Genomic DNA, 72089 nt, shown 5'->3' with positions numbered 1-72089 from the left:
ACATTAGTATGATACATTTGTTATAATTGATGAGCAGATTTTGAAGCATTGCTACTTATCAAAATCTGTGGTTTACATTATGATTTACGCTTTGTACCATACAACTTTTTAGCTTTTCACAAAATGTGTAATAACCTCTAACTGTCATTGCAACATCATGCATAAAAATTCCAATGCCTTAAAATTCCCTTTGGTCCACCTATTACTTCCTTCTCTCTCCTCTGAACCTCTGGTAACCAGTATTTTTATATCAATGTTACAATTATTTCCATTACTACAATAATAATAAATCTACTTTGGTCCCTGGTGGCATTCCCCCATTATGTTTGCTCATTCCTCACTCGTGACTATTTGGTGATGGTGATGCCTGCTTTGCTTTTGATAGAGAGGGGGTTTAGATCTTATGGCACAGAAGGAAGGAATTGCTTACCTTTATTGTCCCAATTTTGTTTCAGTGTATGTGAACCTGTCATTCTAATACTGTCCAAATATATTCTGTTAAAGTGGCTGAATGAATGAATATTTTCTGCTGCATTTACCAATAACTTTTCAACTCTCGATAAGTCCAAAGTTGCCAATTAACAAATGCTAAATTATTCTATCACATGACAAACAGTCTCAGCTTCTACATATCTTCTAAGAATTTGAACGGTAAAAATTTTTCGTAATACTGAATAATCACTAACCTTCCTCATCTACTCTGTAAATTATTTAGACATTGCTCTCTCAAGAACATCGTTTAGAGTTGTCTCATTTGGAAATTTTATTGAGGCATTTATCTAATGACTGGCTTTCCTTTCTCCTTCACAATATTCAAATTGTTTCTCGTATATCATATTTTATATAAACAACAACAGAAACATATCATAGTTACTATAGTTATCAAAGTTTTACATTCTATGGGCTAAGCTTTTTGGCCTCCCTTTTATTAAAATTTTATTATTTATTTTATTTAATTTTCTTTTAAAATAAATTATTTAAATTATTAACTTTTCTCCATTTTCCCCTTTTGAGATTTTCTTGATATGTAATAAAATAACTGCATTTTCCATATGATTTTTTTCTTTCATTATAGTCACACTATTATATGGAATAATGCATGAACTTATGCACTATACATCTGAAATACTGCATATATTTTATAACAGTTTTCATGTATATCTTACTACCCATTCTCTCTCCTAGGGACACTCTTTTTTTCCAAAAAGATTTTTGCAAGCTAATTAGCCAAGGAGAAGTGATGGCAGAATTCAATGGTATTAGTCTTATGAAAGACTATGGTCAGTGATTCTGTTAGCAGCAACAAATGGATTCTATTTGAACTTTTTTTTGAAAACTTATATGAATTTAGTAAAATATTTAGGAAAGTAATTTACATTTACCACCCCACATTCTTACCTTTAACACTTTAAAAAAATATATTATGCTCATTCTCCCTGATTATGGGTGTAGAAAGATCACAGAGTAAGTGTTGGTGGTCAGATTAAGGAAAGAGGTAATATAAAATAATGCTAAAAATTGTGGACATTATTCCATATATCTCACTAATGAAACATTATATATTAGTATGCATTCTTATTAAATAGTTTAAACGTATGACCAATTTAAGAATGTTTATAAAGTAGAATTTGATTTGATATATCTTTATTGCCGGTTCTGTTAAAAAATATTGAGTTCTTCATAATACAAAATTATTCACTGTTTCTGAGTGGTAGATTTAAGAATAATGACCATGGCCATAAATTTACATATTTATAATTTATCCATTATCTCTGTTTTTTTTTGTGTGTGAGGATAATACCATTTTAAATGAAGAGTATCTCAAAAGTAAGATATTTAATAATTCTAATTCAGTTACCTGCCAATAATTTAATATTGAGAAGAATAATATGCATTAATAAAACACTTATTTTTGTTTCTCCATTATTATTTCATATTTAACTTTTTAACTTAATTATTTAACTTAATTATTTAACTTAATTATTGCAGTGTCATTTTATCATTGAAGACACTTTCAGCTTATTGAGCAAAATGCTAATTTACATCAATAATGTTTACAACACCAAATATTCATAAAATATACTTTTGAAACTTGATATTACATATAGCAAAAATATAAAAAAATAATTGCTCTGTGGGACACAAAAAATTGAGGAAAATAAAGCTAATATTTTCACCAATTGAAATTCATCCCCAGAAATTGATATCCTTGTTAACTGAATAATTTCTCCAACAGTGAATACTATGATCAATTTAGATTTTATTTTTCACTTTTTATTAAAAAAAAGATTTTTAACAAAAGTTTTATTTCTCCAGTTACTTTTAAATCTAAAAGGAATTGTTTTATAAAGTATGCATACTTACTGGTCTCACTCCAGTCATGGTGCATGAAGGATCCTCCTCTAATCTGAGGGTCACACCTGAAAAGTTTGTAAAGTTACCATTAAAAAGTGATCATGGAGCATATTGGTTTCTCTGAAAACTCCTGCATATTGTGGCATAATGGATGTCTGTGTTGGTAGTGATGTGGGCTATGGGTGGAAGACTCTTTGTCTCTTCAGAGATAACCTAAGCTGAAGGCTGTGGGTGTGGAATGGTAAGAGGCTGCAGTCCTGCCCTTAGGGACAATGACAACAGGCTCCAGTCCCAGGAAACAGTTTAACAATGCAAGGGCTATAAACTTTAAGTATTTAGGGGAAATGCAAAAAGTAAATATGCTAAAAGCTTATCTAGAATATCTGGAGTCCATGCTAAAAGCTTACCTAAGATGTGGAAGATATATATGCTAATTGAGGCCTATTGAGAACTGAAACAAAGGGACCATTTGGCCTTTCCTCTCTGTATAAAAGACGTTTGAAAATCTTGTTCGGGGCTTGGGATTCAAACAGAAGTTCCTGAGTCTGGCCGGCAGTCAATAAATCATTTTTCCTTCTCAAAATCATTCCTGAGTCCTGGCCTCTCTATACTCAAATAATTGAACTTCTCTCAAATTCTACAACAGTAGAAACAGTGGAATTGAAGAGCTCAATCATTTTACCTCTTTTCCTGCTTTCCCATGGGCTTGATAAAGTTCCATGAATTAAAAATTATCAAATTGCTTGAATCCAAAGGGAAATAGTGCTTCCTTTTTTCCACTGACTTTCTCAATTGGTGTCACTATTGGATAAAATTTCACTGAGTCATTAATGGAATCATTATGCCATAGTTTTATATTGTCATTGGTTTGAACATCTGTGGACAAATTTGTAATTAATTCTATGTGATAATTATTTTTCCTCATTTCTTGAGTACCTTCTGCAGGCACTGCTTCAATTAAAGCAATTCAACTAGTCAAATACCAAAAGCAGGTGGAAATATCATTGAATTTTACCACCAAGTTGTACTTTGGAGGGGGATAGAGGTGTGTGAGGAGCAGAGGAGAGAACTGATCAAGGGACAGTGTGATTTAGTGGCTGAGGGTCCTTTAAGAGCAGACTCCCATCCATCAGCTGTGTGGGATATAAACCCCTTCTCAATTTAGATGTGGAGTGGATATTGCCATCTCAGGGTCCTCAGGATGGAGGAATAAAATTTGGATTATATTGGGCTCACTGGTATTCTCCTATACAATTATTGTAACTCTACTAATGAAAAATACTGTACCAATGATGTGGAGACAGTGGCCATGGGAGTTACTGAGGGCAGGGACAGGGAAGAAAAGGTTTGATATGGGGGCATTTCCAGGACTTGGAGTTGTCCTGAATGATATTGCAGGGACAGATGCAGGGAATTATAGATCCTGCCATAACTCACGGAATGGGCTGTGAAAGAATGAACTAAAATGTAAACTATAATTCATGCTGTGTAGCAATGTTCCAAAATGTATTCATCAAATGTAATGAATGTGCCACAATTGAAAGAGGTTGTTGATGCAGGAGGAGTGGGGATTGGGGTATATAGAAACCTCTTATATTTTTAATGTAACATTTTGTGTGAGTTATGTATGTTTAAAAATAGGTAATAAAAGATACAAAAGCACAAACCTGATGTAGAAATGTCTTAGGTGACCAGTAGAGGGCAGTAGCATATCAGGGGAGCAGGTTAGGTAGATACTAGGAGGTGATGAGGGAGAAGTGGAAATGGGTTATATCAAGGGATACTACTGTTAATGGTGGTTATTAATTTGTACCGTGAGTGAGAAGAAAATCATGAATTGTTTGAATTGAGGAGTGACACAATCTGACTTATAGTTTAACTTGATCATTATCTGAAAAGTAATGACTTACTCCACTAAAATTTCACATCAATTGCATTTTTTTCTATCATTTTCTCCTTCTTCCTTCCTGCCTTCCTTTCTTTTTTCTCTTCTTTCTTTCTCTCTTTCTTCATTCTTCTTTCTTTCTTTTTTACTACTTTAATTCTTTTACTAGATGATATTAGAAAATTCAATTTACAGTACTCTGGAATTATATAAGAATGTTCAATGATGTAATGTTTTTAAATTTTTAAACTTATTTCTCCGAGATTTACTGGTCTTTCTTTTTGACTAATTTCATTCAATTTGAGGAAGATTTTGAAATTTTAATAATTTTCCTTCATTTTCTTTTTCTTCACATTTTCTGGAATTATATTATTAGAGTTTCCATCATTGATATTATTTCCTATGGTTTCCCTAAATTTTCTATTTCTTTATTACTTACCTTTGTTCCTTCAGGGTGAGTACTTCATATTTTGTTCCAATATTTCTCCCCATGATTTTATTTCTTCTACAATATTATCAAATAAAATGGAAAACATAAGACACTGGGGTAATATGCAGAAGAAATTTTTACTATACATAAAAGACAACAGATCTAGTAGTGAAGAAAGACACAAAGTCTAAAAACTTTTATATTATTTCATTTTAATTTTTTGTATTTTGCTTTTAAAATATTATTATTTCTTTTTCTTATTACTTTTATTTAGTTATATTGTTGGCTTCATTTTTGGAGAAGTTTTGGACCACAGAATGGTCACAATTGTGGCAGGGGATGATCACTGGAGTGGTTTGTTGACTGTGGCTGTATGTGTGGTGAAGAATTCACCTGGGACATGACCCTAATGCCTATTAGTATGTTCAAGTATTTATAGGGCATTATCCCAGTGGGTGGAGACTCAACCAATAACAAAAATATATTAAATTCCCATACTCAGTAGTCCTGCTTCATTCTCTAATAAAATGATTGGAATCCAAGTCTAAAGGGAGTGCCTACTGAAGGAAGCCAAAACATTATGTCAGGGTCTTGGTATTGATGAATGTACTTAGGAACTTTTCTTGAGAAATTGAAACAACCTAGTGTTATATACTGCCTGAGAGTTACCTTCTGAAATTCTCCCTGTTGCACAAATGTGGCCTTTCTCTAAGCGAAACTCAGCATTAAAACATACTACCTCTACCCAGGCATGGGACATAAGTCCTGTGTATGAGCCCCCCTGGTACTGATGAATTATTACCAAGCACAAGGTAACAATGTGTTCAGAAAAATACCTTGACCAAAAAGGGTAAATATTAAATACAAAATTTTTTTTTTATGATTAAGAGATTTCAATGTGAGTTGGAAGGTCATTTCAGATGTTAAGCTTTTACATATCTCAGCAGGAACCCATTGGCTGCCACAGTAAAAAGTACCTCAAACAGCAGGTTCTTCTGTGCCCTAGAGATATCCAGACACTATAAGGAAGACAGACAAGCACTGGATTTCAGCACCCTGTCAGACCTTATTGGGACAATTCAATGTGCATGGATTGGGCTTGGCAACACCTAAAATTCTTTGAGAAGGGATGCAGAGTTTTTAAGGCATCTTCACTGTTACAGTAAGCATGCTATCTCCAATAGAAGGGTCCTCCTTATCCAGCATCACAAAGGTGAAAAAAGTCTCTCAGTGAGAAGGTAATTTATTGCAAGTGCACAAGCAAGGAATGGGGGAATCTTTCCCAAACCAGTTCTAAGTGAGAATGGGACTTAGGTTTTTTATAGACAAAAGGAGAGGGATAATGGAAAATAAAATAAGTAAAAATAAGTGATAAATTTAGATCTTCCAGGGGTCTCATGAGGGTACATGCAAATTGTCAGTACTGCATTTTCTCAAGAAAATTCAACTTGTACATAGGTTCAGTGGCTAATAGACCACTGTTTAATTATATTGCAGGTGCAAGCTTTTCATGGCCCAATTCTCAGCTGAACATTCAAGGATATCAACCTTTTTTTTCTGAGAAAAGTTGTAGATTCTCACCATTCTGTCTGGTTTTGCTTTGAGAAGTTATCTTATTCCTGTAAGCAAAACTGAGAAGGTCTGGTTAATATCGTCAAGGAACTAATTGCAAAGAGTAAAGTTCTAAAATTAGATTAATAGGAAAACTGCTCAATTAGTGGACTAGAAATCTCACAGCTGCTTAAGTGAAGAAATATCAATAAGCACATTTTCCAGCTCACATAATTACATCTTTTAAGGAGATAGTTACTACAAAAAGAAAGCCTAAATATTCTCCCAGTTGAGCATAGTTTTGCCACGAGCATTCTGTGAAAGAAGGAAAGATCTTGAGAATAATTAAGGACTTACCATTTTACAATATCTTTATTCTCTGAGTGTCCTTTTTTACTTGGAGTTTTCATACACAAATCCTTTTATACAGTGCTTTTTGTGTTCAGGCTGATGTTTATCTTCTTCAACCTCTTCATCCTGCACATCCCACTACTTCTGCCAGGAGGCTAGTAGTTGACTCACTCCTGAGGTCTATAGCAGATATGAGATTTTAATCTCTTTTCATAAGATCTCTCTTATCATACAGAGTATATAATGTGTCCCCTAGTTGTACCTTGTCTTCCACTTTTCTTTGCCTGTATAGGTATAACATTTCCTCATATTTTCACCATTATTTAATCATGCTTGGGGAGGAAGAAGAGACAAATATTTCCTTAGATATGTAATAATCAAAATTACCTTTCTAATTTTATTTGTATTTTCTATTCTAATGCACATAAAATATTTTAATGCTACAATAAAAAAATAGATACTTGTATATCTAGATATGATAGTTTAGATTCAATCATCGTGCCAGACTAGCTCTCCCAGTAAATACAGAAAGTAAACAGGAGATTTTCTTTTTCTTTCAGAGGACATGAGACAGAGTGTAAAATTTGAACACTGAATAAAAGTGAATGAAATATATAATTCAACTATTTTTTGCTGGAAAGTCAATGACAAATACTCATATACTTTTGGAGTAGTTCAAACAAAGCAAGCATTCAAGTAATTACAGCTTCCTTCCACTCCAAAAGTCAGATTTAAGAATATTAATATAATGTTCAATTATAAGCAAAAATATGTAAAGGTATGAAATGATTTCCAAAATTTTTTTAAAAGTCTGTCAGCAAGGTAAAGAGGCAGTAAAATTGAGACTAAACAAAAGTTTAAATCTATCCTACACCTACATAAAATGAAAACTAATAAAACTACAAAAATGAATACTATGCTAGATCCAATTCTTCCATCTTTTCTTTATATTTGTTGAAAATAAGGCCTTTGTGTATATATATATAAATACATATCAATGCCTATGCCAAAGTCAAATCTATACAAAGTCAAATTCACAATCCCACATTTCACTGTCATTTTAGTATGGAACACTCACTTAGTTTTTTCCTACTCATCAGTGATCTTTTGAAAAGTGAAGATCATTTATTTCTAGAATGCTAATTAATTTAAATTTACATCAGGTTTTCTGGTGATTACAATCAGGTTATGCAATTTTGGAAAGAATAATACAGACATTTATCTAATAAATAGGCACAAGGTATCAATATGTTGAATGACTTGTTCTGTAAACTTTGATCAGTTGATTAAGGTGGAGTCTTATGTTTCTTCACTGTAAAGATAATCTTTTACCCTTTATAATTAAAAATATTTTGTGGGGAGATACATTGAGATTGGAATGCTAAATTAGACAACTTACATGTCATTACCCTGTCTTTAGTGAGCATTAAATCCCACCCTATTATTTATTTATTTATTTTACTGGGACCAATGATTGAACCTGGGACCTCCCATGTGGGAAGCAGTTGCTCAGCTATTAAACCACATCTGCCCCCTTTCCCCACATTTTATACTTTTCTGATCCTGTGAAACATGTTTGGCAGATTTTTTTAGTTCTATTTTGTTCACTTATAGTTTCTTCAGTTTTTTATTGTAAGTAACATTCTCAATATTTTTAATTTAAATAGTTAAAATATTTTATAGCCCTTGATAAAAGTGGCTTCTGTTCATTTTAAACCTGTCTGGCCATATCTGATGGTAATTTATGTCTCCTTATTTTTTGTTTGCCCTTAAGTTTAGTGTGTTCATAGCTATGCCATATTGGAATATTGGCCATACCCATATTAATCTTTTTGGGTATATATGTTCTTTTTCTGCTAGAGAAGGCATTTATAAGTTGCTACTTGATACTTCAGGTAAATGCTTTAATCTTCAGACCTGGAGTGGGAAAGGGCAGGAATAGTTTGAGGGAAAAAAGTAATAACAGAGAGAAAGAGGAAGCCAAGAGCAGTGAACTGGTAGATGCAATCCAAAAGTTAAACTCTCATAAGCAAAGTAGGAAGGGCTTGTAATGGAGAGCAACTGGAAAGGTAAACAAAAGATATCCTTAACATTATTTATATATTTCTTTTACATATATGATAAAGAAATGTCAGTCATTACCCATAAATTATTACTTCCTTGCCTCTCTTTATTTTTCTTTCCTTGTTTATTCTTCATATTCCATAACTTGTTGGAACTAGTGTGTGGGTGTTTTTGTTGTTGGGTTGGTTGATATTTTAAAGCACAAATATATTGATTTACTAACTAAAGCAATGATACTAATTAATACAAGACTGTGAAATAGTTGGATATAAAACATTTGTGATAATGACAATGGAGCAAAATAATGAAAATAAAAATATACAATTCGTTCATTCAATTGAGTTTGTTCATCCTTTCAGCTAATTCCTACCCAAAGGGAATGATAGAAATTTTGTTATTGTAACTAGACCCCAGTACTGGTGATATTATTCATAATGCCTACCAACACAAATTTCCCATTTTCTACTTTTTGTTATTGTACTCTTTTCTTCCAATCCCAATTCTGGGTTTGAATCAAAGCAAAACATCTGTGAATGTGCAGACAGACTTGAGTTTGAATCTATTATCCACTGTAGTTTCTTCAAATTTCTCTACCATGTTAAAGAAATTTGGAATGTTTTCAAAGGTCTCAGTTTTTATGGTGAGTGATTTTCCTTCAGAAGTGATGATAAAATCTGGCTGGGTCACATAGAGGCTCTCATGAGGTAACTCTTAGGCAGCTCTAGGCCTAGTTCAAGTATCAGGCACACAGACTCATAAGCATAGTGATCAGTAACATGGGCTCATCACTGGAGTATCCTTCTTAACTGGTTTTTGCCCTTGGCAGATTTTTGCTGTTCCTTTGGGAAATATGACAGAGCTCCCCTGACTAAGAACTAAGCACTCCCTCCATTGTTGTTTGTAACTGTAACTACTATGAAAATACACAGCATATATCAAAATATTTTTATGCACCCTGTATGCATGTCCTGGAGAAACTCCCACCATGTGTCCCCCATTAATAACACCCCACACCAGCATTCCTCCTCTGTCATACTTGAATCCCTCTGTAGTCCAAAACTTCTTCAAAAATGAAGCCCAATATATTGCAGAATTAAATTAATAGGAAAATGAAATAGTAGGCCATTTCATGCATTTTTCCCAGAGGCTGTTCCCACACCCATTTCATTCATGTGTCCATTAAAACATTTGCTCTCTACCAGGCACCAGCTTCCTACCAGATAATGAAAGCTGAAAATATTGGGCATGAGTGTGAGGATGAGTGCAGGGAGAGCAGGGTCTGAAGTGAAATTTCATTCCCTTGCCCAATGTTCAATACTGATTAATTTAACATTTCAAATTTAGAAGAGGATGTAGACACTGAAGAAAGAATGAAAGAAATTGCCGTGACACTATACATACAGGTTAACACTTATTACAGTGATGAAAGGCAAACTTCAAATACAAAGTTTTATGATATTTTTCATTTTTTCATACCCCAATTTATTTTACTTTATTTTAGTTTTTTTAAAAATTAGCATATATTCTATTTCTAGTCTTTAAACCTATCATTACTATTTCATTTTCTTACTAATTGAATTTGGCAATATATTAGGCTTCATTTTGGAATAAGTTTTGGACCATAGATGGGTTCAACTAGGACAGGGGAGGAATGCTGTTGTAGGGTGTTATTGACGGGGGACACATGGTTGGGAGGGAGTTCTCCAGCGCATGTACATAGAGTATGTAAAATTTTCAGATATTTGTTGAGTATTTTCATAGTATTTACAATTACAAACAACAACTGAGGGAGTGCTGAGTTCCTAGCCAGGGAAGCTCTGTCACATTCCCCAATGGAACAGCAACAGTACCTCTAAGTACAAGGGCAAAGATCAGTGAAGAAGAATGGTTCAATGATAAGCTTTTGCTGCTGATAACTATGCTTATGAGCCTGTGTGCCTGAAATTTCAGCTACGCATAGAGATGAAGGATGCCTAAGAGTTCCCTCATGAGTGCCTCCATGATGCTCAAATGTGACCACTCTCTAAGCCAAACACAGCGTGTAAATGCATTACCTTCCCCCAAGCTAGGGATGTGACTACCTGGGATGAGTCTTCCTGGTTCTGAGGGATTACTACCAATCAACAAGTGGTGATGCAATTATAAAAAGACATGGAAAAAAGGGAGTAAAGGTAAAGACAAATGAGTTTATAATGCTGGGAGACTTCAAAAAGAGTTGGGAGATCATCAGCAGGAACATACTTAAGCATGTCTCAGCAGGATCCAAGAAACAGCCAAAGTAGATGCAACCCCATGTATTGGTGCTCCTGAGGGTTATAGAGATACACAGGTTCTACAATCATGGCCGATGCCTCTGGAATTCAGTGCCTAGTTAATGGGCCCTACTTTGGAATTTGTGTTCCTGAGTGTGATGGAGTTGGACTCAAATGTGACCTTCCTACAAATGCCTTTTCTTTAACTTTTTCTGAACCTGTTGTTGGCACCAGTGTTTGTGTACACACAGTAGACTTGAATCTCTCAACCTGCCATGGGCCAGTTGGGCCCTGAGCCTCAGCAGAGTTTCAACTCCTAGTCTCCAGTTCACTTTAAGGGAGGTAAAGATGGTCAACCAGCACACCAGGGAGCCTAGAGTGCCTACAATTGGAAGCAGGAGAATCACTTCCATCAACGATGTGAGATCTAAGCCTCCTCTTGATATAGAGGTGGAGTGGACTTCAGAATTCCAGGGTCCACAGGATAGAGGAATAAAATATGGATTAGAGTGGACTTACTGGTATTCTACTATAGAACTATTGTGACTAGTAATGGAAGAAATTTTAGCAGAGATGTGGAGAAAGTGGCCATGGTAGTTGCTGAGGGCAGCAAGTGGGAAGAAGAGATGTGATGTGGATGCATTTTTGGGACTTGGAGTTGTCCTAAGTAATGTAACAGGGACAGATGCTGGACATTATATATCCTGTCAAAACTGAATGTACTGGGGGAGAGTGTAAAGTAAAATGTAAACTATTATCCATGTGGGGTAGCAGTGCTCCAAAATATATTTACCAAATGCAATGAATGTGCCACAGTGATGAAAGAGGTTGTTGATGTGGGAGGAGTGGGTTGGGTGGAGGTGGGAACCTCTTATATTTTTTAAGGTAACATTTTTTGTGATCTATGTATCTTAAAAAATACAATTAAAATAAATATTAAAATTTAAATTGAAAAAATTATAATTTCTAACATCAAACTCATGAATTGTTTTAATAGAACATTTTTATTTTCATTAAATCTTTACTTTCAGCAATAATCTGCTTCCATTTATACAAGTCAATCTCTTTATGTCAATATCATTATGTCAGCATGAATGGACACTTCTGGCTCAGGTAGGTGGAATTAAGAATCATGTCAAAAATCAATTGAACTTAGAAGTGAGAGTCTATTTCTGAGCTCTTGATTTGGTACCTTTTGTCAGCCTCTATTTATGCCAATAACATGCTGATATTCCACTTTTGCTAAGTAATATGCTTTAAAATCAGGAATGAGTGTCCTCCAATTTTTCTCTTCATTTTAAAGACAAATTCCACTATTTGGGGACCCTTAACCATGAAAATTATTTGAATATTGACTTTTCAATTTCTTCAAAAAAGGCTTTTGTGATGTTTTTGGAGATTGTGTTGAATTTGTAAATTATCTGTGGTATAACTGACATCTTATTGATATAAATTCTTCCAATCCATGAACATGGTAGGTCCTTCTATTTATTATTTATAAGTCTTGTTTGGTTTCTTTTAGCAATATTTTGTAGTTTTCTGAATGCATGTCCTTTATGTCCTTGGTGAAGATTATTTTTAAATATTTCACTGTTTAAACTTTATTATAAATGGATTTTTTCTGATTTCCTCCTCAAATTGCACATCATTACTCTATATAAAGTCTATAGATTTTTTGCATTTTATTCTTTTATCCCACCATTTTGTTGAAATCATCTAATAATTATAGTAGCTTTGATATGGATTTTTCAGGATTTTCTGGATATAGGATCATATTATTAATTAACAGTGTAAGTTTAAATTCTTTCTTTCTTATTTGGTTGACTTATTTCTCTTTATCTGCCTAATTGACCTAGCTAGAAATTCTAAAACAATATTGAATAATAATAATTATATTGGGCATCCGTGTCTTATTTCTGGTCTCAGTGGAAAAGCTTTCAGTCTTTCATTGTAGAGTAAAATGCTGGCTTTAGGATTCTCATATAAGCACTTTAGTAAATTGAGAAAGATTCATTTTATACATATCTTTAGAGTGATTTTTTTTATCAAGAAAGGCTGAAGTATTTTGTCAAATGACTTTTCCCCATTAATCAAAAGGTTCATGATTTTTCTTCTTCAATTTATCAATGTAGTTATAACATTAATTGATTTTCTTTTGTTGAAGCATTCTTACACACCTGGCATGAAGCCCACTTGATCATAGTGTGTAATTCTCTTACTGTGATTTTGATTATTTTATTGAGGATTTAAAAATCTATATTCATGAGATATTGGTCTGTAATTTTCTTTTTTCATAGTATCTTTATCTGTTTTTGGTATTAGAGTGATATTGGCTTTACAAAATGAGTTATGTAGTGGCATTACTTGTACAATTTTTTGGAAAAGTTTGAGCATGACTATTATTAAATTGTTTTTGAATGGGTGGTAGAATTCACCTGTGAAGCCACTTAGTCCTGAGCTTTTCATCTTTGGGTGGTTTTTGATGATCATTTCAATTACTTTATTTGTGATTGCTTTGCTCTGATCTTCTTTACTTCTAGGGTCAGTGTAGGTGGATTGAACATTGCTAGGAATTTGACCATCTCTTCTAGTTTTTTTACATACCACTGTTTATGGTATCCCTTTATGATCAATCTAATTTCCATCGGATCAGTAGCAATTTCCTCCTCTTATTTATGTGTTTAATTGTTTGCATCTTCTTTTTACTTTGTCAGTCTAGCTAAGGGTTTGTTGAATTTGCTGATGTTCTCAAAGAAACTTTATTTGGTGCTGTTGATTCTATTATTTGTTCTCAATTACATTTATTTCAATTCTGATCATTTCTATCACTTTCAGCTCAGTTTGGGATTAGTTTATTGTTATTTACTGAGTTCCTCCAGGAGTGACATTTCTTCAATTTTAGCTCTTTTTTCTTTTTTAAAGTGAGCATTGAGGGCTAAAAATTTCCTTCCCAGCAATGCATTTCAATGCCCCATAGGTTTTGATATATCTTGTTCATATTTTCATTCATCTCAAGATATTTTGTTGAATTTTCTAGCAATGGTCCACTGATTTTTTAAGACTGTGTTTTTTAATTGCCATATATTTTTTTGAATTTTCTCTTTTTCCATATATTATTGATTTCCCAGTTCATTCTTTTATCATCAGATAAAGTGTTTTGTATAATTTGTTTATTTTTAAATTTATCGAGATTTGTCATGTGACCAAAGATATGGTTGATCTTGAAGAAAGACCCATGAGAACTTGAAAATAATGTGTTTCCTAATGTTTTGGGGTGCAATGCTCTACAAATGTCTGTTAGGTGTAGTTCATTTATCATATTATTCAAGTTCTATGATTCTTTTTAATCCTCTGTCCAGATGTTATATCCAATACTGTGAATGTTGCATTAAAGTCTCTATTATTGTAGAAATATCCATTTCTCCCTTGAGCTTTGCCAGTGTGTGTCTCACGTACATTGGGTCACTCAGGTTAGGTGCATACAGAGTATAGTTATATTTTCTTGTTGAATTACCCCTTTTATTAATATATAATTTCTTATAAGAATTTTGCATTTAAATCTACTTTGGCCAAAATTAGTATCACTAGTCCAACTCACTTTCAACCTGTTTGTGTCCTTACATCTGTGGTGAGTGTATTGTAGGCAAAATACAGATGGCTTATATTTTTTATGTATTCTATTAATATATGTCTTTTGATAGGTGAACTCAAGCCATTAGCATTCTATATTATTATTGCAAAGGCTTTATTTACTTTTTTCTATTTGTCCTTTGATTTCTGTTATCATTTCCTACTATTGTCTGTCATTTTACCATTCAAATTATTCTTAGTAATCATCATTTCTACATTCGTGTTCAAGTTTTTAGTCACCTTCTTGTTTTTTTTTTCCTTTCAGACTGCAGCTTCCCCCCCTTTAGTGTCTCTTGTAATTCTTTGGGTAACATATTATATAAGTTTTCTTTTTCCTATGAAGACCATGAACTTATCTTCATTTTTGAAAGACAGGTATGCCAGGTACTGAATTCTTAGCTTGTAGTTTTCCTTTTTAAGATACTTAAATATATCATACCAATTTCTTCTTTTCTCCATGGTTCCTGATGAGAGGTTGGCACTTAATGTTATCAAAGTTCCATTATATATGATGTTTTATATTTTTCTTGCTGCTTTCAGAATCCTCTCTTCATCTCTGCTATTTGTCATTTTGAATAGTAGGTATCCTGGGCTGGATCTATTCAGGTTTATTCTGATTGTCATTTATTTTCTTTTAGGATATTGATATTTATGTCTTTCATAAAGTTTGGAAAGTTTTCAGCAATTGTTTCCTCAAATACTCTTTCTGTCTCTTTCCATTTTGTTTTTCTTCTGGGACACTGACAATGCATATGTTTGCATGTTTCACATTATCCTTCAATTCCCTGAGATCCTGCTGTATTTTTCCCATTCTCTTCTCTCTATTCTCCAATCTCTTATATTTCAGATGTTCTGTTTACTAAATCACCAATCCCATCTTCAAGCTATTCAAATCTGCTTTTATGTGCTTCTAATTAAAAAAAAAACTCATCCATCACATCTGTTATTCGTGTAAGTTGTTACTTTCCTTGCATGCTTGCAAAAATTTTTCTGCTTACCCAGTCTCTTCTTAATATACATTGCCTCTTTCAATTGAATTTAAAAAGTCATCTTATAATCACTGATTAATTTCCTTAAATCCTTTATCTATTAAGGATATTTGGTTTGTTCATTTTGGGCATTTTTTCTTGTTTCTTAATGTGACTTGTAATTTTTTTTGTCATATCTCAGCACCTTCATATTTTGGTGAAGTTACTTAGATGGACAATTTCTCTCTCTTTTCTATTTTTTATTTTACAGCAGTTCTTTAATATTTGGTTTAACTTATTCTAAGTCTGTAAAACTGCACAATTTAAGTTTTCAAAATCTGTCCAGGGACTCACTAATATATGCAGATTTTCTTCAAGGAGGTAGAGTACAGAAAGAACCAAAAGAAGGTTTTGTCCATGGAATTTCTAGACCATCCAACAGGTGGTGGTTTTTGGTGCACCCTTCCAAAGACATGTTTCTTTCCATCTCCATTTTCCTGTTACTTGGTCTGACTGGGCCAAGATTCAAGGCAGCCTCCCTGGATGAATTCTCTGAAGAATATCTCTTTGGCTCCTGTCCAGTTTTCCCTTGTAACAGCTGACAAGAAGGATGATGTCTATTCCCATTTCAGTCAGTTGCTTTGAGCCAGGTGAATGGGGATGGGGGATTGGAAAACCACCTAGTTGCCGTAAGTGGTTGGTAACTCACATTCATAATTTTGGGTTCTTCATCTCCCTTTCCCTCACCCTCCCAGGAGGTGTGAACTTCTGTTCTGGTCTGCAAAAAGCAGTCTCTCAGAGAGTTTTGGCTATTCATCTTTTGTTTTCATTTGACAGTTGATCTTGCTTACCTAATTCAATACCATCTTTCCAGAGTTCCTCGGATCTGATTTTTTAAAAACATTTCTCAACAAAGAAATGGGGAAACATTAACACATATGTTTAACAAGAGTTCAAAATGATATACTAGATAAAGACACAAAATAAAACAATTTAATAACTCAAAATAAGATAAAATTTAAAATTATCAATTCAAACATGATTGTGATATAATCAGTTTGAAATAAGTATATATTGAGGTACGCACATATATATGTGTATATTTATATATACATATAAATACATATTTGAGATACCTGAGCCAAGTATTGAATCTGAGACCTAATAAATGGAAGTCAGCACTCAACCTCTGAGCCACATTGGCTCTCATGAGCTGATTTTTTTGTTTGCTTATTGTCTTTGCTTTTTAAAAATATTTCAATCCTTTTAATTTTTTGTCTTTATTTTTTATGTTACATTCAAAAATTGTGGGGTCCCCATATATACCCACCCCCTCTCCCCACCACTTCCATAACAACAACCTCCTCCATCATCATGGGACATTCATTGCATTGGTGAATACATCTCTGAGCACTGCTGCACCACTTGGTCCACATTATAGTTTACACTTTCCCCCAGTCCACCCAGTGGGCCATGGGAGGACATACAATGCATGGTGACTGTCCCTGCAGTATCACCCAGGAAAACTCCAAGTCCTGAAAATGACCCCACATCACATCTCTTCTTCCCACCTTCTACACACAGCAGCTACCATGGCCAATTTCTCCACAGCAATGCTACATTTTCTTCAATTACTAGCCACAATAGTTCATGAATAGAATATCAGTAACTCCACTCTAATCCATACTGTATTATACCATCCTGTGGACCCTGGAATGGTGTGTCCACGCCACACCTATGTTAAGAAGGGGCTTAGACTGCCCAGGAATGGCACTGCCCACACTTTCCATGCCACTGACGACAACATAAGTGGACAAAGAAACAAGATGCAGCAAATAGACACAAAGAACAGACGACAACTGGGGGAGGGGGGAAATTAAATAAATAAATAAAATCTTAAAAATAAAAGAAGGGGCCTTAGATTCCACATGGGTGCTGGATACAATTATACTGCTTTCAGTTGTAGACACTCTCAGCACCTTGGTGTGGTGGTTGACCTTCTTCAACTCCATGCTGGCTGAGGGGGGTAAGTCCAATAAACCAGAGTATAGGAGTTGCAAGTCTGTTGAGGTTCAGGACCTGACTATCACATGGACAGTTCAGAGATTCAGGTCCCCTGGGTATACACTAAACCCCAGTGCCAAACACAGATCCGGTAAAAGTAACAGGAGAGACTTGTGAACAAAGATAACATCTGAGTCCAGCTCCATCACACAGAAAGACAAACTCCAAAGTAGGGCCAACTGACATGGCATTGAACTGCATCTACCATGACCAGAGAACCTGTGGGTCTCTGTAGCCCTCAGAAGAACCAATACCTGAGGTTGTATCTACTTTATCTGTCTCTGGGACTCTGCTGAGGTATGCATGAGGATGACCCCTCGGATAACCTCCCAGCTCTTTTTTTGGAGATTCATTGCCATATAAAATCATTTGTCCTTTCCATATCACCCTTTTATTCAGATCAAAAAGCACTTTTAACTCCTGATATTACATGCAGGCTGAGATATTCTGCTGGTCTGAGTTGACCCTTTTATTCAAGGTAATTTTCTAGTTATATCATCAGCTGGTTCTTGGTAGTAATCCCTTGGCACCAGGGAGGTTCATCCCTGGGAGTCATGTCTCACGCTGGAGGGAAGGCTATGCGTTTACATGCTGAGTTTGGCTTTGAGACTGGCCACATTTGAGCAACACAGAGGCTTTCAGGAGGTAACTCTTAGGCACCCAGCAGCTCTAGACCTTGTTCTTATTTCAGGCACACAGACCCACAAGTCTTGATAGGACATTCCTATCAAGTGCTCATTTTTGGACCATTCTTCTTTTTTGATCTTTGCCATTGCACTTGGGGGGTTGTTGCTATTCCATTAAGGACTGTGATAAAGGTCCCCTGGCTAGGAACTCAGCACTCCCTCAGTTGTCATTTTTAACTGTAACCACTATGAAAATATCCAAATATTTTTATGTACCGTGATTATATGCCCTGAAGAACTCCCTGCCAACCATGTGTCCGCTGTCAATAACATCCTGCACCAGTGTTCCACCCCTGCCAATGTTGAAACTCTCTGTGATCCAAAATTTCTTTAAAAATGAAGCCTAATATATTGCCAGGTACCATTAATTGTAAAATGGAATATAGTGATGATATTAAAGGTTAGATATAGAATACACATTAATTTAGAAAAATTAAAATAAACATAAACTGGGGTATCAAAAAAATTTTAAACATGTGAAAGCTTTGTTTTTAATGTTTTGCCTTCCATCACTGCAATAAATGTTGCCCTGTATGCAATTTGGCAAGGCAACTTCTTCCATCTTTTCCTCGGGGTCTATGTCCTTTCTTTCTCTTTCTTTCTTTTCCTAATTATTAAGATTGTCTTCACAAAAGTTTTAGATCACAGTAATTCATATATACAATATACGGTACTCCCACATAACCAACATAAAACCCTTTTCCCTTCACAGCAATCATCTTTTTACATGTTCATACTATATTTACTGCAACTGATGTACAGATATTGAGACATTAGCTTTCAAACAAGGTGTCACTTGGGTTTACATTGTGGTTTATATTTTAACTATACAATTTTTAAATTTTTAGTTATCTTATGTTTTACATTATGGTTTACATTTTAGCCTATAGGTCCCTATACATTTTTGGTGTAATTTAACGTGTCCTATATCCATCCATGCATAATCCTGTGGAACACTTCCAATGCCCCACAGTTACATCGATTCCATCTTTTCAATACCTCTGTTCCCCTCCCCTCAGGGCCCACAGTGACAATAATCTTCATTGCTTGAAGAGCCGTGTTCAGAGATACTTGCAACAATGTGGAGGGCTTGCCATGCTCCACTCTCCTAACACGTGGGTGCCACCATTTCTCTCAAAAGATACAATTCCCTCTAGTTGAGAACATCAGTCCTCCCCAGAATGTGGGTATACCTTCACTCTCATTATATGGGTCTCCATCCAATGATAAGCCCACAATGACAAAATGAGCATTCACATATTCCTTAGAAGCTTGTCCTGCATCAGATTCTCCCCTTTAAGCATCTTAAACAGGTAACCTTCCTTATTATATTTATGAAAAAGTTTTCTCAACATTATATTCTCAACCAAATACCTGACAATCTCCTATGTTCATATGTTCCCCCACCCTCCCCCCAATTTCTTGGGCCATATTACCCATCCTCCCATCCCTAGCTCCCCTCACACCAGCAAAGCCCCACCCAAAGTTATCCCTATGCCCCCACTGTATCTTTTCCTTGTACAAATAGTTACCTCCAGCTTATCAGAGATTTCACCAAGGTAGGTGTCAACCTGCATCCTTCCTCTACCCACAAAATTCCTTTAAGCCTATCATCGAGTCTCTAGCTCTCTGAGGTGGCTTGGTTTATTTATTTCATATCATTGACATCATGTAGTATTTGTCCTTCAATGCCTGGGTTGCTTCACTCAACATAAGGCTCTCAAGATTCACCCATGTTATCACATGTGTTTGTAGTGTATTCATTCTTAAACTGAGTAGTAGTCCATTGTAAGTATATACCACATATTATTTATCCATTCATCTGCTGATGGGCATTTGGGTCGATTTCAACTTTTGGCAATAGTGAACAATGCTGCTATGAACATCATTGTGCATATATCAGTTTGTGTCCTTGTTTTCAGTTCTACTGGGTATATACCCAGCAGTGGAATTGCTGGGTCATATGGCAGATCTAGAGTTAGTTTTTTGAGAAAATGCCACACTGTCCTCCAGAATGGCTGGATTCTTCTGCATTCCCACCAGCAGTGGATGAGTGTTCCCATTACTTCCATATCCTCTCCAGCATTTGTAGTCTTCTGTTTTTTTCATAGCTGCCAATGATAGGGGAGTAAGATGTTATCTCATTTTAGTTTTGATTTGCATTTCCTTATTAGCTAGAGGTTTGGAGGATTTTTTTCATGTGCTTTGTAGCCTTTCATATTTCTTCTTTGGAGAAGTAACTGTTTAAGTCTTTTTCCCATTTTTTAAATGGGTTGTCTTTTTACTTTCAAGATATAGGAGTTCTTTATATCTGCAGGATATAAGTCTCCTATCAGAAATCACCAAATATTTTCTTCCATTGTGTAAGTTCTCTTTTCACTTTCTTGACAAACTCCTTTGAGGTGCAGAAGGCTTTAATTTTGAGGAAGTACCAATTTTTTAAATTTATTTCTCTCACCTCCCCCCCAACCCTCGTTGTTCTCTGTGTCTATTTGCTGCATCTTCTTCTTTGTCTGCTTCTGTTGTTGTCAGCGGCATGGGAATCTGTGTTTCTTTTGGTGTGTCATCTTGTGTAAGCTCTCCATTTGTGAGGGGCATTCCTGGGCAGGCTGCACTTTCCTTCATGCTGGACAGCTCTCCTTAGGGGTTGCACTGCTTGCACTTGGGGCTCCCCTATGTGGAGGACAACCCTACATGGCAGGGCACTCCTTGCACACATCAGCACTGCACGTGGGCCAGCTCCACAAGGGTCAAGGAGGCCTGGGGTTTGAACTACAGACCTCCCATGTGGTAGACAGATGCCTTAGCCACTGGACCAAGTCGACTTCCCAGGAAGTCCCATTAATCTATTATTTTGTTGCTCATGCTTTTGGTGTGAAGTTTATGAAGCCATTTCCTATTACAAGGTCATGGAGATGCTTCCCTATACTGCTTTCCAAAGTCCTTATGGTCTTGGGTCTTATATTTGGGCCTTTGATCTATCGTGAGTTGATTTTTGTATAAGCTGTGAATTGGTAATGCTTTTTCATTCTTTTACTTATGGATTGTGGGGAGCCACCCACTGTGAAACCTATTTACAGCCTCCAACAACATGGTGGATTTCACAACTACTACAGCCCTGCCCCACCACTTCCTTCTTCTTTGTTCTCCCCTTCCTGCCACAACTCTGGGAACCACAGCAGCACGCATGCACAAGGCGTGAAACTCTGCAGACCTGGTGTGAACTTTCAGCCAATCCCCTCCTTGGAAACCTGCCACCCGCAAGACCAGCCTATCACCTATGGACACGCTCCCTTCCCTCAGCATAAATTCTAATGCCCTACCCCCAATAAACGAGGCTTGATCAGAATCCTGTCTTGCCTCCATTCTTCTCATCTCCTGCCCCCACTTCTTCCCCACAGGCCCCTCGACTCTGCCCCCACCGGATCAGGACAATGGATATCCAGTTCTCCAGGAACCACTTGTTGAATAGGCCATTCTCTCCCAGTTGAGAGGGTTTGGTGGCTTTGTCAAATACCAGATGACTGTATATAAGAGATCTATATCAGAACTCTCAATTTGGTTCCATTGGTCTGTGTGTCTCTCCTTGTGCCAATACCATGCTGTTTTCACTACTGTAGCTTTGTAGTATGTTTTGAAGTCAGGTTGTGTGATTCCTACAATTTCGTTTTTCTTTTTCAATATGTCTTTGGCTATTTGGGGCCTTTTTCCTTTCCAAATAAATTTCATAGCTAGTTTTTCCAGTTCATTAAAGAATGCTTTGTTGATTTTAATTGAGATTGCATTGAATGTGTAGATCAGTTTTGGTAGGATAGACATCTTAATAATATTTAGTCTTCCTATCCATGAACAGGGAATATTCTTCCATTTATTTAGGTCTTTTTTATTTCCTTGGACAGTGTTGTATAGTTCTCTGTGTATAAGTTTTTTACACTTCAGTTAAGTTTATTCCTAGGTATTTGATTTTTTTATTGACTATTGTAAATGGTATTTGTTTCTTGATTTCCCCCTGAGCTTGCTCATTATTGGTGTACAGAAATGCTACTTATTTTGCACATTGATCTTATAACCTGTGACTTTGCTGAACTCATTTGTGAGTTCTAGAAGCTTTGTTGTAGACTTCTCAGGGTTTTCTATGTATAGGATCATGTCATCTGCAAATAATGAAATTTTGACTTCTTCCTTTCCAATCTAAATGCCTTTTATATCTGGTTCTTGCCTCAGTTCTTGAGCCAGTACATCTAAGACAATGTTAAGTAGAAGAGGTGATAGATGACATCCTTGTCTTGTTCCTGATCTTAGAAGGAAAGATTTTAGGATTTCAGCATTGTAAATGATGTTCGCTATGGGTTTTTCATATATACTCTCTATCATGTTCAGAAAAATTCCTTGTATTCTTTTCTTTTGCATGCTTTTATCAAGAAAGTGTGCTGTATTTGTCAAATTCTTTTTCTGCATCTGTAGATATAATCATGTGATTTTTTTCCCCTTCAATCTGTTTATATGGGAGTATTACATTGATTGATTTTCTTATGTTGAATCATCCTTGCAAACCCAGAATGAATCACACATGGTCTTGGTGTACAATTCATTTCATGTGTTGTTGAATATGGTTAGCAAGTATTTTGTTGAGGATTTTTTTTTAAAGATTTATTTATTTATTTAATTCCCCCTCCTCCCCCGATTGTCTGTTCTCTGTGTCTATTTGCTGTGTCTTGTTTCTTTGTCCACTTCTGTTGTTGTCACCGGCATGGGAAGTGTGGATGGTGCCATTACTGGGCAGGCTGCACTCTTCCTTAGCACTGGGCGGCTCTCCTTATGGGGCGCACTCCTTGCGTGTGGGGCTCCCCTACGCGGGGACACCCCTGCATGGCACGGCACTCCTTGCACACATCAGCACTGCACATGGGCCAGCTCCACATGAGTCAAGGAGGCCTGGGGTTTGAACCGAGGACCTCCCATGCGGTAGACGGATGCCCTAACCACTGGGCCTAATCCGTTTCCCTTGTTGAGGATTTTAGCATCTAGGTTCATTAAGGAAATTTTTCTGTAATTTTCCTTTCTTGTGGTGTCTTTGTATGACTTTGGTACTAAGGTAATATTGACATCATAGGATGAGTTAGGCAATGTTCCTTCTTTTCAAGTTTTTGGAAGAGTTTAAGCAAGATTAGCCTTAGTTATTTCCAGAGAGATTTGTAGAATTCCCCTGTGAAGCTGTCTGGCCCAAGCTCTTCAGAGTTGGGAGGTTTTTAATGACTGATTCCATCTCTTTACTTGTGATTGGTTTGTTGAGATTGTCAATTTCTTCTTTCATCAATATAGGCTGCTTATGTGTTTCTAGGAATTTGTCCATTTCCTCTGCATTGTCATTTTTGTTGGAATATAGTTTTCCAAAGTATTCTCTTACGAAAGTCTTTATTTCTGTAGGGTCAGTGGTGATATCTCATTGCTCATTTCTTATTTTGTATGTTTGTATCTTCTCTCTTTCATTCTTTGTTACTCTAGCTCAGGGTTTGTCAATTTTCTTGACCTTCCAAAGAACCAGCTCTTGGTTTTGTTTATATTTTCAAGTGCTATCTTATATTTCATTTAGTTCTGCTATTATCCTTGTTCTTTCTTTCTTTCTGCTTCCTGCGGGGTTACTTTGTTGTTGTTTTTTAGTAATTCCTCAAAATGTGCAGTTAGTTCTTCAATTTTTGCTCTTTCTTCTTTTTTGATGCATAAATTTATGGCTATAAATTTCCTTTTCTGTACTGCTTTTGCTGCATCCCATAAGTTTTGGTAAGTTGTGTTATCATTTTCATTAGTTTCAAGGTAGTTATTAATTTCTTTTGAGATTTCCTCTTTGACCCACTGTTTTTCTAAGAGTGTGCTGTTTAATATCCACATCTTGGTGTGAAATCTGGGCCTCTGGCCCTTGCAGATTTCCAGCTTCACTCCACTGAGGACAGATAAATTATTTTGCATCATTTCGATCTTTCTGAATTCATTGAGCCTTTCTCTGTGGCCTAGCATATGGTCTAACTTGGAGAATGATCCCTGTGCATGTGGGAAAAAAGTATATCCTGCTGTATTCTGGTGTAATGATCTTTATATGTCTATTAGATCCAGCTCTTCTAATATACTGTTCAAGGTTTTTTTTCTTTACTGATTCTCTTTTGAGAGGTTCTGTCCAAAGTTGATAGTGCTGTATTAAAGTCCCCCACTATAATTGTAGAAGCATCTATTCTTTCACTCAGTTTTTACAGTGTTTGCCTCATGTATTTGAAGGTGCCCTTGTTAGGAGCATAAATTTTATGATTGTTCATTCTTTTTGAAAGAGTGTCATTTTCACTAATATATAGTGTCTGTCTTTGTCTCTTCCAATTGTTTTCCATTTAAAGTCTATTTTGTCTGATTTGAATATAGCTACTCCTGCCTTTTTTTTTTTGGTTATTTTTTGCTTGTAAGATTGTTTTCTAGCCATTCACTTTCAACCTTCCCGAATCCATTGGTCTAAAATGTGTTTCTTGTAGACAGCGTATAGATGGCTCATATTTCCTTATCCAACCTTCCAGGCTGAATCTTTTGACAGGTAAGTTTAATCCAATGACATTCAGTGTCATTACTTTCAAGGAAGTATTTGTTAGCCATATTTTTTTGGACTTGTGTTTTTCATATTTTGTTTTTTTATTTTCTTCTCTTTTTGTCTTTTTAGTTGCTCTTTTACTCTCTTCCACCTCGGCCTCTCCTATTTTTTTCTTTCATCCTGCAGAACTCCCTTTAGTATTTCTTGAAAGACAGGCTTCTTGTTGGCATACTCTTTTAGTTTCTGTTTATCTGTGAATATTTTGAACTCTCCATAATTTCTCAATGCTAACTTTGCTGGATAGAATATTCCCAGTTGGAAATTTTTGTCTATTAGTACCTGGGCTATGTCATACCACTGCCTTCTTCCCCCATGGTTTCAGATGAGAAATCAGCATTTAACCTCCTTTGTATTTGATGGTTCTCTTTTCTCTTGCAGCTTTTAGAATTTTCTCTTTGCCTTGAGCATTGGATAATTTTACAGGTATATGTCTTGGGGTAGGCCAGTTGGGATTTATGTTGTTTGGGGTGCATTGTGCTTCCTGGACATGTACATCCATCTCCTTCAGTAGGTTCTATTTGGGAAGTTTTCAGCCATTATATCCTCCAACACCCCTTCTGTCCCCTTTCCCTTTTCTTCTCCTTCTGGGATGCCTGTAATGAATATGGTTGTGTGTTTTGCATTGTCATTCATGTCCCTAAGTCCTAGCTGGATTTTTTTCTATCTTTTCATCGATCACTTCTACTATCCGTTTGGATTCAGATGTACTGTCTTCCACGTCACTAATTCTCTCCTCTGGCTCTTCTAATCTGCTGCTATTTGCTGAGCATGTATTTTTGATTTCTTGAACTTTGGTGTTCATCAGCATCATATCTGTTTTCTTTCTGTGTATGACTGCAATTTCTTCTGTATTGTGCCCGTGTTTTCTTCATATTTTTAAACTCTTCCTTTACTTCATTAATTTTTCTCTAATATATGTTTTGAGATTTTTAATTGCTTGTGTGATGTTCTGCTCCTCTTCCTGGTTTTTATTTTGTTCATTGGATTTGGCCATGTTTTCCTGATTTTTGGTTTGGTTTGTAGTTTTTTTGTTGCTGTCTGGTCATCATTTTATCCTGATGGCTTCTTTGTCTAGTCTTGGGGATTAATTAGTTGTTGTTTGTGTGTAAGTGTTACATCTTCTCTTTGTCTCTTATTCTTCTTTCTCTATTTTCTTGTTGCTAGCTAAGTTCACTTTGAAGGAAAATATCAGGACCATGGAGAGCAAAATGAGTAGGAAAAGCAAATGTATAAAGTAGTATTGGTAATAAATGTTAACAGATCAACAATGTGAGATCTAGAAGAATGGATATTAGACGCATGTAAGGTGTGTATAGTTATAGCAGTAAGCAGAGTACTTATAATGAGACAGTCAACTGAATATGGGGAGGAATAATGTATGAATTAAAAGGCAAGTGAAAGACGGAAAGACAAATGTAAGACAATAATATCAAGAGTGTATAAAAGAATACAGAACAGAGGAATTAGAAATAAAATCAGACAATTTTAGCGGCCATAGAAATGGAGGTGGAATGTAAGAGAAGCATAGATAATTGAGGATAGAAACATGTAGAGGAAAGGGAATAGTGTAGGTCATGAAAATCAGTACACAAAGAAGAGTGGAAATTGAGGATGAGGAAACACAGCAAATGTTAAGTGCTCCCTGCAGCACCTATTATAAAAACAAAATAAAATAAAAAAGAAGAAAAATAGAGAAAAGAAAAAAGAGAAGAGAAAATGGGGGGCAAAGAAAGGGAAGGAAACAAGTAAGACAAAGAAAAAGAGAAAAAAAACTAAATAAATGTAAAAGGACCTTGGAAGACAAAATGGGAGAAGAGACCAGGAGACAATGCAGTAGCAACAACCACGACAAAAAAAAAAAAAAAAAAAAAAGAACCAACGTTTCAAGCTAGGAATCTCTTTGCAGTTAAATAAAATGCTTAGGGATCTGACCTTCCCCCTTTCTCCCTTCCTCACTTCTCTCTCTCCCAGGGCTGCAAGAAAGCTGAGTGAGAGGTCCAATAGGAGACTCAAGTGGGTCCTTGTTGAACCAACTCAACACAGGAGACTATGACTCCTTATTTCCAGCATGAGAGCACCTACACCTCACCAGAACCCCAAATATGTTATTGGAAGTTTGAATAGCACGTCCTACAGTCCCTCCCCATTAAGGGTGCTAGGGGAGGACTTTTTGATTTTCTGACTCCACCTTCTCCCAGACCAAATTTCCTATCCCAGGAAGTTTAGATAAATTGGACCTTCTCAGCAGATTCACCTCTACTCCCTTCACAGACTCTCCCCAATTCAGCTGGTACACTCCTCCAAGCTCAAGGAAAAAAACAACAACAACAAAAAGCATGGAGGGCTAGGGAAATGAAGGACTTTGGATGGACGTAATGGCATGGTGGAATCTGGAATGGGAAGTCTGTGATATTGCAGACTGAAGGTGTGTGAGTCTCTGGAGTGAGGGCTACCAGGGTTTAAGGGATATAGACCTGGGAACCATGCATCCGTTAAACACAGGGCTTGGGAACACCTCAGCAGAGCAAAGTTTTCAGGAATCACCACAGCCGGGCCACCAGCCCCAGGGGGAAAGGTCCCAACCACAACTTCTGACCTCCATGTAAGAGACCCAAAATTCTACCTCTTGCAAGAATATCTACTGTCACTGTCTCACCAAATCAACGTCCAGACACCTGCCCTTCAAGCACCTGAAACAGCCTGGTCCAGCATGACTCTGACCCTATTTAGCTGCTTCTTTGCAGGAGAGATTATGAGGTGCACTCATTCAGATGCCATCTTGCCCTGCCTCTTCCAGGAACTCTGTATTTATACAAAATGTTTCTGTAATCCTCAACTTCTCTAATATAAAGTGTAATAATAAATAAATAATTGAGTATATATTATGTATATATAGAAATATGATTTTTAATGTATGAAATTAACCATAAATATGCAAAATGCAAATTAGAAAAGTTAAAGGGAATGAGATTGTAAAGGGATTGAGTAGAGAAAATAGGCTGCAAAATAAGAAATATTATGAATATGACATTTAGACACAATAATCTAAAAATCTAAGATAAATTAGTTTAAATTACAGTGGGAAGAAAAGAAACTCAAGAAAAGTAGGAGGAAGAATGTTGAATATATTCCTTCTGATATATACATACATATGATAAATAAAGAAAAATTAAGGCAAATATGTATGAAATGGTCAATTATATTATGAACTAAATTTCAAACATAAGGGAAACCTACGGTGACAGGGGTATATATGAGAGTTCTCTTATTTTCCTTCACTTCCATTCATATGAAAAATTAAGATCATTTTCTCTAATGCACAGGATTTTATCCTACAAATTTCTTGATTACAAGTACATATTAAGCAATGTATTTATGTGCCAGACTTGTATCATAAAACTTAGTTGCTTAGAAGGAAGAACAGAAAAATGATGAAACAGAACATACCTGGATCATATTATGAACGGGTTTTATGGATAGAGATAATTTACTGTTAAATCTTTATGGTCCTACACAAATACACACACACATAAACACACATGGACACCATATATTAATTAATGTGATGTAAGCATTGAATAGGAGGACATGACGATCTTTTTTTTTAAAGATTTATTTATTTATTTATTTAATTCCCCTCCCCTCCCCCAGTTGTCTGTTTTCTGTGTCTTTTTGCTGCGTCTTGTTTCTTGTTTCTTTGTCCGCTTCTGTTGTCATCAGCGGCACGGGAAGTGTGGGCGGCACCATTCCTCGGCAGGCTGCTCCCTCCTTTGCGCTGGGCGGCTCTCCTTATGGGTGCACTCCTTGCGCGTGGGGCTCCCCTATGCGGGGGACACCCCTGTGTGGCACGGCACTCCTTGCATGCATCAGCACTGCACATGGGCCAGCTCCACACAGGTCAAGGAGGCCGGGGGCTTGAACCCTCCCATGTGGTAGACGGACGCCCTAACCACTGGGCCAAAGTCTGTTTCCCAATGATCTTTATTCTTATAAAAACTTTTATTTTTCTTTTACAATGCAGAATATCATCAGGAATGAACCCTATCTCATTTATGATGGAATTTGTTCTCTTGGATTTTTCTGACCCATTGAAGCTTCAGTTATTACAAGTTTCACTTTTTATAGTAATTTACCTTATGACTTTGATGGGTGATGGCCTCGTTTTCATTGTAATTTTTATTACCCCATTTCTCCACACACCCACATATTTTTGTCATGGGGATTACATGTTTATTAGCCTCATCTCTGATGTTGTACCAAAACTCCTGCCAATCTCCTGAGACAGTGTAAGTCCATCCCATTACTTTCTTATTTTCCCCAGGTTTTCCTGGTGGTTTTTGAGCCACTTCAGAGCTGTTATTCCTCATGGTGATGTACATTGACAGCTGCACTGATACTTGCCATCTATTGTAGTTTCCTAGGCAATTCAAAGTAAAGAGTTGAAATGGGCTAGGTTAAACATTGAGAACTTATTTTTTCTTTTAGTTTTGAGTTCAGGAAAATATCCAAATTGTCATCATTAACATCAAGGTGATGCTTTTTTTCCCTGAAGTCCATCTATATGAGGGTGCATGCTGGTGATCCTTGTTTCCTCTGTGCTATGGAAAGGCACCTCATGGTGTCTGCTGTTATGCCCCTCCCCTTCTGCATTTGGTGATTTCAGGATCTTGCTTCCATACCTTTCCCTCTCTGTCTGAATTTCATTCTACTTAATGTGGACTCCAGTGATAGCATTAAGACCCATTCTGATTGATGTAGGACACACCATAACTGAAGTAATCTCATCAAAAGATCCTACTTAAAATGAATATACATGCACAGAAATGAATTAGATTTAAGAACATGTTTGCCTAAGGTACTTAGAACTTCAGATCACCACATTCTACCATACTGACCCCAAAAACATGTTCTTTCTATGTAAAAAAATACATCTCTTCTTTCACAATATCCCAAAAGCCTTGAAATGCTTCAGAAACAATGCTTAAAACAAAGTCTCATCAAAATTGGTTATAGATGTGGTTTGTCCTGGGGCAAAATTCCCCTGTATTTGTGGACTTGTGAAAACTATATACAATACTATAGACCTGTGATATTGACCAGACTCAGACTTTGAATAAAGTTCCAATTGAGAGCTTTATTAGCCATGCAGCGACTGCCTCATCCTACGCAGAGGAGAGAGCAGCCCTGAGTCTAAGAGAAAAGGTGTTTTTATAGCCTTTCAGGAGGGGGCATCTACTAGTAAGTGAGCAAGCAAGTAGGCACAGAAGTGGAATGCTACAGTTAGCTGAAGATAGCATATCTATTTTTTTTAAAGCCCTTTATTGTGAGCAGTCCCATGGTATTTATTGGTTCCTTTCTTATGAGCAGCCCCATGTTATTTATTGGTTCCTTTCTTGGGAGCAGCCCTGTGTTATTTATTGGCTTTTCTTGGGAGCAGCCCTATGTTATTTATAGGTTTTACTTGGGAGTAGCCCTATGTTATTTATTGGCACTTTTCTTGGGATCACCCTATGTTATTTATAGGTACCTTTCTTGGGAGCAGCCCTGTTATTTATTGGCACTTTTCTTAGGAGCAGCCCTATGATATTTATTTATCCGAAGGCACTTGCAACTTCTACTTCCTAGTGTAGTCCTATTCCTATTTTCCCAATGTGGCCTTACCCTTACAACAACAGAGGGACAAAGGATAAATATTGCCATTTGAAGGTCTGAGAACAATTTATTGAATAATGCCTAGTCTTCTAGTCTGAAGGAGTGACAACCCTAATCCATCAAAGTACTTGCACAGTGATCATGACTTCCATAATGGCCAGGCTTTCTTCTGTCCCTAAGATACATGGTTCATGATCATCAAGAATTAGAGTGGCATCCAGACTCTTTAGAACCCCTAGGATATAACTTCCAATCTCTGAGCACAGGTGTGGTAACATTCTTCCTGAACAATGGTAGGTCTACCCCTCCAAGCATCAGGGAAGACAACTTTTCTACATACAAAGGAGCCCATTCTCATGCCCCAATAAGATATCTTCAGGTCAGACCTCACCTTCCATGGTTCTGCCCCTTAAATGAGTTTTCCTTCAACCTGTCTCTATTAGTTCAGACTAGCAGTAGTTTAGTTCAGACAGATTTCACAAAAATCTTGTTAGTTTTGCATGTAGTACTCAGAAGTCCAATTCAGCAAACTCTAAGACTTTCCACAGATAATTCCCTGGTAACTTCACTTCAAATCCTGACTTTCACTGAACAAAGCAGGAAGTCAGCAGAAACAAAAGAAGAGTAGACTCAAAAAGAGAAAGATCACCAAGTAATGAGGATCAGAGTTGCCAGTAAAGGAACCCCAAGGATCGCAACAAGGCAGCATCAGTAAATTACCAACTTTGGAGGGAAAGAATGGCCTTACTACTGCCTTGAATTTGGACTGATACTTTGATTTTGACCTCCAAACCATGATTTGATAACTGCTTCTTGTTTAAACCAATACATTGTGTACTTTAGCAGCCTGACACACTAAGACACAATCATAAAGGCACATATACACATTTGAAATAACTACAGAAATTGCACCAACTGATATTTTTGAACCTGATTTCTGCTAGGCAATCTTGGTTTCTGGTTATTTGCCTCTTTACCCATACTGGGTTTGTCTTTGTTATTAGAGAGTGATCAACAGCTCCTCTGTAAGTAAGACTAGATTTTTCAAGACAAAATAACTTGCAGGCTTCTTTGTTTACCTTACAGGAAGCATATACTGTGTGACTGAGAAAGTTCACAGAAAACTGTTTTTGTAAATGCTGGACACTGGCAACATTGAATTATATTCTCTTAATCCTGCTGTACTATATCTTATTCCTATAAAATCCTCTCTGAATATACATTTAGAGTCTGGAATGCTTTCTGCCTAGTTTCCAAATCCACGTAAATGGCACAACTGACAATAAAACATTTACTTCATTTTCAAATGTACACTAAGAAATGTCACTTGGAGAAAATAAAGGAGGGACTGTTCTTGTTCAGAAATGTACTTATCCCAACAGATATGATTTCCCTACACCATAACAAATGTTTACATTGACTATATTCTTGTGGTTATATCACTTAAACTTTTATGAAATATATAAAGGTTATATATTTTTTTCAAATAGCACTCATAACGTGTTCTTATACTTTGATTTTGTATTTCTTCTAGCTATTTACTGCATACAACAAAGAGGCAGCTAGGTAAATTGGCAAAGCTTATTTTAAGAAGATAAATTATTGACAAGCTATATAATTTCCCCCATTGAGAGGCACAATCTTTGCATTTATGCTCAAAATAATATATTGTCAATTCATGTGGCTCTAATGACTTGGTGTAAACAATAAGTAGAAAGAATAAAATATTAGTGTGGCATTTTGAGATAATTTTATGAATCCCCAAAACAGAAAATTTATGTTTGTAAAATAATCTATTCTGCATAGGATGTCATTTGTTTGCATTAAATCCAGTGGATTGGCCTTTGATTAGATTACTTTTTAATAGCATTTTAGGGCTTTTGATTGCACTACATCAGTAAGGTCTAACTTAATTGAGTCTCTGCCAGTTGCTGGGACTGATACAAGTGGGAAAAGAAAATAATTGATGGAGACTGAAACAAGAGAGAGTGTTGTCATTTATTTGAGACTGACATGTGACAGAAAGGAGAATGATGGAACATCTGAGTCCATGGGGAAAGATAAACCATTTGTCTCATAGCTTACAGTGGAGATGTAGAAGAGAGTGGATCAGCTAATAGTTATTTATGAGGCTCTGAATGAGACAGGCTCTATGCCACCCTGCATTTGAATTCAGGAAAAAAAGCAGAACAATTTAGCCTGAGAGAGGAAGTATGGAAGAGAAGGAGAAACATGAGCAGAGATCAGCAGCCATTTTACTTTACCATGTGGCAACCACACAAGGATAAACAGTAGCTGATATTGGTGAGAAGGCATCTTTAATGGTGCCTCATTTTGGACTTACCATAGCCTTGAAACTGTCAGATTTTACCAAAGAAATCCCCTTTATAAAACCAACATATTTCTGATACTTTGCAGTAGCATCCTATTGGCAAATCTAATGCAGAATTTGGTATTAGGAGTGTGGTTTTGTTGCTGCAAGTACCAAATATGCTGGAATGTTTTATAAATGGGTAAGTAGTGTTATTGGAGGAATTGTGAAATGTTGAAGGAAAATGGCTAGATTGCTTTGAAGAGAATATTGGTAGGAATATGAACCATAAACTTATTTCTAATGAAGGCTTAGAAGGAAATTATAAATCTCTTTTTGGAAACTGGAGGAGAAATGGTCCTAGTTTTGATGTTACAGAGAACTTGGCAAGAGTGAATCCTGATATTCTGTGACAGGAAGAATTTGAAAATGATGAGTTTGGGAATTTAGCTGGTGTTTCTAAAGTAAATTTGGAAAATATGGCCTGGCTTCTGCTTGCAGCCTATAGCAGAATGAGAGAGGAAAAAGGTTAGCAGAGAACTGAATTGTTGGGCAAAAATTAATGATTTTGGAAATTCGGAACTTCTGAATAAAAATCCCACTGATGATAATGGTCCATTTGAGGAATTAATAAAATTTGGAACTTGTAACCAGAATTGAAAATTCAATTTCCATGGAAGGATTTGTCAAAAATCTTATTGTCTGATGGCTTTGACTCCTCTTTTCTGCATGCTAAAGCAACAAGTTTTTTGTGAGATCTGTGTAAATGAAACCTCTGTCAGGCTGGACTAAAAAAACAAGGAGGTGAGAGATTGAAAAACAGTGGATTAAATAGAAAAATCATAAAAGCTGAGATCTGAAATTAAGTCATCTCCTCAGAACAAGGCTGAGATGCCACCATTTGTATGGAGAGTTTAGTTAGCCTCAACATTTGAGGAGGGTGGATGTTCCAGCCCACTGTTCAGGGTAAGTTTGGCTATTCCAACCTACAGAGAGTATGGAGCACATTCCACAGTGGTTGAGGAGAGTTAGTTTGCCACTCCACTGCTCTGCAGGAGGTGGGCCTTTTCCCCATCAGTTGTGGAGTGTTAGGTCACCACCACACTAGTTTGAGGGGATTGAACATAGTACCTATAGATTAGGGAGACCAAGTTCACCACCTCAGTGTTTTGAGGGGGTTGGTGCATAGGCAGCCCATTTGCAGGCTGGTCCCATTGGGAAAATTAAATAGCCTCACTATTTGTTCCTGTATCCCTAAGTTTACTTAACACAGAAATAATCAAGATTCTTGTTCTGAAACACTAGATTTTTTATGTAGTATTAAATATTTCAATATTTATGCCAAAGTACTTCATAACAAAAAATTAATTTTAAGTATATATTAGATAAAACTAACTCTCAAACACATCATTCATGAAAAGAAAATTCATATCTTTACTAAAATTCAGCTAAATATTGATTTCAATATGGAGCACATTCAATTTTAGTTATAAAAGATTATAAAATACTCATCTCTTGAATTGCTGACATCCTATTATAATCTACATTTTAGTATAGTTATTGGAATGTTTAAGTTCATTTCCTCAAAGATCATTTCCATTTTAATATGAATACCTGCCCCTGTTATAATGTAGCTACCCTCAAAAGTATTGGACAGTAATATGAATTTTACAAGTACATTGAATAAAAATGAAATAAACCATGTTTTAAATCATTATTGGAATGATATTCAGAATTTAACTTATGATTAACATTGTCATAATTAAATTTAAAATATTTTTAAACTAAAACATTAAATTATGACTCTCTCAAACTTTTATTGATTCAAATTTATTTTATCACAATTACAGTAGATTAGGCTGACTTCTGAATTTATCTTTTCTGATACATAGGTAGGCTTGCTCTCTTGGCCTAAGGAGATCTTACCAGTCCAAACATTAGATTCCATGATTCTGACCTTAAACTCTTACTTCCTTCAATTAATTACTTCTTGCTGCTTTAAGTCTAGACTTGCAGTGGTTCCATTCATACAAATTATACAAAAACTTTTTTGGATTCATATACAACTCACAAGGATCCACATCATCAGAAGAACTTTCCATAGATCCTTCCTGACTTCTACTGAAAGAACTGTGTTGTTGCATGTTCAAATTGTCATATGGAGTCCTATTCTCTGGGGCTTGAGTTTCTGGATAATCAGGGAGGTCCTTGATAAAACCACTTTTAGCCCTAGTCTCAGAGCACACAATCTGGATAGGCTCACAATTTTCCAAACTATCAATTTCTGGCGTCTTTTTAAGAGTCCAGATTTCAACTTATTGCTTTCCTCTCCCATTTTATTATAAACCACAAGGAGAAACCAGTCTGCATTTTCCACACTTAACAAAGACATCTCCTTAGGTAAAAACTCAAGTTCATCACTTTCAAGTTATGTCCTCTATCTGATACCAGAACTCAAGTTTTAGTGCCTTTCTTCCAGTTTTAAATAAAACATTCATTTATTTCTAAAGCCATATTATCTTATATCCATATGTCTACTAAAATGTCTCTCCAAAGAAATCTAGGTCTTTTTTAATCAATCTTCTCACATTTCTTCCATCCTCTACCAATAGCCCAATTCCAAAGCCATTTCCACATTTATGATAATTGCAGTAACTCTGTTCTGCCTTCCAGTTACTAACCTCAAGCAAATACTATGCAATGGGTTGGCTTAAACAATGGGAATTTATTAGTGCACAGTTTTGAGGCTAGGAGAATTCCAAATCAAAGCACCATCTGGACAATAATCTCTTCCTAAAGACTGGCATTCTAGAGCTGGCTGGGATGATTGTTAATCGGGACACCTCTGTCCTGACCTCTCAATACTTTTCTTTTCTGCATTAACCTTCATAATCCTGTATTATGTGACTTTGTCTTAATTTTTCTGTTTAATAAGGAATCCATTAATAGGATTAAGAACCAGGCTGATTGGGTTGTACCACCTTTTAACTGAAGTAACCCTATATTTTGATAAAATTGGCTCATACTTCCAGGCATGGAATTAATATCGACACACTTTTGTAGCTCAAAGTCACAATAGTGTCAATTAATTGCATAATCAATATTATTTTTGAATTATAAAAAAAGTTTCTCAATATGCAAGACATTTATATATTCCAATTTATGTAAATAGAACCAATAGGATGATGTACCAAATGTTTCATAATACATTGAAAAATTGAAAAAGATTAAGGAGGAAATGGAAAGACAATAATTGGCCCCAAAGAATTGAAAAATTCTCATCAAAGAACTCATCAAATGCAATGAATGTACCACACTAATGAAAGAATTTGCCAATGTGGGAGGAGTGGGGGTATGGGGAGTGAGGCATATGGGAACTTCTTATATATATTTTTCTTCATATTTGCTTTTACTTTGTTTGATTTTTTTCTTTTTTTATCTTTCTTTCTCTTACTTTTAAAAAATATTACATTCAAAAAATATGAAGTGACCATATACCTCCCACCATCCTCACTGCACTCCTCCCACATCAACAACCTCTTTCATCATCGTGGGACATTCATTGCATTTGGTGAATACATTTTTGAGCACTGCTGCAACACATGGATAGTGGTTTACATTGTAGTTTACACTCTCCCCCAGTCCACCCAGCAGGCCATGTCAGGACATACAATGTCCAGCATCTGTCCCTGCAGTACCACCCAGAACTATTTCAAGTCCTGAAAATGCCCCCATATCATATCTCTTCTTCCCTCTTCCTACCCTCAGCAGCTACCGGGGCCACTTTTTCCACATCACTGCTAAAATTTCTTCCATTACTAATCGCAACAGTGATGCCCTTCTGAATATCTGGATCCTCTGCATTCCCACCAGCAGTGAATGAAAGTTCCCGTTATTCCACATTCTCTCCAACACTTGTAGTCTTCTGATTTTTTAATAGCCACCAATAAGATGACATCTCATTGGACTTTTCACTTGCATTTCCCTAATAGCTAGTGATTTTGAGCATCTTTTCATGTGCTTTTTAGGCATTTGTATTTTTTCTTTGGAGAAGCATCTGTTTAAATTTCTGGACTATTTTTTAAATGGGTTGATATTCTCTTTATTTTCAAGATATATGATTTCATTATGTATGCAGGATATTAGACTCCTCTTAGATATATCCTTAACAAATATTTTCTACCCATTAAGTAGGCCATCTTTTCAATTTCTTGACAAACTCCTTTGAGCTGCAAAAGGCTTTAATATTGAGGAGGTTTCATTTCTCTATTTTTTCTTTTGCTGTTAGTGCTTTGGGTTTGGGTGTGAACTTCATGAAGTCATTTCCTATTACAAAGTCCTGTAGATGCTTCCCTACATTGTTTTCCAAAGTCTTTATAATCTTGGCTCTGAGATTTATGTCTTTGATATATCTAGAGTTAATTTTTGTATAAGGTGTGAAATGGTAATCCTCTTTCATTCTTTTGCATATGAATATCCAGTTCTCCAAGCACCATTTGATGAAGAGGCTATTCTCATTTGAGCAGGCTTGGTGGCCTTGTCAAATACCAGGTGACTGTATATGTGATAATCTATATGAGAACTCTCAATTTGGTTTCATTTGTCAGTTTTTGTATCCTTGTGCCAATACCAAGTCTTTTTGGCCACTGTAGCTTTGCAGTATGTTTTAAATTCAGGTAGTGTGATCCCTCCAATTTTATTCTCTTTTTCAACATGTCTTTGGCTATTCAAGGCCCCTATCCATTCCAAATAATTTCATAGATATTTTTTCTAGCTCATTAACAAATGCTGTGTTGATTTTTATAGGAATTGCATTAAATCTTTAGATCTGTTTATATAGGATAGACATCTTAATGATATTTAGTTTTCCTATACATGAACAGGGGATATTCCTCCATTTATTTACAGTCTTTTTGGATTTCCTTTAACAGTGATGTGTATTTTTCTGTGCATAAATCTTTTATGCCTTTAATTATATTTTTCCCTAAGTATTTGATTCTTCATTTACTATTGTGAGTGGTAAATTTTTTTGATTTCCTCCACAGAGTGCTCAGAAATCTATGGATTTTTGCACATTGATATTATAATCTACATTAATGAACTCATTTAATTCTATAAACTTTGTTATAGATTTCTCAGGGATTTCTATGTATAGGATTATGTCATCTGCAAATAGTGAAATTTTCACTTCTCCCTTTCCAATTTTAATGCCTTTTGTGTTTTGTTCCTGCCTTAGTGCTTAAGCAAGTATTATTAATAAAATGTTAGAAAGGAGGGATAATACTGGGTATTCTTGTCTTGTGCCTGATCTTAGAGGGAAAGATTTTAGGATTTCTCCACTGTAAAGGATGTTAGTTCCACAGCTAACATATAAACCCTTTCTCATGTTCAGAAAGTTTCCTTCTATCCCTTTCATTTGCAATGTTTTTACCAAGAAAGTGTGCTGTATTTTATCAAATGCTTTTTCTGCATCTATACATATGATGTGATTTTTTTCCTTTGATATGTTTATGTGGTGTATTACATTGATTGATTTCATTTTTTAATTCTTTATTTTCTTTAAATGTTAGATTAAAAAAATATGAGGTCCAAATATACCCCCCAACCCACACATGCCACCTCTCCCACATCAACAAACTCTTCCATCATTGTGGCACATCCACTGCACCCAGCAAATACATTCTGGAGAACCGCTGCAGCACATGGACAGTGCTCTGCTTTGTAGTCCATACTCTCTCCCAGTCCACCCAGTGAGCCATGACAGGTCACAAAATGTCCAGCATCCATCCCTGCAGCACCACCTAGGACAACTCCAAATCCTGAAAATGCTGCTACACCATATCTCTTCTTCCCTCTCCTGACTATCAGCAGCCACTCTGGCCACCTTCTCCACATCACTACTACAATTTCTTCCCTTACTAATCACAATAGTTCCCCAGCAGAACACCAGTAAGTCCACTCTAATCCATACTTTCTTCCTCCGTCTTGTGGAACTGGGATGGCTATGTCTTCATTTACATCAAGAGAGGGTTTAGATTCCACATGGATAATGGATGCAATTCTCCTTTTTGCAGCTCTAGGCACTCTTGGCACTCTAATGTGGTGGTTGACCCTCTTCACCTTCCTATCAGCTGACCGGGGTAAGTCCAAGAAACCAGAGGGTAGGAGCTGCAAGTCTGCTGAGGCCCAGGGCCTGGCTGTCACATGGACAGTTCAGAGATTCAGATCTCCTGAATACACTAATGCAAATGCCAACCAGAGGTCCAGTAAAAGTAACAGAAGAGGCAAGTGTAGAAAGGTTATATCTGAGTCCAACTCCATCACACTCAGAAACACAAAATCCAAAGTAGGGCCAAGTGACATGGCCCTGAACTCCAGAGCCATCTGCCTTGACCATAGAACCTGTGGGTTGCTGCAGCCTTCAGGAGAACCAGTACCTGGGTTTCCATCGACCTTGGCTGTCTCTGGTACCCTGCTGAGGCATGCATAAGCATCACCCCCAGATGACGTCCCAACTCTTTTTTGGAGACTCTTAGCCATATTAACTCACTTGTCCTTTCCATTTCCCCCTTTTTATCCAAAGTCAAAAAGCAGTTTTTAACACCTGATATTACATGTAGCTTGAGATATTCTGCCAGTCTGAGTTGACCTCTTTGTTCATGGTCTTTTTGTAATTATATCATCAGCTGGTGCTTGGTAGTATTCCCTTGGTGCCAGGGAGGCTCATCCCCAGGAGTCATGTCCCACACTGGGGGAAGGCAATGCATCTACATGCTGAGTTTGGCTTAGAGAGTGGCCACATTTGAGCAAAATGGAAGTTCTCAGGAAGTAGCTCTTAGGCACCCCACATCTATAGGCCTAGTTCATATTTCAGGCACACAAGCTCATAATCAAAGCCATCAGTATCAAGGGCTCATTGTTGACCATCCATCTTTATTGGTCTTTGCCATTGCACTTGGGAATTGTGGTTGTTCCATTGGGGAATGTGATACAGCTCCCCTGGTCAAGAATTCAGCACTCTCTCATCTGTTGTTTCCAACTGAAACCACTAGGAAAAAATCCAAACCTTTCTATGTATCCTATATACAGGCCTAGAGAACTCCCTCCCAACTGTGTGCTCCCCACTAATGACACCACACACAAATGCTCATCCCCTGCCATAGTTGAAACTCTCTGTAGTCCAAAACGTCTTCAAAAAGGAATCCCAATATATTGCCAGGTTCCATTAATAGAAAAATGGAATATAGTGATGGGTTTCAAGGTTAGATATAGAATACATAGACATTTAGAAAAAATAAAGGAAAAATAAATTGGGGTATCAAAGAAATGAAATCTTTGTTTTGATATTTTGCCTTTTGTCACTGCCTCAGGTGTTGCCATGTATGTACAGTGGCAAGGCAATTTCTTCCATTTCTTCCTCAGTGCCTACCTCCTATTTTTTTTTCCTGATTAAGTTTCTCTTGACTTAAGTTTTTAGATCTCAGTAATTCACATATACAATATATGGTACTCCCACATATCCAACATTAAATATTTTGTCCCTTTCCCAACAGTGATCTTTTTACATGTTCATATTATATTTGCTGCAGTTAATGTACAGATATTGAAAAGATAGCTTTCAAACATGGTTCCATTTGGGTTTACATTATGGTTTATATTTTAGACTATAGATTTTTAAACAGTTTTGGTGTAATTTAACATGACCAATAGCCATCATGACTTGATCTTGTGGAACATTTCCATTGCCCCCACAGTTACCCTGATTCCATGTATTCAACACCTCTTTCTCCCTGCCCCAAGGTCCACCATGACAATCAATCTTCATTACTTGAGGGACCATATTCAGAGATACTTGAAAAAAATGTTAAGGACTTGACATACTTGACTGCCCTAACCCATTGGGAGGCACTGATTCTCTCAAGAGATACAGTTCCCTCTGTCTGAGAACATCAGTCCTCCCCAGGATGTGGGTAAACCTTCTCTCTCATTGTATGGTCTCCACCCAATGATATAATCCACTATGACAAAATGAGCACTCACACACTCCCGAGAAGCTTGCCCTGTGTCAGATGCCACCCCTTAAGCATCTCAAACAGGCAACCATCCACATTACATTCTCTAAAGAGTTTTCTCTGCACCACAATTTCAACCACATACCTGACAATCTCCCATGATCAAATGTTCCCCTCACTCTCTTCCCAATTTCTCGGGCAATCTGACCCAACCTCCCAACCCAAGTGCCCCTAAATCCCACACAGCCCCACCCAAAGTTATCCCTATGCCCCATTTTATCCCTTCCATGTACAAATACTTACCTCCAGTTTATCATAGATTTCACCCAAGTAGGTACAGCTCACAACCTTCCTCTACCCTCCAACTACCTTAAAGTTTATCATCCAGTCTCTAGCTATCTGAGACAGCTTGGTTTACTTATTTCATATCAGAGAGGTCATGTAGTATTTGTCCTTCAATGACTTCCTTGCTTCACTCAAGATAAGGTTCTCAAGATTCATCCGTGTTATCACATATGCTTGTACTCTATTAGTTCTTATAACTGAGTAGTGTTCCATTGTATATACCATATTTTATTTTTTCATCTGTTGATAGGCATTTGGGTTGAATCTAACTTTTGGCAATAGTGAATAGTGCTGCTATCAGCGTTGGTGTGCATATATCAGTTTGTGTCCTTGTTTTCACATCTTCTGGATATATACCGAGTAGTGGAATTGCTGAGTCATATGGCAAATATATAGCTAGTTTTTTGAGAAACTGCCAAACTGTCCTCCAGAATGCCTGTATCCTTCTGCATTCCCACCAGCAGTGGATGAGTGTTCCCATTCCTCCACATCCTCTCCAGCAATTGTAGTCTTCTGATTTTTTGATAGCTGCCAGTCTAATGGGAGTAAGATGGTACCTCATTGTTGTTTTCATTTGCATTTCCCTAATAGCTAGGGATTTTGAGCATTTTTTCATGTGTTTTAGCCATTATATATCATCTTTGGAGAAGTGTCTGTTCAAATCTTTTTCCAATTTTTTAAATGGGTTGTTTGTATTTTTATTTTCAAGATAGAGGAGTTCTTTATATATGCAAGATGTAAGTCTCCTATCCGATATATGGTTACCAAATATTTTCTCCCAATGTGTAGGATTTCTTTTCAGTTTCCTGATAAACTCCTTTGAGGGGCAGAAGGTTTTAAATTTAAAGAAGTCTAATTTACCTATTTGTTCTTTTGCTCCTCATGTTTTTGGTGTGAAGTTCATGAGACTGTTTTCTATTACAAGGTCCTATAGATGCTTCCCTACTTTGTTTGTCAAATACCATAGGGCTGTTTATATGAGGATCTATATCAGAACTCTCAATTCAGTTCCATTGGTCAATGTGTCTTTCCTTTTGCCAATACCATGCTCTTTTCACTACTGTAGCTTTGTAGTATGTTTTCAAGTCAGGTAGTGTGATTCCTCCAATTTCATTTTTCTTTTTCAATAAGTCTTTGGCCATTCGGGGCCTCTTTCCTTTCCAAATAAATTTCATAATTAGTTTCTCTAGTTCATTAAAGAATGATGTGTTGATTTTTATTGGGATTGTGTTAAATCTGTAGATCGTTTTTGTAGGATAGATATCTTAATAATATTTAGTCTTCCTATCCATGAACAGGGAATATTCTTCCATTTGTTTAGCTATTTTTTTATTTCCTTTAATAGTATTGTGTAGTTTTCTGTGTATAAATCTTTTACCTCTTTAGTTAAATTTATTCCTAGGTATTTGAATTTCATTCTTACTATTCTGAATGGTATTTGATTCCTGATTTTTTCCTCAGATTGCTCATTATTGGTGTACAGAAATGCTACTGATTTGTGTGTGTTTATCTTGTAACCTTCAACTTTACTGAACTCTTTTATAAGTTCTAGAAGTTTTGTTGTAGACTTCTCAGGGTTTTCTATGTGTAGAATCATATCATCTGCAAATAGTGAAATTTTGACTTCTTTCCAATTTGGATGTGTTTAATGCCTGGTTCTTGCCTCACTGCTCAAGCGAGTCCTTCTAAGACTATGTTAAATAGGAGGGTGATAGTGGGCATCTTTGTCTTGTTCCTGATCTTAGAGGGAAAGATTTTAGGATTTCACAACTGTAAATGATGTAAGCTGTGAATTTTTCACATATACTCTTTATCATGTCCAGAAAGTTTCCTTCTATTCCGATTTTTGCAGTGTTTTTATCAAGAAAGTGTGCTGTATTTTGTCAAATGCTTTTTCTGCATCTATAGATATGATCATGTGGGTTTTTTCCTTCAATCTGTTTATGTATCATATTACATTAATTGATTTTCTTATGTTGAACCATCCTTACATACCAGGAATGAACCCCACTTGGTCATGGTGCATAATTTGTTTAATGTGCTGTTGAACATGATTAGCAAGTATTTTGAGAATGTTCATGTCAAATTTCATTAGAGAGATTGGTCTATGATTTTCCTTTCTTATGGTGTCTTTGTTTGGCTTTGGTACTAGAGTAATGGTGGCATCATAGAATGAGGTAGGCAATGTTCCTTCTGTTTCAATTTTTTGGAAGAGTTTAAGATTGATGTTAGTTCTTTCTGGAATGTTTGTAGAATTCAACTGTGAAGCTGTCTGGCCCAGGGCTCTTTTTAGTTGGGAGGATTTTAATCACTGATTCTATCTATTTATTTGTGATTGGTTTGTTGAGATCATCAACTTCTTCTTTTGTCAATGTAGGCCTCTTATGTATTTCTAGGAAATTGTCCATTTCCTCTAAATTGTTGTTTTTGTTGGACTATAGTTTTTCGAAGTACCCACTTATGATAGTTTTTATTTCTGTGGGATCAGTGGTGATATCTCTATCATTTCTTATTTTGTGTATTTGCATCTTCTCTCTTTTTTGTTTGTTAATCTAGCTAAGGGTTTGTCAATTTTATTGATTTTCTCAAAGAACCAGCTCTTGGTTTTGTTTATTTTTTCAAGTACTTTCTTATTTTCTATTTCATTTAGTTTTGCTCTGATCTTTGTTATTTCTTTCTTTCTTCTTCCTTTGGGATTAGTTTGTTCTTTTTGAACTAATTCCTCCAAGAGTGCATTTAGTAATTCAACTTTAGCTCTTTCTTCATTTTGATGTATGAATTTACGGCTATAAATTTCCCACTCAGTACTGCTTTTGCTGCATCCCATAAGTTTGGATATGTTGTGTTATCATTTTCATTAGTTTCAAGGCAGTTATTCATTTCTTTTGAGATTTTCTCCTTGACCTACTATTTTTCTAAGAGTGTGTTGTTTAACTCCCAAATCTTGGTGCCAAGTCTGCCTCTCTGGTCCTTGCAGATTTCCAGCTTCATTCCACTGTGGTCAGAGAAATTATTTTGTATGATTTCAATCTTTCTGACTTCATTGAGACATTTTCTGTGGTCTAGCAGTGTGATCTATCTTGGAAAATGATCCATGTGCACTTGTGAAGAATGTATATCCTGCTGTATTTGGGCATAATACTCTGCATATGTCTATTAGGTCCAGCTCCTCTAATATATTGTTCAAAGTATTTGTTTCTTTATAGATTCTCTTTTGAGGTGTTCTGTCCAAAGTTTATAGTGTTGTATTAAATCTCCCACTAAAATTGTAGAGGCATCTATTCCTTCCCTTAGTTTTTCCAGTGTTTGCCTCATGTATTTCGAGGCTACCTTGTTAGAAGCATAAATTTTTATGATTGTTCTTTTTTCTTGAAAGAATATCCCTTTCACTAATATGTAGTGTCTGTCTTTGTCTCTCACAACAGTTTTGCATTTAAAGTCTATTTTGTCTGATATTAATGTAGCTACTCCTGTCCTTTTTTGGTTGTTGTTTGCTTGTAAGATTGTTTTCTAGCCATTCACTTTTAACCTCCTTAAATCCCTGGGTCCAAGATGTCTTTCTTGCAGACAGCATATAGATGGGTCATATTTCCTTATCCAATCCTCCAGTCTGAGTCTCTTGTCAGGTGAGTTTAATCCATTGACATTTAGTGTTATTACTTTCAAGGAATTACTTATATTAGCCACATTTTCTTTGGATTTGTGTTTGTCATATTCTGATTGATTTTCTTTTTCTGTTTTTCTCTTTTTATTTGCTCTTACTCTCTCCTTCAACTCTGTCTCTCTTGTTTTTTCTTTCTTCCTGCAGAACTTGCTTAAGTATTTCTTGAAGTGTATGATTCTTGTTGGCATACTCTCTTAGTTTCTATTTAACTGTGAATATTTTGATTTCTCCATAATTTCTGAATGCTAACTTTGCTGGATAGAGTATTCTTGGTTGGAATTTTTTTCTTTTAGTACCTTGGCTATGTCATACTACTGCCTTCTTCCCTCCATGGATTCAGATGAGAAATCAGCACATCATCTTATGGCACCTCCTTTGTAAATGATGGTTCTCTTTTCTTATTTCTCTTGCTGCTTTTAGTATTTTCTCTTTGTCTTTACCATTGAATAACTTGACAAGTATATGTCTTATGGTAGGTCTGTTGGGATTTATGCTGTTTGGGGTGTGTTGTGCTTTCTGGGCAGTACACTCATCTCCCTCAATAGGTTTGGGAAGTTATTTTCTCCAACACCCCTCCTGTCCCCTTTCCCTTGTCTTCTCCTTCTGGAATGCCTATAATATGTATGTTTGTGCATTTTGCATTGTCATTCAGTTCCCTAAATCCCTGCTGGATTTTTTTTATCTTTTTATTGACCAGTTCTACTATCTATTTGATTTCAGATGTACAGTCTTCCACATCACTTAATCTCTCCTCTGCCTCTTTGTATCTGCTATTATTTGCTGAGAGTGTGTTTTTGATTTCTTGAATTGTGCTCTTCATCACCATCCTATCCATTAATTTTTTTGTGTATGATTACAATTTCTTCTGTATTCTCTTCAATTGTTTTCTTCATATTCTTAATCTTTCCCTTCACCTCATCAAATTGGTCCCTAAAATATGTTTTGAGATATTTAGTTACTTTTTTGATGTTCTACTCATAGTCTTCCTGGTTTTTAGTTTGTTCATTGGCTTGGGGTATGTTTTCCTGATTATTGGTTTGGTTTGTAGTTTTTTGTTGTTGTCTGGTCATCATTTCATCATGACATGTTTAGTCAGTTGCTTAGCTTCTTGGTCTAGTTTGGAGTATAATTAGTTTTTTTTGCATGTGTTTTAAGTCTTCTTTTTGTCACTTTGTTCTTCTTATTTTATTTCCTTTTTGTTGGCTAAGTTCACTTGAAGGAATATTTAAGGGCCAGGGAAAGCAAAAGGAGTAAGAAAAGAAAATGAATAGTAGTAGTATTGATAGTAAATATTAACAGAGGAACCATGTGAGATATAGGAGAATGGATATTAGACACATGTAAGGTATGTAGAGTTATAACAGTAAGAAAAGTAGAATACACAAAAATCTGAATATGAGGAGAATACAGTGTGAATTAACAGGCCTATGTGTTCAAAAGAGAGGGAAAGAGAAAAGAAAGGACAATAATATAAAGAGTGAATATAAAGCAGAAAACAGAACAAAGGTATTAGTAATAAAAAGTCAAAAAATAGGCGGCAGACAAAGAGAGGTCAATGATGGAAACATCATTGAAGAAACAATCAATGATGGAGGATAGAAAGGTGTAAAGGAAAGGCAATAGTGTTGGTGGCCAAAATCAGTACACACAGAAAAGAGTAAATGGAGGATGAGGAAATGCAGCAGATGTGAAGCTTTCCCTGCAGCACTTAATGTAAAAAGAAAAAGAAAGCACAGAAAGAAAGAAAGGAGAAAAAATGGGACAAAAGGGAGTGGGGAAGCAAGTAGGAAAAATAAAAAGAGAAAGTAAGGAAAAAGAAAGCAAAAAGGGCCTTGGGGGGTTAAAGAGGAAGGAACAACAAGGAAAAAACAACCAAATACTAGGGAAAGTTTCAAGCAAGGAATCCTGTTTGTAGTTAAATAGAACGATTAGGGATCTGAGGTTCCCCCTTTTCTCCATTTCTCGCTTCCCTCTCTCCCAGGCAGCAGGAAAGCTGCCTGAGAGTTCTGGTAGAAGATTCAAGTGGGTCCTTGTTGAATCAGCTCTGCACAGAAAACAATGACTCTTAATTTCCAAAGAGAAAGCACCCACACCTCACCAGGAACACCAGGTATGCTATTGGAGGTTTGGAAAGCACCTCCTACAGTTCCTCTCCTTTAGGTGTGAGAGGGCTTGTTGATTTTCTGTCTCCACCTTCACCCAGTCCAAGTTTCCTATCCCAGGATATTTAGGTGGATCGGGCTTTCTCAGCAGATTCACCACTTCTCTATCCCAGACTCTCCCCAATCCAACTGGTATGCTCCTCCAAGTGCATGAAAAGGAAAAAAGAAAAGAAAAAAGTGGGGGATACCAGAAAATTGAACCCACGCTAGCCAGGCCTCCTTACTGCACCCCCCACTGAATCCCTCCCACCCACAAAGTCAGTCCAAAACTGGAGGGCTAAGGCAATCCTGGAACTCTGGGAGCACTGAAATTGGGAAAGGGAAGTCTGGGACTCTGCAGACCCAGGGCATGTAGGTCCATGGAACACAGGCTATGGGGGCTCAGGTGACACTGATCTGGGGTCCATGCATCTGGGGACCATGGGGTTCAGTAATTCCACCACACAACTGATAGTTCTCAGGAAACACTGTGCCCCCAGCCCCAGGGGGAAGGTCCCACCAGTCCACAGCTTCTGACCTCTGTACTTGTAAGCCACAATTCTACCTTTAGCAAGCACCACTTCTGCCACTCTCTCTCCAAATCAATGTTCACACACCCTCTGCCCTGTGAGTGCCAAGACAGCCTGCTCCAGCAAGATTCCAACCCCACTTGGCTGCATCTTCACAGGAGAGACTATAAGTTGCACTCACCCAGACACCATCTTCTGCCCTCTAATTGATTTTGTTAGGTTGAGCCATGCTTGTATACCAGGGATGAAACCCACGTGTTCATGGTATATAATTCACTTAATGTGTTGTTGAATAGGATTAGCAAGTATTTTCTTGAGGATTTTCACATTTAGTTTCATTAGGGAGTTTGGTCTGTAATTTTCCTTTCTCATGGTGTCTTTGTTTGTCTTTGTTATTGGGAGATGGGGTTTGGAGAATGGGTAACATTGCCCAAGATATTGAGAGGAAGATTGGTGGGAGCAGATGAACATGGAGATTGTTGAGTATGTGGTTGTAACTATAATGTTGTTGAAAACTCTGTAGAAAATATAATAAGGAAGGGCTAATTGTTTAAGTTGCTTAATGGGGGATATCTTGCACAGGGGCAGGCTCCTACAGAGTGTTCAAGTACACATCTTGTCACAGTGTGTTATATGTTTTGGTGGAGACCCATACAATGAGTGGGAAGGTGTACTTCCATCCTTGGGAGGTCTGATGTTCTCAATCATAGGGAGGGTATCTCAAGAGAGAATTGTTGGCTCCCAAATGGAGATAGTCTACTGTGTCAAGCCCTCAGCATTGGTGCAAATATTTGTGAATCTGGTTCTTCAAGCATTGAAACTTGGTTGTCAGTGTGCACCCTGAGGGGAGATTGAGAGAGGAATTGAATAGATGGAAGTAGGTGTAAATGGGGGGTAGTGGAATTGTTCCACAAGATCGTGCAATGATAAATATAGGACATGTTAAATTTCATCAAAAATTTATAAAAAATGTATAGTCTAAAATTCAAACCATAATGTAACCTATAATGTAACTAAAAATTTTGAAAAGTATAGAGTCTAAAATATATATCATATTGAAAATCTAAATCACACCATGTTTGGTAGCTATGTTTCAATATTTGTACATCAGAGCAGCAAATATAACATTAACCTATAAAGAAGTCATTGCTGGAGAAGGGGGAAACTGGTTCGATATTCAACATATGGCAGTCTCTTATATTTTATATGTGACTTTATTTTTTGAAAAAATTAAAATTAAAAAAGATGCAGACTTTGAGGAAAGAATGAAAGAATTTGCCTTTCCACTGTACATACAGGGCAACACCTATTACAATGATGAAAGGCAAAATGTCAAAAACAAAGTTTATGATATTTTTCCTTTTTATTACCCCAATTTATTTTTTACTTTATTTTAGTTTTTCTAAATGAGTATGTATTCTATTTCTAATCTTTTAACCTATGTTACTATTTCATTTTCCTGCTAATTGAGTTTGGCAATATATTAGGCTTCATTTTTGAAGGAGTTTTGGACCAGAGAGGGGTTCAAATATGGCAGCAGAGGAACACTGTTGTTGGGTGTTATTTATGAGGGACACATGGGTGGGAGGGGGTTCTCCAGGTTATGTATATTAGGTATGTAATAATCTTCAGATATTCATTGGGTATTTTCATAAAGTTCGAGTTACAAATGACAATAGATAGTGTTCTGAGTTCCTAGACAGGAGAACTATGTGACATTTCCCAATGGAACAACAACAATCTCCCAACTGCAAGGACAAAGATAATGAAGAAAAATGGTCCAATGATGAGCCCTTAATACTCATGATTATGCTAACAAGTCTGTGTGCCTTAAATTTCAACCAGGCCTAGACATTCAGCATGCCTAAAAGTTAACTCTTTAGAACCTCCATTTTCTTAAACATGGCCACCATTCTTGAAGCCAAACACAGCACGGAAATGCATAACCTTCCCCCAAGTTTGGGACATAACTCTGAGGGATGAGCCTCCCTGATGCCAAGGGGTTACTACCAATCACCAGGTGGTGATGCCATTAGAAAAAGACTTTGAATAAAAGAGGAAATTGGTTTTAAAAAATAAGTTTATAAGGCTAAGAGACATCAAAAAAGTATGAGGAGGTCATCAGAGGGGTCACACTTATGCACATCTCAATAGGATCACAGAAGCAGGCAAAGTAGATGCAACTCCAAGTACTGGTACTCCAATGACTGCAGAGACATACAGTTTCTATGATCATGGCAGATGGCTCTGGGGTTCAGTGCCTTGTCAGTGAGCCCTACTTTGGATTTTGTGCTCCTGAGTGTGGTTGGCTTGGACTCAGATGTGACCTATCTACACATGCCTTTTCTGTCTCTTTTACTGAACATGGTTGGTGCTGAGGTTAGTGTATACTCAGGAGACTTGAATTTCTGTACTGGTCATGTGCCAGCTGTGCCCTGAGCTCAGCAGAGTTGCAACTCCTACACTCTGTTTCAATGGACTTACCCAGGTGAGCTAACAGGGAGTTTTAGATGGTCAGCCACCATACCAGGGAATTGAGTGTGCCAACATGTGCAGCCAGGAGACTCACACTCATCAACCATATGGATCTAAGACCCCTCTCTATTTAGAGGTGGAGTGGACATCAACATCCCAGGGTCCACAGGATGGAGGAATAAAATATGGATTGGAGTGGACCTACTGATTTTCTACTATAGAACCATTGTGACTCCAGCAATGGGAGAAATTGTATTATTGGTGGCAGTGGCCACAGTAGTTGCTTGGGGGAGGGAGAGGGAAAAAGAGATATGTTGTAGGGATTTTGTGTACCTGGAGTTGTTCTAAATGATATTTCAGGAAGAGATGCTATACTATATATATCTTGCCAAAACCCACTGAATGTACTGAGGGAGAGTGTAAATTATAATGTAAACTATAATCCATGCAGTACATTAGTGCTCCAAAATGTATTCACCAAATGAAATGAATGTGCCTCAATGATGAAAGAGGTTGCTGATGTGGGAGGAGTGGGGTGGGTTGGGGTATGGGGTATATTGGAACCTCATATTTTAATGCAACATTTTTGTGACCTATGTGTCTTTAAAAAAAGACAATTGAAATAAACAACAAAAATAAGAAATAAAAATAATTCCTTAGGACCTGCCAAACAGTCCTCCAAAGTGACTGTACAATTCTACATTCCCATTAACAGCGATTAAGCATTCCTATCTCCCCACATCCTCTCCAACATATACAGTTTTCCTATTTCAATAGCAGCCAGTGTAATAGTATGAAATGATATGTTGCTGTAATTTTAATTTGCATTTCCCTAATCATTAGTGATGTTGAACATGTATTCATCAGAATTTGTATTTTTTTTTGGACAGTTTTTTTTTCAAGTCTTTTGCCCAATTTTTGATAGGATCTTTTTGTCTTTTTATTATTTAGTTGAAATATTGCCTTAAATATCATGTGTATTAAACTCATCATATATGTGATTTTGAAATATTCTATCCCATTGAAATTAGTTACCTTTCATCCTTTCGATAAAGTTCTTTGATGTGAAGAAGTGTTGAATTTTCATGAGGACTCCATTTATCTATTTTTTCTTCTGTTGCTCTTGCTTTGAGAATAGGATTTAAGAAACTACCACCTATCACAAGGTGTTGAAGAGATTTTCCTCATCTTCTTCTAGGAGTTTTATGGTTGTTGTTTTTATATTTAATTTCTTGATTCATTTTGAGATATTTTTTATAAGGTGTGAGATAGGGGTCTTCTTTCTTTCTTTTACATATGGCTCCCTATTTCTCCCAGGACCGTTTTTGAATAGATTGTTTTGGGCCTGCTAGGAGGGTTTAACAGCCTTGTTAAAAATCACTTAACTATAGATGAGAGCATCAATTTCTGTGTTCTTGCTTCAGTTCCGTTAGTCAAAATGTCTGTCCTGATGACAGTACCATGCTGTTTTTACCACTGTAGCAAAGTAATATGTTTTAAAGTCAGGAAATTGGAGTTTTCCAAATTCATTCTTTATTTTTAAGACTTTTTATTTTGCCATTCAAGGCACCTAATGCTTCCAAATAAATTTGATTATTGGTTTTTCAATTTCTGCAAAAAAGACTGGTATTTTATTGGGATTATGTTGACTGTAAATCAGTGTGGGTAGAATAGACATTTTAATGATAGTCTTCCAATCCATTACTGTGGAACATTTCCCATTTATTTAAATATTCTTTGGTTTCTTATAGCAATTTTTTTTTTAATTTTCTGAATATAGGCCTTTTATGTCCTTGGTTAAGCTTATTCCTAAATAGTGATTGTTTCAGTCACTATTTTAAGTGGATGTTTTTCTAATCTCCCTAGAGCAGCTATCAATAGTATATAGAAATGCTAATTTTTTTTTGCATATTAACCTTGCATTCCACCACTTTGCTGACCACTTTTATTAATTCTAGTAATTTTGAGGTGGATTTTTCAGTATTTTCTGATACAGGATCATGTCATCAGAAAATAGTGAAAGTTTTACTTCGTCTTTTCTATTTGATTGCCTTTTATTTTGACTAGCCTAATTGCTCTATTTAGAACTTTTAGCACAATATTGGTGATAGTGGGCATCCTTGCCTTTTACCTGCTCTCAGAAGGAAAGCTTTCAGTCTTTCACCAGTTAGTACATGGCTAGCAGAAGGTTTTTCATATATGCACTTAACCATCTTGAAAAAGCTTACTTCTATTCCTATATTTTGTAGAGTTATTTTTCAAGAAAGGGTACTGTATTTTGTGAAGTACATTTTCTGATCAATTGAGAGGATCATTTGATTTTTCTTCTTCAATTTATCAATATGGTTTACTACAATAGTTGATTTTCTTGTTGCTGTACCACACTTGCCTATCTGGGATAAAGCCCATTTGATCATAGTGTGTAATTCTTTTAGTGTGCTTTTGGATTCAGTTTGCATGTATTTAATCGAGGACTTTTACATGTATTTTCATTAGGGATATCAGTCTGTAATATATATATATATATTTTTGGTAGTACCTTTTTCTGGTTTGGTGTTAGGGTGATTTGGGCTTTATAAATTCAGTTTTGTAGCATTCTTTCCTGTTCAATTTTTTTGAAGAACTTGAGCATGATCAGTATTGGTTCATCTTTGAATAATTGGTAGAACTCACCTGAGAAGACATCTGGTTCTGGGTTTTTAATCTTTGAGAGATTCTCTATGACTGCTTCAATCTATTCACTTGCAAATGTTTTAATAAAGTTTATCTATTTCTTTTAAAGTCAGTGTAGGTGGTCCATATGTTTCCAGGGATTAGTCCATGTCTTTTACATTTTCTAGTTCTTGGGGCTACATTTGTTCATAGTATCCTCTTGTGATCTCTCTTATCTCTACAGGGAAAGTAGTAATGACCCACTCTCTTTTGTGATTTTATTTATTTGTACATTCTCTCCTTTTTCTTTATCTGCCTAGTTAAGGGCTTGTCGATTTTAGTGGTCATCTCATAGAACAAATTTTTGGTTTTGTTGATTATTTATTTTTTTGGTTGTTCTTATTTCATTGATTTCTGCTCTGGTCTTTACTATTATTTTCCTTCAGCTTGCTTTGGGATTAGGTTGCTGTTATTTTGCTAGTTCTTCTGGGTGTACAGTTAGATCATAAATTTTAGTTCTTCCTTTTAAATGTAAGCATTGAGGGCTATAAATTTCCCTCTCAGCACTGTCTTTGTGGTGTCCCATAGATTTTGATATGTTGTATTCTCATTTTCATTCATCTCAATATATTTGCTGAATTCCCTTGCAATTTCTTCTTTAACCCAATGATTAAGAATGTATTGTTTAATATCCATATATTAATGAAATTTCCCATTTTCTGTCCATTATTGATTTCCACCTTCATTCCATTACGATCAGATAAAACATTTTGTATAATTTCAATATTTTTTCATCTAATGAAACTTCTATTGTGACCCAACATATGGTCTATTCTGGAGAAAAATACATAGAATACAATTCACGTAGGATCTAAGCCCCCTCTTGTTCTAGAGGTGGAGTGGACATAACCATCCCAGGGTCCACAGAATGGAGGAATAAAATATTTATTAGAGTGGACTTAATGATATTCTACTATAAAACTATTGTGACTAGTAATAGAAGAAATTGTAGCATTGAGGTGGAGAAAGTGGCCAAAGTAGTTGCTGAGGGCAGGGAGAGGGAAGAAGAGATATGATGTGGGGGCATTTTTGAGACTTTGAGTTGTTCTAAATGATATAGCAGGGATAGATGCTGGACTTTATATATCCTGCCATAACCCACTTATGTACTTGGGGAGAGTGTGAACCAAAGGGTAAACTAATATCCATATGGTGCAGCAGTGCTCCGAAATGTGTTCACTGAGTGCAATGAGTGTCACAATGATGGGGAAGGTTGTTGGCATGGGAGGAGTGGGGTGGAGAGGTGGGGGTATACAGGGACCTCTTATGTTTTTTAATATAATATTTTTTGAGCTGTATATAACTTAAAAATACAATTTACAAAAATGATGGGTGTGGGGTGTAGGGTGGGGGTTATATGGGAACCGCTTATGTTTTTTAATGTGATGTTCTTTGTGATCTATTAACTTTAATTAAAAAAAACTTAAAAAAAAGAAAAGAATATATAGCCTGATGTTTAGGGGGTGCAATGCTCTATAGATGTCTGTTAGTTCTAGTTCATTTATCGTTTTATTCAAGTTCTCTGTTTCTTTATTTATCCTCTGTCCAAATATTCTTTCCAGTATTGAATTCTTTCCAGTATTGAGTGGTGTATTGAAGTCTCCAAATATTGTTGTGGCTTCTACTTCTCCCCTCAGCTCTGCCAATGATTGCCTCATATATCTTGGGGCATTAAGGGTAAGTGTATAAATATTTATAATAGTTTTTTCTTCTTTTTCACTTATTCCTTTTATTAATGCATAATTACCTTCTTCATCCCTTATAACAATTTTGCATTTAAAATATATTTTGTTCAATATAAGTGTTGCTACTCAAGTTCTTTTTTGGTTATTATTTGCATATTTGCATGGAATATCTTCTTCCAATCTTTCATTTTAACCTTCTTGTGTCCATAGGTCTGAGGTGACAATTTTATGAACAACATATAGATGGCTTATATATACTTAATATATTGTATCAGTCTGTGTTTTTTCATTGGGGATTTCCAACTCTTAACATTCAACTTTATAACTGTAAAAGTATTACTTGATTCATCTATTTTTTCATCTTTGGCTTTCTGTTGTCATATTGTACTATAGTCTGTTATTTTACCCTTCCAAATATTCTTCATTTCTACACTATTCTCCAAGTTTCATACCCACGTGTATTCCTTTCAGGCTATGGCACTCCCTTGATTATCTCTTCTAATTCTGGTCTTTATTGACCATAATCTATCAGTTTTTGTTTTCCCTTGAAGACTTTGAACTCTTCTTTATTTTTAAAAGAAAGTTCTGCTGGATACAGAGTTTTTGGCTCATAGGTTTTTCCTTCAGAACCTTAAATACATCACCCCACTTTCTTTACTCCTCAAAGATTTCTGATGAACAGTTGACTCAATCTTATCAAGTTTGCTTTTCTCTTGCTGCTTTCAAAATCTTCTCTTTATCTCTGGTATTTATCATTCTGAATAGTATGAGTATTTCTACATTTGTTTATTCTCTTTGGAGTACATTGTGCCCTTCAGGCATTTATATTTATACTTTTCAAAATGATAGGGAAGATTTAATCATCATTTCCTCAAATATTCTTTTTGCCCCTTTTTCCATTTTTTTCCCTCCATCAGGAATGCACATAATGCAGGTGTTTTTGCATTTTACTTTGTCATTCACTTCCCTGAGAACCTATAGGGACAGGTCTATTTAGATTTATTCTATTTGGTGTTCATTGTCCATCTCTGATATTAATTTCATGTTTTTCTTAAGGGTTTGGCAGTTTTCAGCATTACCTCAAATATTCTTTCTGTCCCTATTCCATTCTGTTCTCTTTCTGGGACACCAATAATGCAAATATTCATTTATCTTTCATTATCATTCTTTTCCTTGAGACTCTGTTCCATTTTTTCCATTCTTTTCTCTTTCTGTTCTCCTTTCTTTCCTAGTTCAGATGTTCTGTCTTCAAAATCAATAATTCTGGCTTCAAGCAGTTCAAATCTGCTCTTTTTTGCCTTTAATATATATTTTTTTTACCTCATCCATTGTGTCTTTTATTCCCATGAAGTCTGCTACTTTTCTTTGCAGACTTTCAAATTGTTTCTTATGTTCACTCAGTCTCTTCTTAATATTCATTATCTCTTTAGTCATATTTTCTTTCAATTTTTTAAGTTGATTTAGGAAAGTTGTTTGATTATCATTGAGTAATTTTCTTAAGTCCTGAAGTTCTTCAGGATATTTTTGTTTATTCCTTAAGCTGGAACATCTCTTCCTCTTTCTTACTATGACTTACAAATTTATTCTCATGTCTAGGCATCTGATATGTTGGTGAATTTATTCAAATGTGTGATTTCTCTATCTTGCCTATTATAATTGTTTTTTTTTTTTTTTACAGCTCTGTGATATTTGGTTCAATACACCCTGAATTTAAAACTGCCCATCTTAAGTTATCAAAGTTATGCCAGGGACTTGCAAATGGGGCACAGTCTTTCCCCCAAGTATTGGGTAAGACAGCTTTAAAAACAGGAGGGTTAGGGACAGAGACATGAAATTTCCAGGGAGACCTGCAGATGACAGTCTTTGACATACTTTTCCACAGAGGTGTATCTTTCTTGGTTTTCCAATTTTTTCTACTGGCAAAAGATAATGTTCAAAGTAGGCTCCAGTGGCCAAATTCACTGAAGAAAATTCCCCTGACTCCCCCTCCCTTTTCCCTAGTAACAGCTGGCAGTTAGGAAGAAATCTGCTAACTTCTCAGTCAACTTCAATGCCCCATGATTTTACTGCCACTCAATATCTTTGGAGTTGGGGAGGAGAGCTCTTCCTGCCAACCAGGAGGTTTAGTAACTCATAATTTGTTGTTTTGGCTTGTTTGCCTCTCTGTCCCTCAGTCTCCAGGTATTTGTGAAGTACTGTCCTGGTCTCCTGTCCCCCAAAGCAGGTCCCTCAGGCAGGTTTCATCTCTTTCTCCATTGTTTTTGTGAGAGTGCTGAATCTTATCTGCCTAATCTGCTACCACCATCTCACAATCTTCCTCACCAGGTCACATTTGAGCACCAAAGAGTTCCAGACATTGAAAACAGCACTGAACCAAGTACATTTTTACAATATTCTGCTGAGGCTAGCTAAGCACATCCTGTGTGGTCATCCACAAGTATTTGGGCAGTGCCCACACACAAATAAATTATTTCATACCATGAAACTTCATTGCTTAAAAGGAGTGAATTCCTTCATTATTCATAACCCAGATATCTAAATTCCTTACAATGTTGGAATTGGGTTTATGTTTAAATATCTATGCAGTTAAGAGAGAAAAAACTTCATACATAATTATCATTCTATACCTGTTTTTGGAACAGAAAAAAGTAAAATGAAAAAAGAAATAGAGATAAAGCAGTAATGCTTTACTGGTATGTTTGCATCAAAGTTGAGTTTACTGGTATGTGATTTACTGCAAACAAACAGGAAAACAAAACTTTTTAAAACTCAAAGTATGAAAATTTGGAACGCAAACAAATTATAATATTGTTCCAAAATTACTTCCCACTTATCATTTTGGTCACCCAGAATGGTTATAAACAAATGATTAAAGTAAATTAGGCAGCCCTGATTCTATTCATTAAAAATAGTAAAGGTTAAAATAAGAATCTTGGGTACAGAAAACTTAATCCAAGTAATTTTATGTGTAAATACTGGACAACTGTCTATTTGTTGTGGAATTTAAGAGAAGTTCAATTATTTGAGTATAGAGAGGCCAGGACTCAGGAATGATTTTGAGAAGGAAAAATGGTTTATTGACGGCCGGCCAGACTCGGGAGCTTTCAGTTTGAATCCCGAGCCCCGAACAAGATTTTCAAACGTCTTTTATACAGAGAGGAAAGGCCAAATGGTCCCTTTGTTTCAGTTCTCAATAGGCTTCAATTAGCATATATCTTCCACATCTTAGGTAAGCTTTTAGCATGGACTCCAGACATTCTAGATAAGCCTTTAGCATATTTGGTTTTTGCATTTCCCCTAAATACTTAAAGTTTATAGCCCCCGCATTGGTAAACATTTCCTGGGACTGGAGCTGCTGCTAGTCCCCAAGGGCAGGACTGCAGCACACCGTTCCACACCCACAAGTCAAACAACTTAGTTATCTCTGAAGAGACAAAGAGCCTTCCACCCATAGCCCACATCATTCCCCCCTTTTGTCAAAGTTTACTTGCTAAGCTTTGGCATAATTATTGTTGGAGCTATGAGGTGGATGGCTGTTTGTTGTCTTGACTGATTATTTATCAGTCTTTAGTACAGCATCCAGGACCGTTTTTAGAAGTTTAGAACTTTTCATTCTGGACAGCAGAATCTTGGTCAGGGGCCTCCCGCAGTTATTCTGCTGCCACTGGCACTCACGTGGATTTCCAGTCAGGTTCCAGATCCATCTATTACTTTTATTTAAAAGAGTTTACACCTTTAATTTAAAAGGGGTGCTGAAGGGAGACGATCTCTTTTCTGTAACTGCTTCCTGCTGGCCATGGGCTGTAGTCATTGCCTAATAAGGTGTAAAACTCTTTAATTTATTCTAACTGGAGGAAGATGGATCTGGCATTCTGTACGAAGTTGGATGAAGTTTTCATATGGTTAATAAGATGTTCACTCTGAAAGAAACAAACTTAATTAAAAATTTGGAATACCTGTTTTTAAAAGAGGACACATTGGATTACAGAGGTAGACAAGGTTAGGTGCCTATAAAGATGGCATTCCTTAAAAGCTGGTGGGAACAGCATATATATTCTTTTTTAAGTTATCCATCTTTAGAGAGAAATTGCAACAGACACTTAGCTTTGTCTGAAGACACATTCCAAGCTGTTCAATGATTGACACTCATTCGCTCTGTCAGATGCTCCTGGTGAACTGGTACTCCTTGGGCAACTGGCTTCACTCAGGATTAGAACACTAATTTGGAAATACTCTTAGTTTTCACCTGTGGGAGTGATCAGAACTACAGAATAAAGATTTTTACACCTTGGTTTTCATTGTACAATTTCTAGCAATTTTGACTTGTTCAATAGGTGACTCACCATCAGCAAGCAAGCCTCACTTTTGCTAACTGAGACTGGCTGAGACTGCCACCTTATTCTATAGACATGTTATTAACTGTTTAGAAAATGATTTTACCAGGAATTTAACATGTCTAATATACTTCTGCACTTGATCCAAAATAGAAAAGATAACATTACAATTATTAGGCATATATTTAGTACAGGATAAAATTACAGCACTTAATATTAACTAATGTATTACTTAATGCATAAGGATTCAGAGTTGCCATTATTAGTTTTGAGTTTCAGGTTTGTAATACTTTACATGTTATCTCTCCATGAGAGCAGGCCATAATGCCAATTGTGTTTAAGTTTTACTTACAGTCTCTTGGTATCATGGCTCCACTTAGCATGTTCTTCAACGCAGTGAGCAAGTTGCAGCATCCTTCCAGTATTCCAGAGATTTTCCAGTATTCTACTAGCCTGGTGCATAGTGCTCTCTGGCACCATGGAACAGTGCCAGTCTGGAGGTGATATCCATTGTACACTTGGCTGTACCGAGTCATTATTGGCTGCAGGAGCTTGAAACTGCAATATAGTTTCCATCGACTTCAGGAGCAGAACCAGAGACTGATATAGCACATATTTTTAATTGAGGGGTCAGTGACCAGCCTCAGCAATAACTCACATGGAGAGGCCATCTGTAATGTATACAAGGCCTGGTTCGAATGCACAAGAGTTTGACAATGTTAAAGTTTATTCCTTGTTTTATATATACTTTAAACAACTTAACGCAATACATATATCAAATGACTATTTACTTACACAATTTTACTATGAAGATAACAGTAGGTACTTTACTTTAGTAATAGAGGAAAAATATTATTTTTCATTGTTAGAATGAAAACAGAATATTTCCAATAGAATCAAGACAACTTTTTATTACCATTTACTTAAATGTGTATTTTGCAGTGGCCTTCAGACAGGTTTATTATCATGAAGTTATTTCTGCTACCAATACCAATCTAAGTTTCTTTAGTTAACAATGACTTCTACAACTAGAATTATTTAAACATTTTCAGTTTGGAAGATGTTTTACAAACTCTTTATAATTGACTATAACTGCATTGACTAGACACCTCATGTTTAAATAAACTTACTAAATTACAATTACCAATGAAAGAAATTTACTCTTTATTTAAGAGAGCATATCTACAATCTTTTTCCTTTAGCCTAATTTCACCAATTTGAACTTACAATTTTTATTACTCTAAAGATTTTGTACATATGTTAATTTAGTTTTTAAATTAACTATGGGAGATTACACTCAAGTTAAATAAAATTGAAACCATAATAGTTTATGCAAGGAATGTTCTCTTTTTCCCTTACAGGAAGCTAAAAACTTCTTTTCTTTAAGTTATGAAAATTATTAATTTAAAAGCATAACTGACTACCAGGTTTTAAAACACATGCATACTGACTACCAGGTTTTAAAACACATTACACAATTACTTAATTTTTTTAAAAATCATAACCCAGGAAAGATCTCTCCATAGTTTTTATGGACTTTCCTTTACTTACTGAAATTTGTTAATAGAGCCACTAATTACCTTATTTTGTTGGAAAGAAATCTTCTGGAAGAAAATAAGGCTCACCAGATTGTGGAGAAGAAAATAATTTATTCTCAATCTTGCAAGAAGGGGCGCAGAGCCAGATATGGCTGGTGCCCCGAACAAAGAAAAATGACACAATTTATACCTCTAAGCCTAGCATGCAAGCTCTTCCTCTGTTTTTCCATAGATTGGATACTTCAGAAGTTACAGCTTATCTGAGATTTAACTTTCCCACGCAAAAGTTTGATTTAACTGCTTCCTCTATCACATTCCAACCATTTTAGTTTTTACCTGCTCCCCCCTTTTTCAAATAAGGAATAGAATTTAGTGCTGAAATGGCACCGACTTAGTTAGCTCCTTCTTGGGCATCCTTCCACTGCCCATAGGACTGGCCTAAACTGGTCTCCACTGCTGTCCAACCCGGGAGTGGGAGACTGAGGCAGCAGGCCGCCAGGTTACATCAACATTTTTCTTATGTGAAAATTAACCTAATCTTTGTGTGTGTTTTTTTTTTTTTTTTGGCAATTTATGGCTGACAAAGGTTTAAACTGGGAGATTACCAGGCAAACTGATTCTTAATTCCCTAGCCTAGTAGATAGGTTTAATCTGCCACATCTACTAGTCTTGCCTTAAAAGCTCTTGCAAAGAGGAGGCCCTTTCCCAATTGTTTCCATAATCAGATTTCTATGACTTTTTCATCCTGCTTAGTTCAATTTGGGCTTTAAGAATATTTATAAATATAACTGCATATTTAAATTTTAACAATTTGAATAGACCTCTTTTAAGAATTTTTATTTGTTAATTTGATATTATCCTGATGTATGAAGACATACATTGAGCATTTTTTTTAAAAATGGGCAGACACAAAGAGTTAGACACAAACACAACTCATTGATATTACTTGTAATTTGCATTATTTTATATACTGTTTAGCTTAATTAATTAGGGGTCCAGAAATACATATTACTTATATAACTGCATATTTAACCTCAACAATTCGAGCAAATAGGCAGACATGAATAGTTTGACACAACAACATGACTTTAGTTACTTTAAACTTTTCAAAGACTTTTGAAACTCTTCTTAATTTGCACTATGACCATGCAGTTTACCACAAGAATTTTCTTTCTTACTTAATGGATTGTAATAACCAAAATGTTCTCAATGCCTTAGCACCATTTTGTTTTAGAACTTTATATTTTACCTTGAAATTAGCAGAATTTTGGATAAGCAACAAGATTAATTTTATATATATTTACTGAGGCTATTTGAAGCCTCAGGGAGACAGACTGCTTTCTCTCATGAATTGCCACTCTTAGGAACACTGACCGTCAAGGCAGGAGACTTCTCCCCCTCCACCCCCCTTTTGGTTTTGGAGATAATAAAACTCCAGTGGTCATATAACCTTATTCTATCAGGCAGCAATTTATTTAGTTTACACTTGAATTCATGAGAGAAAGGGTTACTAATACCAGAAGAGGAGACAGTGATGTCCCAGCTCTTCTCAATTATGAAATAACCATAGGCAAAGGCAAAGGGTGAGGTTAGGCTTGAAGTAACCATAAACAAAGGAAAGGTTAGTGTAGAATTTACACTTAAATAATAGTTTCAGGCTAAATTCACCCAGCTATAATCTCAGTTATTGTCTTTCCACTGTTTTATAATATAAATGCATTTATAAATGATTTTAACTCTTAGTTACAGTTTTTATTAATTTTTTAAAACCTATTAATTTTATAACACCTTTAAATACCTTTCACTCAACTTATAACATATTAAATGAACTTAACCATTACTTTAATTTTTCCTTTAAAGTAAAAGAATAAATCTCTTGCAGTTAGTTTGAAATAAAAGGCTACTTTTCAGGATTTGATTTCTAGAACATAAAATGTTCTTTTAAAAGAGGTAAGACTCTTCTTCAAACATTGAGGATATGATGAGGTTAAAGCACAAGAAGGTATTGATAAAATATTTTCTTTGTATATTGATCTTACTCAATTTAATCATAAAAATTTCCCTTCCACAAACCTTCTACACTTTCAGTATTCGTTCAGATTCTGTCCCACACTCTACTCTTTCCAATAATCAATCATTTTATCTTAGGACAAAATCATCTTCTGTTGCCTTAACAATAAAAACACACTCCATATATCCCACATGCTAAGTTACCAGGCAAACTTCTTACAACATATAATTGCCATTAATACTAAACAAGTTCGTTAAAATAATGAACTTTTCTTCTCTTTAAATACTTAGTAGCATGTAATACCAGAAACAGTTTTTTTGGAAGCAAGTTGGCAGGGGAGATTGGCTGCTGAAAAAGTTTGTTATAAAATTGCCTTTTATTATTATTATTATCAGTTCAGTTTTGTTAAATAATGACTTTCTGCAATTAGCCACTTAAATACCTTAAACAATGCTTTGTAAAACTTTTATAATTATTTATACCTTTAAGACAGATTTTACCTTCACAGAACACATTCTCTCACTTAAGGTTACTACAATACCTTCTAAGAACCTGAGCAGAATGCAAACGTATTTTGGCTTTGACACCCTAAGGAGGGAAATTTACTGCATTTATTCTGATTCTGCTTTTCACCTCCTTCAATTCCCCCCCCTTTCAGGCAGTCGGGTGCACAACAAACAGGAATGCGGCTTATGAATAGAAGGGTGGACTCACTGGAAAGGGGCAAGCCGCTCCCCGATTTCCAGCTTTCAGCCAAAATGGGCAGACAGAACCTACTCAAATTTGGCAACTCTCCCAGGAACCCAGCCGCCCCGACTGGGACATTCCCAACAAACTTGGGTGCTTGGCACGGACACAGATGGCCTCCAAGCCCCGGCAAAGGGCCAGACCAGAGACAAGACAGCAGAACATTCACAAACATCTAGACTCCTCAGCTTTTGCCCCAGAATCATTTCACCCCCTTGCCAATGGCAAGGGAGGGCTCCAGCTCAGCTGTAATTCTACTTTATGTAAGGACACAACTCCAACACTAACATTGAGCTGACACAGACAGAAGCACAAAGGTCACTAATCTGACTCACAAGTTTATATATTTATTTTCACCACAGCTGCCCCCACAGCCATCACAAACCTCAGAACACTTAACATTTGGTATAAAGCGAATTCATTCACAAATTAGCACCATAACAAAAGATTTCAGCTAGACTTTTCCACTGTTTAAACTTTACATCCAGACCAAGCTCCACCAGAAAAGCCGATCCATTTTCCTGTAACCAAGTTTTGTTTTCCTTAATCTAGACCAATTTCCAGGATATTAGGACTTGAACCTATAAATACCCTTCCTATTAAAATCGAGACTCCACTCCTTTAGTGGATATAAGACCAGTACCAGATTCTAACATGCAGTTAGACAAACCCAAAACACCAGGGCTTTTCCCCGGTTTTCCTCCTTTTCCCAAGCCTAGAGAGAACGGCTTCCCCCCAGCCTTCTGGGGCTACTAGGGTTCTCTCGGGAGGTGATCAGCCTCCCCTTCCTAGCAATTAAACTAGGGCCTTCCAGACTGTGCTCACCCGGGGAGTCTTACCTTCTTCCATGTTTGGAGTTCTTTTTCGTTCCCAGAATCTTTCTCTTCAGACCTTCCATTGCCCTCGATTTTTGTCGGGAAGATTCTGGTGGAGCCCACATCTTTTCTGGATTAAATTTAATCCAGGGGCGCCCAGATTTGGGGTTCACCCGAGTCCTCCCGGCTTCCTCGGGGATTTGGAAGGGGCAGCAAAATGCTACTGTCTCTGGCCTTCATTTATTATCCCACCAGAGTCACCAAAAATGTTGTGGAATTTAAGAGAAGTTCAATTATTTGAGTATAGAGAGGCCAGGACTCAGGAATGATTTTGAGAAGGAAAAATGGTTCATTGACGGCGGGCCGGACTCGGGAGCTTTCAGTTTGAATCCCGAGCCCCGAACAAGATTTTCAAACGTCTTTTATACAGAGAGGAAAGGCCAAATGGTCCCTTTGTTTCAGTTCTCAATAGGCTTCAATTAGCATATATTTTCCACATCTTAGGTAAGCTTTTAGCATGGACTCCAGACATTCTAGATAAGCCTTTAGCATATTTGGTTTTTGCATTTCCCCTAAATACTTAAAGTTTATAGCCCCCGCATTGGTAAACATTTCCTGGGACTGGAGCTGCTGCTAGTCCCCAAGGGCAGGACTGCAGCCCCCCACCATTCCACACCCACAAGTCAAACAACTTAGTTATCTCTGAAGAGACAAAGAGCCTTCCACCCATAGCCCACATCATATTGACTATTGTGTCTCCTGGAATATACATATGTACTCTACACACCAAAATGTATCCTATCAGAACTTAACTGTAATTATGTGGATATGTTTGGGGAGGGGTAGGGTGTCTACATTAATCTTCCACTTTGTGAAGTAATTTTATCTGGCTTCATATTTCCATCAACAGATGATTTTTTCATGTCCTCCCAAATTTTAGGTACCAAGTCACACAGTTTTAATACAAAATAATACAAGTGTGACAGAATTCAAACAAGTGTGATAAGAAGGGTACAAAAGGTATAGTAATTAAATTAAATGTATATATTTAAATTTGGATGATATGCCATTCATAATTTGTATAAAATCTGACACACATCCTTCCTTTTCTTTCATTCTATCTAAGGTGATGACAATGAGAAGTTGTTGAAACTTGGGGGGGGGGGTGAAACTACCCCGATACAGGTAGGTAATCAATATATCCTCATGAAATAAAATTCATAAGCTGGTTACTATTGTAAGAAGGAAGGAAAATAATTTGGGGCTTGAGGTGCTGAAAACAATTGTTGAGACAAGAACCATAGTTATTTTCTTTTAACTTTTTAATTGAATTTATCTTTCATACATGAAGATCCATAAACAGTAACTGCATATTGAAATTGTGAACTTACAAAATAAAAACATCATTATCATAAAGTGTTCCCATACATTACCTTATCACCAACACATTGCATTGTTGTGAAACAATTGCTAAAATCTATGAAAGAGCACATCAGAACATAACTACTAAATATAGCCAATATCTTATATTTGTGTATTTCTCCAATCCACTAAGTTGACAGTCTGTTTTATTATATACTTGATGTTGTTCATGAGAAAATTTTCTCATATTTGTTGTATTAACCACAGTCCAACTTGCACCCATGATTAATTGTATTACACAGCCCCATGCTTTATACATTCCTTTCAAAATGTACACTGAATAACTCTCATATTGATCAGAGTTATGCTATAATCTCAGTCAATTTTACAACATTTTTATTATTCCAAAAGGAAAAATCTCAAGCTCACTTATTTTTCTCTATTGTTGTATCCTAGAAGTGATAATCTTCATTGCAAAAATATTACAATATTATTCTTAACTATAATCTTTAATTTACATTAGTTTTATTTTTCCCATTAGTTTTATATTTCACAATTATCACTATAAACTTAACAATTGGTAAAGAAAGAACAGTTTTATACACATAAAATTTGCCACAATCTTCATCCACCAACAAAATTGTTATAAAGTCCCTATATTATTCTTTTTTTAATTGAAAACTTAAATCTAGTCTTCCATTTTCAGCTATAATTACATTTATAAATCAGCAGTGTTAGTTATACTCACTATAATTACTACCATCAACTCTATTCATTCCCAAGCATTTACAATAAACCTTATTAAAAATTCTATATACATTAAGCTCCAGCTTCCAATCTCAAGTCACATTCAATTTCCTAAAAACCTATACTCTAGAGTTTACCTTTATAGGTTTAATCATTATTTTCATTCATATTAGTGGGGGCATGTAATATTTTTATTTTGTTTCTGATTTGTTTCATTCAACATAATTCCATCAAAGTTCATTCATGTTGTCATATGCATCCTAATTTCTTCACACCAGAGTTAATATTTTGAGAGCTTTGACTGAATAAAATATTTTAAAATACTTTTGTTAGATAAAATAATATATGGTGGAAAAACATAGCTCAAGCAACTGAACACCATATTTCCACATGGCAGATACTGTGTTCAGTTTCTTGTGCATCCTAAAAGCAAAGACAGGCAGGAGGTGGGACAAGATGGTGCCTGAGTGAGTGCACCTAATAATCTCTCCTGCAAAGAAGAAGCTGAGTAGGGTTAGAGTCATGCTGGAGCATGTTATTTCAGGAACTAGCAGAGCAGGACATGTCTGGATGTCGATTTTGTGAGTCAGTGAAAGAATAGATTCTTGCAAAAGACCCTTTTCTTTTCTTTAGTTTTTTTCTCTTTCTCTTTTTCTTTTTCTTGCTTGCTTCTCCCACTTTTTGTGTGCCACATTTTTTCCTTTTTTCTCTTTTTATTCTTTTATATTTTATTTTCTTTATATAGTAGGTGCTGCAGGGAGCACTTCATATTTGCTCTCTTTCCTCATGCTCCATTTCCTCTTTCCTGTGTGTATTGATTTTGGCCACTTACACTACACCTTATCCTCTACATATTTCTATCCTCCATCATCAATTGTTTCTCTTACATTCCAACTCCCTTTCTTTGGCTTCCAGGTAGTCTGACTTTATTTCTAATACCATCATTCTGTTTTCTGTCTTTTATTCACTCTTTATATAATTGTCTTTCTTTTCTCCTTCCTAACCTCATGAAAACACTGGCCTTTTAATTCATACATTATTCCTCCCCATATTCAGTTGACTGTCTCATTATAAGTACTCTGCTTACTGCTATAACTATACACACCTTACATGCGTCTAATATCCATTCTTCTAGATCTCACATTGTTGATCTGTTAACATTTATTACCAATACTACTTTATACATTTGCTTTTCCTACTCATTTTGCTCTCCATGGTCCTGATATTTTCCTTCAAAGTGAACTTAGCTAGCAACAAGAAAATAGAGAAAGAAGAATAAGAGACAAAGAGAAGATGTAACACTTACACACAAACAACAACTAATTAATCCCCAAGACTAGATAAAGAAGCCATCAGGATAAAATGATGACCAGACAGCAACAAAAAAACTACAAACCAAACCAAAAATCAGGAAAACATGGCCAAATCCAATGAACAAAATAAAAACCAGGAAGAGGAGCAGAACATCACACAAGCAATTAAAAATCTCAAAACATATATTAGAGAAAAATTAATGAAGTAAAGGAAGAGTTTAAAAATATGAAGAAAACACGGGCACAATACAGAAGAAATTGCAGTCATACACAGAAAGAAAACAGATATGATGCTGATGAACACCAAAGTTCAAGAAATCAAAAATACATGCTCAGCAAATAGCAGCAGATTAGAAGAGCCAGAGGAGAGAATTAGTGACGTGGAAGACAGTACATCTGAATCCAAACGGATAGTAGAAGTGATCGATGAAAAGATAGAAAAAAATCCAGCTGGGACTTAGGGACATGAATGACAATGCAAAACACACAACCATATTCATTACAGGCATCCCAGAAGGAGAAGAAAAGGGAAAGGGGACAGAAGGGGTGTTGGAGGATATAATGGCTGAAAACTTCCCAAATAGAACCTACTGAAGGAGATGGATGTACATGTCCAGGAAGCACAATGCACCCCAAACAACATAAATCCCAACTGGCCTACCCCAAGACATATACCTGTAAAATTATCCAATGCTCAAGGCAAAGAGAAAATTCTAAAAGCTGCAAGAGAAAAGAGAACCATCAAATACAAAGGAGGTTAAATGCTGATTTCTCATCTGAAACCATGGGGGAAGAAGGCAGTGGTATGACATAGCCCAGGTACTAAAAGACAAAAATTTCCAACTGGGAATATTCTATCCAGCAAAGTTAGCATTGAGAAATTATGGAGAGTTCAAAATATTCACAGATAAACAGAAACTAAAAGAGTATGCCAACAAGAAGCCTGTCTTTCAAGAAATACTAAAGGGAGTTCTGCAGGATGAAAGAAAAAAATAGGAGAGGCCGAGGTGGAAGAGAGTAAAAGAGCAACTAAAAAGACAAAAAGAGAAGAAAATAAAAAAACAAAATATGAAAAACACAAGTCCAAAAAAATATGGCTAACAAATACTTCCTTGAAAGTAATGACACTGAATGTCATTGGATTAAACTTACCTGTCAAAAGATTCAGCCTGGAAGGTTGGATAAGGAAATATGAGCCATCTATACGCTGTCTACAAGAAACACATTTTAGACCAATGGATTCGGGAAGGTTGAAAGTGAATGGCTAGAAAACAATCTTACAAGCAAAAAATAACCAAAAAAAAAAAGGCAGGAGTAGCTATATTCAAATCAGACAAAATAGACTTTAAATGGAAAACAATTGGAAGAGACAAAGACAGACACTATATATTAGTGAAAATGACACTCTTTCAAAAAGAATGAACAATCATAAAATTTATGCTCCTAACAAGGGCACCTTCAAATACATGAGGCAAACACTGTAAAAACTGAGTGAAAGAATAGATGCTTCTACAATTATAGTGGGGGACTTTAATACAGCACTATCAACTTTGGACAGAACCTCTCAAAAGAGAATCAGTAAAGAAAAAAAACCTTGAACAGTATATTAGAAGAGCTGGATCTAATAGACATATAAAGATCATTACACCAGAATACAGCAGGATATACTTTTTTCCCACATGCACAGGGATCATTCTCCAAGTTAGACCATATGCTAGGCCACAGAGAAAGGCTCAATGAATTCAGAAAGATCGAAATGATGCAAAATAATTTATCTGTCCTCAGTGGAGTGAAGCTGGAAATCTGCAAGGGCCAGAGGCCCAGATTTCACACCAAGATGTGGATATTAAACAGCACACTCTTAGAAAAACAGTGGGTCAAAGAGGAAATCTCAAAAGAAATTAATAACTACCTTGAAACTAATGAAAATGATAACACAACTTACCAAAACTTATGGGATGCAGCAAAAGCAGTACAGAAAAGGAAATTTATAGCCATAAATTTATGCATCAAAAAAGAAGAAAGAGCAAAAATTGAAGAACTAACTGCACATTTTGAGGAATTACTAAAAAACAACAACAAAGTAACCCCGCAGGAAGCAGAAAGAAAGAAAGAACAAGGATAATAGCAGAACTAAATGAAATATAAGATAGCACTTGAAAATATAAACAAAACCAAGAGCTGGTTCTTTGGAAGGTCAAGAAAATTGACAAACCCTGAGCTAGAGTAACAAAGAATGAAAGAGAGAAGATACAAACATACAAAATAAGAAATGAGCAATGAGATATCACCACTGACCCTACAGAAATAAAGACTTTCGTAAGAGAATACTTTGGAAAACTATATTCCAACAAAAATGACAATGCAGAGGAAATGGACAAATTCCTAGAAACACATAAGCAGCCTATATTGATGAAAGAAGAAATTGACAATCTCAACAAACCAATCACAAGTAAAGAGATGGAATCAGTCATTAAAAACCTCCCAACTCTGAAGAGCTTGGGCCAGACAGCTTCACAGGGGAATTCTACAAATCTCTCTGGAAATAACTAAGGCTAATCTTGCTTAAACTCTTCCAAAAACTTGAAAAGAAGGAACATTGCCTAACTCATCCTATGATGTCAATATTACCTTAGTACCAAAGTCATACAAAGACACCACAAGAAAGGAAAATTACAGAAAAATTTCCTTAATGAACCTAGATGCTAAAATCCTCAACAAGGGAAACGGATTAGGCCCAGTGGTTAGGGCATCCGTCTACCGCATGGGAGGTCCTCGGTTCAAACCCCAGGCCTCCTTGACTCATGTGGAGCTGGCCCATGTGCAGTGCTGATGTGTGCAAGGAGTGCCGTGCCATGCAGGGGTGTCCCCGCGTAGGGGAGCCCCACACGCAAGGAGTGCGCCCCATAAGGAGAGCCGCCCAGTGCTAAGGAAGAGTGCAGCCTGCCCAGTAATGGCACCATCCACACTTCCCATGCCGGTGACAACAACAGAAGTGGACAAAGAAACAAGACACAGCAAATAGACACAGAGAACAGACAATCGGGGGAGGAGGGGGAATTAAATAAATAAATAAATCTTTAAAAAAAAATCCTCAACAAAATACTTGCTAACCATATTCAACAACACATGAAATGAATTGTACACCAAGACCATGTGTGATTCATTCTGGGTTTGCAAGGATGATTCAACATAAGAAAATCAATCAATGTAATACTCCCATATAAACAGATTGAAGGGGAAAAAAATCACATGATTATATCTACAGATGCAGAAAAAGAATTTGACAAATACAGCACACTTTCTTGATAAAAGCATGCAAAAGAAAAGAATACAAGGAATTTTTCTGAACATGATAGAGAGTATATATGAAAAACCCATAGCGAACATCATTTACAATGCTGAAATCCTAAAATCTTTCCTTCTAAGATCAGGAACAAGACAAGGATGTCATCTATCACCTCTTCTACTTAACATTGTCTTAGATGTACTGGCTCAAGAACTGAGGCAAGAACCAGATATAAAAGGCATTTAGATTGGAAAGGAAGAAGTCAAAATTTCATTATTTGCAGATGACATGATCCTATACATAGAAAACCCTGAGAAGTCTACAACAAAGCTTCTAGAACTCACAAATGAGTTCAGCAAAGTCACAGGTTATAAGATCAATGTGCAAAATAAGTAGCATTTCTGTACACCAATAATGAGCAAGCTCAGGGGGAAATCAAGAAACAAATACCATTTACAATAGTCAATAAAAAAATCAAATACCTAGGAATAAACTTAACTGAAGTGTAAAAAACTTATACACAGAGAACTATACAACACTGTCCAAGGAAATAAAAAAGACCTAAATAAATGGAAGAATATTCCCTGTTCATGGATAGGAAGACTAAATATTATTAAGATGTCTATCCTACCAAAACTGATCTACACATTCAATGCAATCTCAATTAAAATCAACAAAGCATTCTTTAATGAACTGGAAAAACTAGCTATGAAATTTATTTGGAAAGGAAAAAGGCCCCAAATAGCCAAAGACATATTGAAAAAGAAAAACGAAATTGTAGGAATCACACAACCTGACTTCAAAACATACTACAAAGCTACAGTAGTGAAAACAGCATGGTATTGGCACAAGGAGAGACACACAGACCAATGGAACCAAATTGAGAGTTCTGATATAGATCTCTTATATACAGTCATCTGGTATTTGACAAAGCCACCAAACCCTCTCAACTGGGAGAGAATGGCCTATTCAACAAGTGGTTCCTGGAGAACTGGATATCCATTGTCCTGATCCGGTGGGGGCAGAGTCGAGGGGCCTGTGGGGAAGAAGTGGGGGCAGGAGATGAGAAGAATGGAGGCAAGACAGGATTCTGATCAAGCCTCGTTTATTGGGGGTAGGGCATTAGAATTTATGCTGAGGGAAGGGAGCGTGTCCATAGGTGATAGGCTGGTCTTGCGGGTGGCAGGTTTCCAAGGAGGGGATTGGCTGAAAGTTCACACCAGGTCTGCAGAGTTTCACGCCTTGTGCATGCGTGCTGCTGTGGTTCCCAGAGTTGTGGCAGGAAGGGGAGAACAAAGAAGAAGGAAGTGGTGGGGCAGGGCTGTAGTAGTTGTGAAATCCACCATGTTGTTGGAGGCTGTAAATAGGTTTCACAGTGGGTGGCTCCCCACAATCCATAAGTAAAAGAATGAAAAAGCATTACCAATTCACAGCTTATACAAAAATCAACTCACGATAGATCAAAGGCCCAAATATAAGACCCAAGACCATAAGGACTTTGGAAAGCAGTATAGGGAAGCATCTCCATGACCTTGTAATAGG

Source organism: Dasypus novemcinctus, chromosome 16 (genome assembly GCF_030445035.2).
Source record: "Dasypus novemcinctus isolate mDasNov1 chromosome 16, mDasNov1.1.hap2, whole genome shotgun sequence".
In the NCBI taxonomy this organism is placed as follows: Eukaryota; Metazoa; Chordata; class Mammalia; order Cingulata; family Dasypodidae; genus Dasypus; species Dasypus novemcinctus.
Note: the sequence above shows the minus strand (reverse complement) of the source record.